At 38.3% G+C, this 72089-nt stretch overlaps 3 protein-coding genes across 6 annotated transcripts; 2 read left to right on the plus strand and 1 right to left on the minus strand.

Moving 5' to 3' along the window:
- Nucleotides 1–13866: 13866 nt before the first annotated feature.
- On the plus strand, nucleotides 13867–36879 carry LOC131326312 (nifU-like protein 2, chloroplastic). Its single transcript, XM_058359049.1, has 4 exons — nucleotides 13867–14123; nucleotides 14223–14331; nucleotides 17798–18108; nucleotides 36443–36879. The coding sequence occupies exons 1-4, from the start codon at nucleotides 14013–14015 to the stop codon at nucleotides 36629–36631; spliced, it is 720 nt and encodes a 239-aa protein (XP_058215032.1). The 5' UTR covers nucleotides 13867–14012; the 3' UTR covers nucleotides 36632–36879.
- A 1622-nt stretch (nucleotides 36880–38501) lies between these two features.
- Nucleotides 38502–38981, minus strand: LOC131327672 (uncharacterized). Its single transcript, XM_058360817.1, has one exon. It carries the CDS (start codon nucleotides 38979–38981, stop codon nucleotides 38502–38504), a length of 480 nt encoding a protein of 159 aa, XP_058216800.1.
- Nucleotides 38982–40397: 1416 nt separating this feature from the next.
- On the plus strand, nucleotides 40398–52022 carry LOC131326313 (probable magnesium transporter NIPA4). 4 transcript variants are annotated; one of them, XM_058359050.1, is made up of 9 exons: nucleotides 40398–40952; nucleotides 42049–42105; nucleotides 44705–44795; nucleotides 44871–45031; nucleotides 45185–45312; nucleotides 45409–45546; nucleotides 45935–46027; nucleotides 50891–50996; nucleotides 51607–52022. In XM_058359050.1, the coding sequence occupies exons 1-9, from the start codon at nucleotides 40787–40789 to the stop codon at nucleotides 51717–51719; spliced, it is 1053 nt and encodes a 350-aa protein (XP_058215033.1). In that variant the 5' UTR covers nucleotides 40398–40786; the 3' UTR covers nucleotides 51720–52022. The 4 variants fall into 4 exon arrangements, with proteins under 4 accessions (XP_058215033.1, XP_058215034.1, XP_058215036.1 ...); XM_058359051.1 differs by having other exon boundaries at nucleotides 51625–52022; XM_058359052.1 differs by lacking the exon at nucleotides 40398–40952 and adding an exon at nucleotides 41668–41809.
- Nucleotides 52023–72089: the final 20067 nt, after the last annotated feature.

A 72089-nucleotide genomic window follows, 5' to 3' on the forward strand; every position in this document is an offset into this window, starting at 1 on the left:
ACTCAATTATATATGAGCATAACCTTCCTAATCACTCGCAAACTACGTACTTAGTGAAATCATCGTCTAACTTGGTCTAGTACGCTCTCAGCGGTTCTAAATAATCTTTGGTTCTAGTTGTATAGAGACCGCTCACAACCTTCAAATTCTTTTGATGTCACAACAAAACATTCCTTGGACCTTTCAAAACTCTAAATTCGCAAACCTAACTCGATTTTCAATGTTGGAGTTGTCAAGTCCTTGGACGCGCATATTGTTATTATGCTTCACTTTCCTTGAGCTTTGTATCATGTCTTGAGCTAGTAAGAATCAATCATTGTTCTATTAATGATTTTTTTTTTTTGAACTCGAAATTCATTGTTTGCTCTTCACTCGTGCCCATTATTATTTTTCCATTCTTTTAAATAACCAGAGTTAGATGCTTGTTTTAAAACGCGTTTGGCTAATGTGGTGCAAAACAAATATCTAGTTCGGTTTCATGGTTAGACCTCGTAATTCTTTCAAAACCTATCGCGGTAGATCTATATTTTTTTTTAAGAACCCTTGTTTATTCCATTGCAATGATTGAAAGCTCTAGTGTTCGTGTGTTTCATCCGCATGTTAAACTTTTAATCAACACTATTTCAATGATGAAATTCTTCAATTCCAAACCATTGAGTTTGAATTCGGTTAACTTGATTCTCGTTGTCCTTGTGTTTCAACACAATTCAAAACTACTAGTACTTTGGCCCTTGGAGGAAGATTTATTCGTACTTTCTATTCGGTGCCTTTAATCTTCGAGCATTTGATTCATGTTTAAAACCTCTGGAAAAATTTTGTGATCTCCTCATTTTCTTCTGGAGAAAAGTACCATCCACCTTCTAAGAGACATGGACCAAACTTTCAAGAACTGACCGAGGAAGGCGATACGCTGACGACAAACGACCACTCAAAACTTGTATAAGAGTTACGCTGACAAGAGGATGAGATCATAGACTTTCAACATACTTTTTGTTCAAGCCGTGCCGTGGGATCATCTGACTTGTCAAGAAAGGGAAGTTATCACCTTCCTAAATTGGTACAATTGAGATCTTGGAGCAAATTGGAGAAGTAGCCTATAGCCTAACTTTACCATCACAAATCCCAAAATTCACGTCATCTTTTACGTTTCTATGCTACGGAAAGATATGGCCCATTCTACCCACGTGATCAATTGAGAGGAAGTCACACTGGACGAGGATACGATCTTTAAAGAGCAACCGGTGAAATTTAGGATCATGGAGAAAAAGTTACCCGAGGGCGAACGATCAAAGTAGTCAGAGTCTTATGGAGATACCGAGGACGAGAAGAATCACTTGGGAACGCGAGGACACAATGAAAGCCAACTATCCGCAGTTGGTTTCAAATCGAAGGTACATATTAATTTCGAGGACGAAATTGTTTTAAGGGAGATAGGTTGTAAAGACCCGGTATTTTTAATAAATATTAATAGATATCAAAACCAAAAATATTATTTTGTTCATTAGTTTATTTAATGCAAAAAATTATTTTCAACGTCACACCAAATTTTATTCCGTAATTGATTATGTGCGCGCGTATCCGGTGAGTATTTTTCCTAATGCGCGCACACGTTGCACTGGAGCATTTTCTTCCAATCCAACTTTTCCCTTTTGCTCTTAAAAATTCGGCTAAGTAGGAGGAGACCAAATCCCCCATTCCCTCCCCAAAACCCTCTCCATGCAACACCAGATTTTTACCCATTGGGTATTAGCCCCCGTGCAATCCAAAACCCAATTTAAAATCCTCCCTTCATCCATTTTATTTTTTCCTAGCCTTCCTCCCATTTCGGCAGGAGAGAGAGAGGGAGAAGGCAGCCGGACACCATCACCTCCGGCCGCCATCCTCCTACCACCGGCAATCACTACCTCTTCGCCACCATCTCCACTCCTCTTGCCGCCATCACCTCTAGCCGAACACCATCACCATCCGACTGAGCTCCGCCGCGCTCCAACCTGCCGCCTTCTCTTTTTGAACCCCGTTTTGCCGGATGAGAGGTAGTTCGGAACTCACCTCCCTAAGTATATGTCGTGTTTGTATTATGATTTTTAGCGTTACGGTATGATATTAATCGAATTAATCGAATCCGACGTCGCCGGTCGAAGTCCGGCGGAAGCCCGCTGATTTCCGTTGAAAATAGTACTGGAATTTGAAATGGAAAATGGAATAATTGCAGTTTAGCCCCTCATGGTTGAATACCTCATAAACCACCCTAGTGAATAAGTAAATGATATGTTAAGCCTCGAAGTTAATTATCTTTCCCTTTCAACCCTAACACGTATTCGGCAAAAACCTCCTGAAATTTCCGAGATCCCATGGCCGATGTTTTAATTTTGAAAAATGTTTGGATTGGTTACGGTTTAACCCATGTAGCTTGTTTAGTGGTAAATCTCACCCTTGTGTTTCAGAAACAATAATATAAGTTCTGGTCGAGTCTGAGCCGAAAGCCCACGGTTGGTTCCGAAAATCATAAGCCATTGTTTTAAAAAAACACAAAAAAAAAAAAAAAAAAGGGGAAAGAAAGACAATCGCTGGAAAGATTGAAAAGTTTAAGAATAATTACTGTTTAACCCTTGAGTTAGAATAGCTTTTAAAACCACCCTAGAGAATATGAAATAATAATATAAGTCCCTAAGTTAAATATTTTCGGTTCAATGTTAGTTTAATCGCATGATTAATATATTCGCATGATAAATTCTATGGCATGATTAATTTTATTGCATGCTTATGTGTTGTTAGCATGTTAGTACTTTTAGTTGAAATGTTAAATTGTGTAAAATGTTGTTGTACTGATAGATTGGACAAATAGGTTTCCGGAGTTGGTTGTGATGTGCGTATTTAACACATTAGACGTGAAAGTAGATTTAATGGAAAATGGATAATATGAGAGAACGTGATTTTGGATTCCGGGCAATCCTGGTTTGGAACCGTGGTGATGTATTGTTGATGAATGATTGGTGGTGATCTATCGAAAGTATGGATTTACGAACCTTGGGTACAGCATGGTGGTGGTCGGCTCTCGGATGTTAGGACGGGACATAAGGGTGGCATTGTGCTTGTGTCACAACCCAGGTTAGACGACGCTTGAGTGTTGCCGATGAAGTTCAACCGGGGCTAGACAGCGCTTGAGCGTTGCCGATGAAGTTTTATCCGAACTTATGGTCGCGGATGGGATACCCGAGTACATAACTTAGGTATCTTTCATCCACATCTAGAAAAGGGGAGTCAGACCACACCAATTTCTTGTACCAGGGGTTGATGATAGGAACGGATCTGTGGATAAGATCTGAGATTTCACATAGGTTGAAGAATAGTAATGAAATGATTAATGTTCTCTTTTTATGTTATTTCAATGCATTTCAATGATATATCCTATCGCTTGTAAGTTATGGATTTTGGGTGGGTTTTGGCTATTGAGCGTCATCACTCACGGTATTATGTTGCCCTAGTAACTCGAACGCCAAGTATTGAAGGCGGAACAGAAGTGCCGTAGGCAAAGAATGATTTGACGACGACCAATGAAGAGATTGTCAACTCTGAATTCCATACTTTAGTTGCTCTGACTAATTTAAATCGACCTTATTTTGAGAGCTTTCTGGTTTATTGAGAATTGTAATATTTTGACAAATTCAAAAACTTAAATTACATTCGATATGGTTGAAATATGGTGACCAGGCTTTTGGAACAATGACGTAGTAAATCTATAGATTTCTCTTGGGAAAATTGTCTTTGGAAATTTAAAACCTGGAAAAAGAAAAATATTATTGAAAATCTCATTTCAATATTTTTTTAATGTCTCCGAATTTTCGGGGAGTTACATATCATGGTTCAGATGTATTGGGAATTTACTCATTTCTGCCCTTTTTCTTCTAGTCACACCCCTCATATTTAGTAGCAAGCATTGTGTCCTAGTAGTTGGAAAGGAATAGACAGATTGCTTGATGAAAGCTGGGCAAATAAAACCAGAACCTTTATTTGAAAGGGTAATGAACTAGCGATGAAACTATAAAGGAATTTTTTTATAAAAAAAAATAACTATTCCCACCGTTTACACAAACCCCGGCAAAAGATACTAGCACCAGCAAACTTTTACTGGTGTTTATTAAATGCCGGGGTCTATTTCCGGTTTTTTTACAAACCCCGGGAAAAGATGTCGGTTCCGGTCACCGGCAAATTTTTACCCACGTTTATAAAACACCGGGTCCATTCTCGACGTTTTATAAACGCTATATAGTATTTTCGATGCCAGCAATCGCGGTGTTTACTGCAAGCACCGGGAAGACTTTTACCGGTGTTTATTTCACTATTGCCAACGTTTTATAAACCCTGGAATAGCCGTGATTTCAACCATTAATTTCCTTTGCCTTAAGCCATTCTTTACTGCAAGAGTACGATTGAATGATTTTCTAGACAAAAACGCAAACTTGAGTGGTAAATTAAGACCCCAAGCTTTTTTCCACCACGGAAAGCAAGAATACCCAACCTCACCTGGATATCTAGAGCAAATAGCTTGGAAATAAGCAATTTTTACTGAAAAAATCCAAGCATTCGTATGCGCTCAATACATGCGATCATGTTGTAGACCCAGGGTGGAAATATATATCGAAACGATTCTAGGAACCATGGATCTTGAGGTTCCGCAAGTGGTACTTCTTGATACTGTATTTGAAGCACTTGTTCAAATTCCTTATGATATGCAATTGAAACACGTTCTTTCTAATGGTAAAAAGGGGGCTTTGAATGTGGGGGCTGTTCTTATTTTACCTAAAGGTTTTGAATTCGCCCCTCCTGATCATATTTCCCCCAAGATGAAAGAAAAGATACTCGTACAAGGGTACGGGTACAGAAGCTTGACAACTTTATCTAACAAAAAGGATAGAGCAAAACTCTAATTCTAATACAGGTTCCAAGCTTCTTCTTGCTCGGTCGTTATTTGATAACTGAGGGACTAAAAATTGGAGATGGAGGATGAGATGTTCAAGATGAAGAAGGAACTCTTGAAGTTGAAAGAGGAGAATTTTAGTTTGATGGCTGACAATATGAAGTTTATGGATGAGAAGAAGTTGATGAACTCAAAGCTCAAGCTGATGGCCAAATGAGAAAAATAGTTTTGTCACTTTGGTTTGGGGTTTTGTGGCTATTGCCATTTCTGTTTATTTGTTTACTTGGAACATGTAATGACTTATTTTGGAACCTGTAATGACGAAGGACATATGAGCTAGTAATGACTTAATTCGGTTTCATGGTTTTTTGGCTATTCTCATGTTTTGCAATGAATGTTAACATAAGCTTTTGCAGAGAAGAGAGAGGACTTGCTCCTAAGTTTTTTTTGAGTAAAGATTACATTGTGTTTCATGGGGCAAGCATGTGGTTGTTAAAATCAAGCTCTTATATCACATTCTACTGCAGAAATAATTGGGGAAGCTGGATCCAGTTTGCCCGGTCTGAATACCGAATTTTGGAGAAACAAAAAAAATTATAATCAGTCATCGGTTTCATATTATGACCAGCTGGGATTTAATTTTGAAATTTACATGCACATGGGTTGCATGGATTCCCATATGGTACGTTGAGAACTAGTACATGTAACAAGTATGAGAATTTCCACTAATTATGCGATGTAAAACTGGACAGAATTTCAGAATTTTACAAATCCAATGCTAAATGCAAAATTGGACAGACATTAATTGGCCAAACATTCCAGTGCTGAATGCAAAACTTCCAGTGCTGAAATCCCATGCTTAGGGTTACTTGGCCAAACATTTGTTGAAGTAATTAAATTACAAATCATCTATCAAAAGATTAAGCAAATTTAAAGGAGTTAATCCACACCTAATACATTCATCATTCCAAAAGAAATTACAAATCAAATCAAATCTATATAAATATAGCTCGCCGATCTTCCAAATGTTCAAATTCAACCTCTCTATTGCCTTGCCATTTTCTCCATCTCCGCACGTCGCCATCTTCTCAACCTCACGTTTTCCCTTCCTGAAACACGAATAAGTCATAATATGAAGAAAGCTACAAAAACAAAAAAATTCAACCTCCCCTTTTTTTAATAAATACTTACATTCATCATCATAGTTAATATCGTCCTTGTCCTCGTCATCATTCAACCTGACATCTTGGGAAGAGCTAAGAAAAAAAGACAATTATTAAAACTTAAACAAGTAAACAATTAAATTAGAAATGAACATAGTTAGATGCATAGACGTACATGTTCATCTTTGGACAATTCCTTTTGTCATGCGACTACCTCGTTAACCCACAACCATTACATTTCCTGCTCTTCTTGACAACCTTCTCTTTCCCACCTTTCAATCACTTACCATAACCATTTGCCCTAACTTAGAGTGGTTCCTTAAAACTATTTTGGCTTCCATGAGAAATACACATTTGGATACCACTCACTGGACGTGGTTCGCGAGAACTCCTCAATACTACAAGTTCATCCTTCGAGAGTAATAGGTGCTTGGATACCACTTCAGTTCCTTCGTCATCTAGTACACCCTCATCAATCACATTATAATCAAGTTGGAAGAGACCCTGTCGCCTCACTAAAACCGAACGGTCGCATATTTCTTTCCCAACACTACCCAAGTCATCTATAACTCTGCTCGCTTTTGCTGATTGTGTCCACCTTTACAAGATGTATTTAGCAGGCAATTCCATAATCTGCATTCTACTAAAGTATGCCAACATGTGCCGACATGAAATTCCGTCAAATTCAAACATCTTACAACTGCAATTGTAACTGACAAGATTTGATGACTTCCCTACTGAAATCTCACGAGTTCTCGACCCTTCCATTTCTGGCCTCCGAACATCCCACAAACACCAATGTTCATCCTCATGTCTTAACGTTACCACATACACATTAATTTGAAAGATTTCCTCTTGAAACATATAAAATATGCTCTGTGTATATAATTCACTCATTCTTTTTTCCATCAACCACGAGGTTTTCAAGACTGCCTTCTCATTTGCATCTTCGTGATCCAAATCCAATTCATTATGTCATATACGTGACAATGCCTTATCGAACCGCATCACAAAATCCAACATTGAATTTTCTTTAGACACATACCTCTTAAAGAATGCATGTGAAATTTCAGCTCTTTGACTACTTGTCATGTGGGCAGAAAAAATGTGTTTCGTATATGTAGGAACCCATCTATCACGAATTTCGTACAAGGACTGCAACCATTCATTGTTGGACAAGTTAGATTTTGCTACAACATCTGTCCATCTTCTATCAAACTCTTTAGGGCTCTCCGAATTCCATATACATTTTTTGAAATCATCATAATGTTCTTTATAAGCTAATGCACTTGTCTGCACACTAAATTTACTCACAATGTGCCAAATGCAATATCTGTGGTGCGTATTTGGAAGAACATTAACAAATACTTTTGTCATTGCCGGATCCTGATCAGTTATGATCATTTTGGGTGGGCCCCCTGGCATCGCTTTCAGCCATTCTTTGAAAAGCCACTCAAAAGAATCACTCATTTCATTACACAAGATCCCACAACCAAAAAGCGTAGTCTGCCTATGGTGATTAATCCCTAATATAGGTGCAAAAATCATACAATATCGGTTTGTGTTGTAGGTTGTATCAAACACCACCACATTCCCAAAATACTAGTACGACTTTCTACATGTGGCATCCACCCAAAAACAATTACTCATCCTCCCATCATCATCTTTCTCCATTGTAAAATAAAAATTGGTATTCTTTTTTTGTTGAGTCTCAAAATACTCGTACAACATGTTGGCGTCAAGTCCATCTACGAATTTCCTCTCATCCCTTTGGTAATTAAAAAGATCTCGTGGTAAAAATCCAACAATTTCAAGACCCCCCGCTTGCAACTCAAAAATATTCATTTGTTGATAGGGTGGCACATTTGCAGCTCCTAGTTGTTGTGCTATGGATTTTTGTGCATCTGAAACTCGACGATGAGATTTCAAGAAATGCACCTTCCTCGGGGTCGTAAGAGGGTGGCTATGACCCTCAACAAATTGGGTGACAACAAACCCTTCACCTGACCGGATTCTCACGACATATAATTTAGCACCACAATTCTCTCTAGTCAAACCCCGACGACGTGTAGTGGTGGCCTTAGAAATTCTCCTCACCCCTTCTTTGTAAGAAACATACTCCTTCCTAAAGGTTTCACCATTCTTATCTATCTTGCTAGAATTGCTTCGCACACTAAATCCAGCTTCAAATGCATGATTGTTGTAAAACTTCTTAACCTCCTCTAATTTGCCAAATTGTTGTCTAATTTTCGGTATCAACTCGTTTTTAACTTGAGGAGTGTAAAGTGGTTGACAAGAATTAGCAGACTCTTCAAACGGTTGAGATGGTGATTGTGAGAGTAGTTGTATATCATCCAAAAACTACGTTCTAAAAACCAAAAGAAGAAACAATAACTACACCAATTCATTTTTTTATGCCTATCCATATCTATATAAGTAGATAGGCAGAGAGAAACCTTGGTGGTGGTGGTGGTGGTGGTCAAAACAAGGGGGTTGGATTGATGCTCACACTATCTTCTCCTTCCATTTCTTTTCAATCTGCAACACAACTATGACATTAACTAACTATCTTGACACTACCATTCTGGTATGCTGAATATGGAGTCAAAATATGAGTTCATAAATGAATCCAAAACCAGTTCCATTTCCATTTCAGTTCAAAATCTAACTAAAATGAGCAAAAGTTTTTTGTCATGTGAAAAAAGAAAACAAAGCAAGGTTAAAAAAAACGGTGACAATGAAAATCCAACTTTATTCCCAGGCACAAGTGATTCCGTACCTATTCCGTACCAACCACCCATCCATTGAAAAATCCTCACAAGTTTCACAAGAAATCGAAGCAAAAAAACCCTAAACTGTTAAAACAAAAAAAAAACCCTAAATTGTTTAGTTAGATTCGAACCTGAATAACCCCAAATTCGAGAGAGAGAGTGAGAGAGAGAAAAATTGAGAGTGAGAGAGACCTAATCGGGTCTCAAAAGGGCTTTTTTTGGGTCAGAAAAAAAGGGTTTTTTAGGTCGGAAATTGTGTGTGTGTGTGTGTGTGTGAGAGAGAGAGAGAGAGACCTTGTTCATTGTTCTTCTTCGCAGATCTGTTCTCGTCATTCTTCAATAGTCTGGTTTTCTCTCTCTTTCTTTGTTTGCGTAGAAAGTCCTGATGAGATGAGGAAAGGAAGGGTTTTAACTAGGTTTAAAAGGAGAGCCGTTGGATCTAATCCAACGGCCTACAAACAAGGTGCGGGCAGAAGTAATGGTCTGGGAGTCCTGATGAGATCAGGACTATATATATACTAGGGTTTGCCCGTGCCTGAAGGCACGACGCAATGTGTTTTGAACGCAATTAAAATGAATTATGAAACTATTGGCCACCCCTGCTAACAAAATTGATTTATACGGGAAGATTTTTTCTTAGATTAGGTTCAAACAGATTTTCTTCCAAGGCCATGAATTTAAAGGCCTCGCTTTGTCTAAAAATTACAAACACAAAGAAGACAAATGTGTAGTTTAAAGATGCTCCTCATTTTGGTATTCAACTCCCGTTCTTTTCTCAACTGTACAAAGCTGTCAAAAGAAAGCCAGAAGATACCCATGAATTTTCCTTTCCATTGCCTACATGTTGTCTTCCCTTTCCTAGCCATTGTTTCTTTTATTGGTATTTTTGGTTAAGAAATACGTAAAACGATTAAACGATCGATTGATAGAATTCTGATATTTCTGTCTCGAAGTGGTTGAATCTGCATGTACAAAGTCAGTTGAGAAATGTCAAAAAGAAAAAAGGTTCAAAGACTATAAACATTGTTTTTTTTAAAAATATAAGGGTTATACATGTGCATTCTTGTTTGTTTCTCATGGGATAGGTTGCCTTTTCTTTCCCTTTGAGCTAGACTTTAGCTGTCAACAAATAACGAGTGTCCAAGTCTCGGATTAGAGTGGTTGTTGGATGCTGACGGAGAGAGTACAATTCTCATAGTCTCCATTCCCGAAAGCCTAAAAAAATTGCTAACGTACAATTCCTAGAATAAAAATTAACTAAAATAAAGAAAAAGAACTTGACAGAGAGAGAATACCTAGAATTAAAAAAAGGAATGAAAAAAGTTCGATAAAAGGCTTTTCTTCCACTTTTGGACTTCCAATTAGAGCAGCGATTATCTGCTGCAGGTGAGAGGGAGAGGGAGAGGGAGAAGGGGAGAGAGAGGTGGAAACCAAAAGGCAAGGGTGGGAAGGAGAGAGGTTATCCTTTAGATTTTGGGTGAGGGAGAGAGGGGAGGACTGCTTCAGATTTGGGGGAGAGAGTAAGGAGAGAAGACCAAACGTACTGGATTTCAAATTTTGAAAACCAAATCTTAATTTTACCAAAATGCCATTTGACCAAACTCTACAGAATTGCCCTAAATCATTTTGAGATTTCCTGAATTGCCATCTTTGTTCTCAGCCCTTAGATATATGTGGGGATAAATTTGGACCATTGATTTATATATATAAGTTCAAATAAGGAGCTCCCTTATTATATATAATATATATATATATATATATATATATATATATATATATATAGTATGAAGGATAATGATGCAGGGAGGCGTGTTGAAAAAGAAGAACATGCAACAAGGACAATCACAAATAAGTTTGAACTAGAGATACTCTCTCTATGAACAAATGATATTGAGAAAACTTCTAAAATTTTCATTAATAATTCATAAAACAACTACTTTAGCTCTAAGGCTTACAACTCAATTTATAATAAAATAGAAATACTAAAAAGAAAACCTAAAAAAAGGAAAACTAAATCTACATCTTAGAGAACAAAAAAACAATAAAGAGGAAATAGAATCAACCTAAGAAAAATTAATAACGTGGGCAATTTATTCTAAAATGGAAAGATTCCTAATAAAATACTAATTGCAAAATAATAAACTAAAATTCCTATATTTCTTAAATAATTAAAATATCGGCCTGCATCATTCTCCCCGGCTTGAAGAAAATCGTTCTCGAGTTCATATAGTTGAATACGCCGAACCTTGTCTGTATCAAGCTTGTACTTCAAATTGATTTTCTCCAACCCAAACTATAAAGAAGAGTAATGAAGAATAAAAGTAACATTTTCTTTCCCAATTTTCTCTAAATACACAACCCAAATATTCTTCTTCATAGCAACTCCAATATATTCTCCAAAAGGATCCATGAATTGATCACCCCATCCAATTTCACCACATTCAAGCATGGTAATAACTTCTTTTTGCAATATTTTTTGATTTTTTTCTTTTGCAATTTTCTCCACCGGTTCTTCGTAAAAAACTGGAGGTTTACTCCAATCCACAATTGAATCTGGAATAATACTTGATGTGAATGGCCATGCAATGGTAACTTCATCCATCATTGTCCTCTCTCTCGATTGATGGTTACTAGCCAAAGGTTTGGTGATAGAAACATCATCCGACACCTCCCCCTCTTTCGGAAACCGAGGTTGAACCGGACGATGGCGATGTGGGTTCCCCCAACAGCCATGGCAGTCATCTGATCGGTTAGGACACCAATCGCATCCATCACACGCAACTCAAGTTGTTGGAATCTCTCCTCCATTCGTGCTTCTCATGCAGCTTTACTTCTATTATACACATCTTCGGCAACAGCATAACGACCATAACGAACTCCTTGTCGTGCCATGATCCGGAATCGAACGCAGGCTTTGATACCAACTGATGCAGGGAGGCGTGTTGACAACTGATGCAGGGAGGCGTGTTGAAAAAGAAGAACGCGCAATAAGGACAATCACAAATAAGTTTGAACTAAAGATACTCTCTCTACAAACAAACGATATTGAGAAAACTTCTCAAATTTTCATTAATAATTCATAAAACAACTACCTTAACCCTAAGGCTTATAACTCAATTTATAATAAATTAGAAATACTAAAAAGAAAACCTAAGAAAAAGAAAACTAAATCTACATCTTAAAGAACAAGAAAACAATAAAGAACAAATACAATCAACCTAATTAATAAAACTCAATATCCTAGGCAATTTATGCTAAAATGGAAAGATTCCTAATAAAATACTAATTGCAAAATAATAAACTAAAATTCTTATATTTTTTAAATGATTAAAATATCGGCATGCATCAGATAATAATGGTAATTCACATGTTAGAAGGATGAAACATAAGTATGGAAAAATGGCAGAATGAATACTTATATGACATGACTAAAGATGATGATTATTTAAAAACTCTTTTTTTTTTTATCGATATTGAATTGAATTGATTTCTTAAAGGCCGTTCGGCTAAATAAGCCAAGTGGCTTATTTTTTTGTTCTTATTCAAATTTTTTTCGCATTTGTTAGTTTTTTGTCAATTTTTTGGGGATTATTGCTTTGTCATGACGTAAGGAATCTAAAAAGTAAAAAATTAAGATCGAAACCTAATTTTTTTGAATATAAGACAAAAATAAGCCAATTTTTTCGTCTTTATTAAAAAAAATGGATTTCGATCGTAATTTTTACTTTTCAGATTACTCGTCATGAAGAAGCAATAATTCCCAAAAAATTGACAAAAAACTAACAAATACGAATTTTTTTAAATAAGAACAAAAAAATAAGCCAACTGGTTTATTTAGCCCAATGGCCCAGCATCTACAATATAATAATCAAAAGTGAATAATCAAAACTTGCCACGCCAGCTTTTGATTATTCATTTAGAGGGTTGCTAAAATTAGCAATGTGAGGTACCACATTGTTACTTTTGATTATTCAAATGCCCAAATTTAATTATTGATTAGGATGTTGCTAACTTTGATTATTACAATGTGAACATTATTTTTAAGTACACATTGCTAACTTTAACAATCTTTTAATTTTGGTTATTACATTGTAGATGCTCTTAGGCCATCCACAGTGGTATAATCAAATGCCAATTGTTTTTAAAGTTAACAATGTTGGTGCAAAAGATTGCTTACAATGGTATAATCAAACTTAGCAACATCCTTAGAAATAATCAAATTTTGGGCTTTGGATAATCAAAACTAGCAACCTTTTTCAATAATCAAAATTTGTGAATCCTACTCCACATAAGTTAACTAGTTCTAAAATTTGTATACACATGTGTTTCAAATGGTATTTTCTTCTTTTCTTCATCGCCTACTCTTTTTTTTTTTTGGTTAAAAAAATAAAATTGAAAAATAAAAATTTTATGTAGCCAAGTTTTTTCGCCTATTTTATATCTTTTTCACTTCGCCAACAAACTATTTATCTTTCTTTTCCTCCAAAAGTGAAGCTCATATCTCTCGATCATCTACTATTCAACCCATCGTCGCCGGATTAAAGTGTTTCACTATTCTTTCCTGTTTCTAAACCCCCCTCCCCCCCAAAAAAAAAAAAAAAATTTAAAAAAATCATAATAGGAGAGAAGAAAGTCACCGATTTTTTTTTCAAAATTAAGAGAGTGAATCGATATATTTTAACCCATACAAAACGTACATGGAGGAAAGTGAATTACGGAAAACAGAGGGGGAGAGAGAGTGAAATTGTAGTGGACCCCATATTTTGGTTATGGACTAGAAGTGACCATAGTGAAGCTTAACATTGTTAAACTTAGCAACCTCTTAAGTGAATAATCAAAAGCTGATGTGTCAACTTTTGATTATCCTTTTTTGATTATACCACTGTGGATGGCCTTATATTGGGACTCTAAACAAAACATTTTTAACAAATAAGCGGCTTAGATCACTTTTTTAAAACCCTAGATGGGTCCCAACCCATATACCCGTACGTACTTGATGTATGTACTTGTATGTATACTGTATATACCTGGAGCAAAGCTGGGTACAAAAATCACACCCTCTCTGGAATAACCTGGGGAGCAGAAGTACACCTGTGCCCCGTAGATTCCGTTCTTGGAGCCTACAAGAGAGAGAGACATTTGGAGAGAGAAACAAAAGAGATGCACTGCGCTGCTATGTTGAGTACCACATCGTATTCGTATTGCAGGGCACAACAAACCCTAGAGCCTTCATGTTCAACCACCTTTTTCCACGCCTCTTCACCCATCAAGGTATTTCTCTAGTATAACTATATACACGATTGATTGATTGATTGCCTACATAGCTCAATCTGTACGCGTGAAATTTTCTTTTCATTCCCATGGTGTCAGAATTCCTTCCTTAGTAGCCGAGTTTCACTGTCGAGGAGAAGTAATCTGGTGCAGAGGAGCATACCGCGTTCTCTGAGGATCCCATTGCCCACCAGGACCCGCAGGCAAGGTGAGGCTTCCTCCATGCCGTTGGTAATTGATTTGTTTTTGTGTTGTTTCCCGATTCCAATGTTCGGATTTGTTTCGTAAATGTTATTGGGCATGAAACATGAATAAAGCAGTAAAGATATAGGTACCAAAAGGGGGACCGGTCGGTACGATTTCCCTCCCCCCTTTCGGTACACATAGCATGACTCTCAATAAAGTTTGTATATATACACACCAAGCTTCTACTAAGGGCTTCTCCTTTTCTGATCAAATTTTGATGATTCGAACCGTTTAATGTGTGCAGAACGTGATTTTAAGGATATTTTTAAGAAATCGGCAAAAAATATGACCGAAAAGGGCTTGATCCGAACAATTTTTCATAAAAAATGCATTTATAGCATTTTTATGAAAAAACTGGTGTGTGTATACATATGGGGCCGGTTCCTCCCACACAAAACTTAACACAAATTGTGACATTCGATCTCAACCATTAAAACCAAGGGCTGAGATTAAACCTTAACAAAACCAATATCCCCCTTGCAAAACATTCCCACACCCTAAAATTACTCATCTTCTTTCCCAAACCATTCACACACCACCACCACCAAACCCTAGCCACCACTCATCTCCGGCGACGCCCTTCTTCGGCGAACCCCATCTCCAACGAGACCCATCTCCGGCAAACCCCATATCCGTGAAGGAAAAAATCCAATAAATAAAGGTCCCAACCATCTCCGGCGAGACCCATCTCTCGAGTTTGGACTTTCATCGTTCAGTGCCTTAAACCCATGTAATAATTTCTCTTTCATTTCTTGTCTTTGGAAAAACGGCCAAGAAGAGAGAAAAAAAAGACCCTCTTCCATAGTTTATTTCTATATCTATATATGCAATTGCATCTTTTTCATTTTCCCATTTTTTAAAGCTGCTTCTGTTTCTCTCAGATCTATCACCTACCCATTTTCCGTTTATCCCGTTTGGCAAGAAGTGAAGGTTTGAGATCTCGTTTATCCAAGTATTCTGCCATTCGGTTTGAGGTTTGCCGGAGATGGGCATCACCAGAGATGAGAGATGAGTGCTGATGGCTGCGGTTAGGTTTAAGGTTTGGTGGTGGTGGTGTGAATGTTTTTTTGGAGAAGAAGATGAGTAATTTTAGGGTGTGGGAATGTTTTGGGGGAGGGATATGTTTTTGTTAAGTTTTAACCTCAGCCCTTGCTTTTAATGGTTGAGATGGAGTGTCACAATTTGTTTTAAGTTTTGTGTGGAAGGGCTTGATTTGAACAGTTTTTTATTATACCGTTCAATGAAAATTGCTCGGAGGAAGCACTTCCCAGTCATATTTTTTTCAGATTTCTTGCGTGGACCCTTAAAATCACATTATGATCGCATTGAACGGCTTGGATCATCGAAATTTGATTGGGAAAGAGGAGGTCCGCATTTTGCTGAATAAGGTCACCCTTATAGGAAGGGATATATATATATATATATATATATATATACGGGGCTGCTCCGAGGACCTTTAAAAAAACCTCTACAAAAACCCCTCCAAGTTCCCGATTGAATTTTGATGATCCGAGCCGCTCAATGTAATCAAAATGTGATTTTAAGGGTACTCGTGTGAAATCAGCAAAAAAAATGACCGGGAAGGGCTTCATGCGAACAGTTTTTTATTGAACTTTATTGAACGGTTCAATAAAAAACTGCTCAAATCAAGCCTTTCCCGGTTATTTTTTTTGCCAATTTCTCGCGGGCACCCTTAAAATCACGTTCTGAACACATTGAACGGCTCGGATCATCAAAATTTGATTGGGAACTATGAGATTAAGATTTGAGGGGTTTTTTTAGAGGTTTTTTTAAGGGTCCCCGGAACCGCCCCGATAATATATATATATATATATATATATATATATATATATATATGTTTCAAATGAAAGGGTCCTCATTTTAGTTAAAATGCCGACCTCCCCCTTTCCCGATTGAATTTCGATGATTCGAGCCGCTCAATATGTTCAAAATGTGATTTTAAGGGTACCCACGAGAAATCGGCCAAAAAATGACCGGGAAAGGCTTCATCTGAACAGTTTCGAACAGTTTTTTATTGAACGGTTCAGATAAAAACTGCTTAAATCAAGCCCTTCTCGGTCATTTTTTTTTGCCGATTTCTTGCGGGTACCATTAAAATCACATTCTTATATGTGTATATATATATACACACATATGTGTATATGTGTGTATATATACACATATATATGTGTATATATACACATATATATATATACGGGGCGGTTCCGGGGACACCTAAAAAACACATGGGGTGTTTGACACATACTTTGACACACTTTTGTTCGAGGTCCCACTGCAAAAATTCAGCTCAATCAAATATCGGTAAGTGCTTGATCCAAACGGTTCTTGTAACACCAGTTTCTGCAGAACTGTTTGGATCAAGCACTTACCGATATCCAATTGTGCTAAAATTTATCCAATTCATAGCTAAAATTTTATTGGGCCTTCTATTTTATCGATATAAAGAAAGTGAACGGTTTGGATCATCATAGTAGAACTCGGAACAAAATGGTGTGTCAAAGTATGTGTTAAAGGTGTTGTCCAAGGAACGCCCCCCTATATATATTTTTGGTAATGCAAGGTGTTCTGGGTCAGCTTGCGCACACCTCGGACTAATCCCTACAGTCGTTTTATACGCTTGCACGTGGGGGTGAGGTGGCCCTAAGAGATGGGGGCAAGGAGAATTGAACCTCAGACCTTAGGAATGAGCAAACTCCTGAGTCCCAAGCCAAGACCACTTGGCCAACCCTTGGGGTAATGCGAAGGGACCAAAATGAAATTCAAATTAGAGTTGGTATTTTTTTGGAATGAATAATTTTCAAGAGTTGTTTGGACTAGAGAAAGAAAGATTAGGTTTAGGATTTTATGTGTGTTTCTTTATGGGAAATGCACTTGGCTGCAATTGTACATTGGATAGATATCATGGGTAAGTTCGTTGATTTGGAAGGTGAGGGTTCAAAAAAGGACGGTTAAGGTGAGGTGGGAGGGAAAGGTTTAGCATTGTGAAGATACTGACTAAGAATGGATATAAAGGCAGTAGACTTTAAAATACATGCCTCGTATGTGTAATTGCCTATGATATTTTGACTTTTGGTAAAAGGTTTATATTTGCTTACGAGAATTTGTTTGATCATGTTCGGTGTACTTGAACAGTAAAATCTAGTAGTTCGAAGAAACTGAAGATTTCTGGTCGTTCGACTCAGGCCATAAAAAGAATAAGAGATTTGGTTTAACGAAATTGCACACCTGAAAACTGTGTAGGAGATATTGTTCTTTCAATTATGTCTTGAAAGTTCTGTGTTTTACAGTGTGAAAGCATTTGCTTAATTTGAAAGTGTCTCAAAATATCGGACTTATAGTTTGTTTGGGATAATGACATGAGTTTTTTTGTTAATTTTTTTGCATTTGCTGTGTTTCTTATGGTGCAGTTGTAAAGGCTGTTGCTACTCCACCTTCTGCTGTCGAGTTGCCCTTAACTGCAGAAAACGTGGAGAGTGTGTTGGATGAAATCCGACCATATCTCATTTCAGATGGCGGTAATGTGGCATTACATGAAATTGATGGCAATGTTGTGAGGTTGAAGCTGCAAGGAGCATGTGGCTCCTGTCCGAGTTCTGTAATGACTATGAAGATGGGAATTGAGCGTCGCTTGATGGAAAAGATTCCAGAAATAGTGGCAGTTGAACCAATAGCAGACAAAGAAACTGGCCTTGAGTTGAATGAAGAAAACATAGAGGCGGTAATAATCCATTTCGATTGGGTCTTCAGAATGGCACAACTTTTAAGGAACATGTTTCTTTAGCCATGTTTATTTGCAGTCAACCATAAAGTGCTTTTAAACAATGGGATTCATTAGTGTAGCACCATTGGAATTCCACTCTCTGCATTAGGTCTTGATATACAAGTTGCTTACATTATGGGACTTGAAAAGAAGGTGGGAGAATATATTGAGAGTCGTTACATGGTCTTAGACCTTTAAAAGGAGAAATAATACTACCCTCCAGGAAAAACAAACCAAGAGGCCCAAGTGACAAACCCACACATACCCAAACTATTGGTTTCCAACACTAACTTAACACAAAATATGATTAGTAACACTGCTTCTACGTAATTAAGATATGATTCATAAACAAGACAAACCATAAGAGGGACAATTTCGTTATAAATCGTAACCCTTGAAATAAGTTTTGTACATTGTGAAGTGATACCACGCCGTGTCCTCATGCGTGTCTATGTAGACACACGCAACCCCATCGTGTCCTAGATGTGTCCCCTATCAAATTATTATAATAGTTGGACCATGGCACTTGGGTGTCCAACGCATATCCCTGTGTTTCTCCGGTTTGGATACGGCATCCACTTAGGTGTGGTGCTTGTTATGAATGAAAATTTTCTTTGCTGTTAAAAAAAAAATGTGTCTGTGCTTCATAGATCACAATGAAATTTTAAATTCTTCTATATTTTTTGTTTTCTTGTTTCCCACTTATTGATATTTACATCTCAAGAACAATGTTTAGAGGTGCAGAAGTTGCGAATAGCCGAACAAAGAATGATTCCATATCCTTGGCAATCAAATAAGGATGTAAAAGGAATAGGCTCTTATTGGTGGCAATAAGCTTGGATAGAATAATTCTGCTATTTTACAAGAGTTTTGCAGAATCCTTGATAACATCTTATGATAGATGCTGTAGATGGTTCTTGAATCTTTGGCCTCCATAGCCCTTTGTATAAAGGATTACTTAAATTTGGAGAACTAAGATCAAGTACCTTCTACTCTTGTTATCCATCTCCGGCATGAGTGGTGATTTCACCACAAAATTTGATATTAATACTTGTTATGTCTTTTGTTATTTGTTTTTACCTAGGGGTATTTTTGTACTTGTATCATTCTTCATATACAAGGTGTGAGGAAAAGGAGCCCTAAGGCGATGTTGGCTCTCTCACTTTTACATTTTACATGGTGTTAGAGCATATTGATCTACCTAGGTGACCAACATCCCATCCTCGTTGATCCTCATCAATCAACCAGCGACTCACTTCGGTCCTACCAAATTATTATAATAGTTGCACCATGGCACTTGGGTGTCCAATTCATATTCCCATGTTTCTCTGGTCTAGATACGGCATCCGCTTAGGTGTGCCGGTGCTTGTTATGAATGAAAATTTTCTTTGTCGTTAAAAAAAAAAGGTGTGTTGGTGCTTCATAGATCACAATGAAATTTTAGAATCTTTTGAAATTCTTCTATATTTTTTTGTTTTCTTGTTTCCCACTTGTTGATATTTTATATTTTCAAGAACAATGTTTAGAGGTGCAGAAGTTGCGAATAGCTGAATAAAGAATGATTCCATATCCTTGGAATCAAATAAGGATGTAAAAGGAATAGGCTCTTATTGGTCGTTAAGCTTGGATAGAATAATTCTGCTATTTTACAAGATTGTTGCAGAATCCTTGATAGCATCTTATGATAGATGATGCTGTAGATGGTTCTTGAATCTATGGCCTCCATAGCCCTTTCTAGAAAGGGTTACTTAAATTTGGAGAACTAAGATCAAGTACCTTCTATTCTTGTTATCCATCTCCGGCATGAGTGGTGATTTCGCCACAGAATTTGATATTAATACTTGTTAAGTTATGTGTCTTGTTATTTGTTTGTTACCTAGGGGTATTTTCGTACTTGTATCATTCTTCATATAAATACAAGGTGCGAGGAAGAGGAGCCCTAAGGCGATGTTGGCTCTCTCACTTTTACAATTTTACATGGTATTAGAGCATATCGATCTACCTAGGCGACCAACATCCCATCCTCGTTGATCCTCATCAATCAACTAGCGACTCCCGTCGGTCCTCCGATAGACCTTCCTTACGCAGACGACTTGCATTTGCTTCTGATTTCGCCTTTGCTTCTACAACCCTCAGAAAGGCCTTTTTCCGACGCTGTATGACCCTCTGATGTCTCTTGTTTGTTTCTGAAATCCACTAGGTAATCACCGACTATGTTACATGGATCCTTCATTTTGGCTCAAGTACCCGTATCGGTGTGTCTGACACTCATATCCTTTTGGACACTCGGATCCTCTAATTGATACTTACAGAAAAGGAATATCAAATTAGCTAGAAAAACGGTATTTCGAGTATTTCACATAGACAAGAAATAGGTAAATAACAAAAACATAATTTTCTTAATCCTTTATTGTTTAAATACATTTGTAAACATAGTTTACGGTACATAATCTGTGAAAATTATGCAATATATAATACAAATAAGAGTTCAGAACGTGTTTCCATATCCGTACCCAAGTTGGGGACACATATCTACGTATCCTAAGATTTAAGTTTAGAAAGGTCTGATGCTTAGACTCGCACCCGCACCAGATACTCACACCCGAGTCCATGTAACATAGATCACCGATTGCATCCGATACTAACTGGGTGACCACGAAATCAATTGGGCTTGATCATCCAAGGTCTTTTTTTTTTGTCTCTTTTGAAGCTTTTTGGGGTACTTTTGAGTATTTTTCGAAGTTTTTCAGTCAGTTTGCTCTTGGTCTGCAGTTTGGGGTTATTGTCTAGTATTTATTTCCTTTTCTTTTTTTGCGGCATTTTTGTAGTCTTTTATTGCTTTTTTGTTGGTATGATGGAGGATCCCAAAAATGTTCCAATCGGTACGAAGGATGAATTGAGTCGTGTTGGGGCTCTAGATAACTCTACATTGCCCAATTAAGTGGGATGGTACCAACTATTTGCTTTGGTCCCGCACTTTATTTTGGGGATGGTACCAACTATTTGCTTTGGTCCCGCACTTTATTTTGGCCATTGCTGCATGTGGCATGTCGAAATTCATTGTAGGCCCTCTTACACAACTAGCAACTGCTGGTGAGACATGGACTTCACAGAATGCTTTAGCCATGACTTGGTTATTCAACTCTACTTGAGACATGGACTTCACAGAATGCTTTAGCCATGACTTGGTTATTCAACTCTATGAAACCTACTATTCGTCATACTTTCTTACTTCTGGACACTCCATATAAGATTTGGATTACTGTGGCACAAACCTATTCCTAGAAGGAAAATGATGCTCATGATTTTGAGTTGAGGAAGAAACTATGGGGGTTGGATCAGCACAATCGGTTCCTTGCTGAGTATTATTGCGAATTGAGTGGAGTGTGACAGGAACTTGATTGTTATCAGGGGTTTCAAGCTGTTTGCACTGCTGTGCAACTACATGGTGGAAAAAGAGCGCACTTATGACTTTCTTGTTGGCCTTAATATGTAATATGATCAGATTAGAGTGCAAGTGTTGGGCTATGTTCCTTTTCCCACTCTAGGAGAGGCCTATACACACTCCAATTCTGGATCGCTCGGCCTTAGCTGCCATTCCCATTCCCACTCCATGGGATGGTAATCTAGGGCCGCTTGGTGATAAAAGTGATCCTATTGATCGTGAATTGCTCCGGTGTGACTTTTGCCACGAAACCAGACAAACAAAGGAATTCTATTGGAAGTTACATGGTCGTCCCTCTCGTGGACGACGAGGTGGCGGCGGCGGCGGTCTTGTGCATTCTCATGCACATGTTTCAGAGTCTATTGTTGACACCTTGATTAATCCTAATGGTGCTCGTTTGCATGCTTCAGTGCCTAATACTTCTCATGCTAGTGTGCTTTCTTAGGGGAAGTTACAAACTCTCAGGTGCCTAATAGCTAGGCTTGACACTCAGTCTTCCACAACTTCTACTTCCATTGCCTCCATTTATCTTCCTTGGATAATAGATTCTAGTGCTACGGATCATATGGCAGGTTGTTCATCCTTTTTTGACTCCTACTCTACATGTTCTGGTAAGGATAAAGTACGAGTAGTAGATGGATCTCCCTATCTACTATTTCAGGGAAAGGTTCCATTCGTTACTCTTCACCCATTTCTCTCTCTTCTGTTCTTCATGTTAAAAATTTTCTATTAACCTTCTCTCTCTTAGTAGTTTTGCATATTCCTTAAATTGCTCAGTGATATTTTTTTTTTTCCTACACAATGTCTTTCATGAACTAGATACAGGAAGAATAATAGGCAGTGGTAAAGCCCACGATGGTCTATACTTTTTGGAGTCTGCACCTCGTACATCTCTTACACCCTTGTCATGGGGTCACGCTTTTGAAGCAGATACGAGTTCAGCTCTTCCTATGTTGCATCAGTAGCATCAAAGATTGGGTCATCCATCTCTTGGAATTTTAGAAAAAAAAATCCAAGTTTAATTAAGCAGTGTCCTAGAAGTCGGGTTTTTTTGTGAAACTTGTGAGCTTGCGAAACATAAATGTTCCTTTTATATATTCCGAAGTACCAAAAAAATAAAATAAAATAAACATTACTTTAATCAAGGAAGAAGTACCAGACCAAACCAAACCGATCCTTATGTCCCAAATCCTAATCAATTGGGGTCGGCTACATGAATCATTTTTCTCCATTGAGCTCTGTCAAGGGCGACTTGTTCACTCAAACCCATTAGACTTGTATCTTTGCGCACAACATCTAATGTCAATTTAGGTCTCTCTCCCCATAGCATTGCTACCCAAAGCTATATATATATATATATACATATATATATATATAGTCCCCTTCTCTTAAGGACCACCTTAACTTAATAAAATAAGGACCTCCCTTTCCCGATAGAATTTCAATGATCCAAGCCGCTCAATGTGTTCAGAACGTGATTTTAAGGGTACTCGCGAGAAATCAGCAAAAAAAATGATCGGAAAGGCTTCATCCGAGCAGTTTTTGTTTGTTTTTTATCGAACGGTTCAAATAAAAACTGCTCGGATGAAGCCCTTCCCAGTCATTTTTTTTGTTGATTCCTAGCGGGTACTCTTAAAATCACGTTCTGAACACATTTAGCGGCTCGGATCATCGAAATTCGAACGGGAAATGGGAGGAATGGAGAGGTCCTTATTTTAACTAAAATGACCTTCTTATTTGAAAATAACTGTGTGTGTGTGTGTGTATATATATATATATATATATGTATATATACATATATATGTATATATATTCTTTTCTTTTCTTTTTTGTTTGAACGGCAAAAAAATTTCATTAATCTTTGAAAATGATAGAAAGACTAATAGGACAAGGAGAACGGCAACAATTTGCCCTGTCCGATACCCAATCCCTTGATTGGCAAGGTGCCAACCAAGGTTGGGACAAGCCTAAACACCTAAAGGCCAAAAAGCGCAGATAAAAATGGGATAAACCCCAACAAATAAGATCCAATACACCAAAGAGGCCAAAAAGCCCAGATAAATGGAACAAGTCTAAGCAAATAAAGCCCAAACCTAACCTTACCGGTCCCCCAACATTAGCAACCGCCACCCCTCATGCTAGCCACCACCACGTGTAGAAAGACACCACACCAGTGTCGCCGTCGTCCCACTGCCGTTAGGCATGAATCGATAGATCTCAGGAGAAAGATTGGTGGAGACGCATAGACCCCAAAAACGCTGAGACCAACCTAGCCGTTAGGCAAAACCGGTTGCCCCAATAGGTAAATTGGCAGACGATCCCCGAAGCGTAGTGGGAGGAGAAAGCTGCAGAGAGATAGCAACAAAAGATGATGAAGATGCTGGTGGGAGCAGAGCAGCGCTAGAATGAACTCCACCGTGAGATCCGAAACGTCGTGAACTGGTTGTAAATTGCCAGTCCCAAAAACGCTCAAGAGTCCCCAGCAGAAGAAACACTGACAGATCTACCACCACACACCGCTGTCAATTGAAACAGACGCAAGGGCCAACCACCGCCACGCGCAACTCAACCGCCGTGAATCCGCTGAATCGCAAGTCCCAAAACCAGCCAAGAGCACTAGCAACGATGACCCACCGCATCCGCTCAGCCTTGCGCGAGCACCTGCAAAAACAGAACAATAAAAGAAAAGGAGGAGCTAGGGGAGGAGGGGGGAGACAGCCCCCCCCCCCCCCCCCCCCCCCCTCGGCAAAACTGAAGATGGAAGACAAGGGGATGATTTGTGTTAAAGAGAGAGAGAGTTATGATAATAACCTTCATATCCGCCCTTTTAACTATTGCATCTTCAGGTCTATGTGAACATGTCCAAACCACCTTAGCCTATTTTCCCTCAACTTTTCTATAGGTTCTATACCTACCATCTCACGAACCGTTTCATTTCTAATTTTGTCTTGTCTTGTCTAGTCTTACCACACATCCACCTCAACATTCTCATTTCCACTACACTGATCTTGCTCACCTGTTGTTTCTTAATAGGCCAATATTCTATCCCGTAAAGCATCGCTGGTCTTATAGCAGTTCTATAGAATTTTTTCTTTAATTTTGTGGGTACCATCTTGTCACATAGTACATCAGTAGCACTCCTCCGCTTGAGCCAACCCACTTGAATCCTATGGCTCCATCATCAGTTTTACTAATAATTGAACCTAAATACCTAGAATGATCACTATTTGGCATCTCTTGGTCTTGGATCATCACTCTTTCTTTATGCGCACTGTTAGTACCACTAAACTCGCACTCCATCTACTCAATTTTACTCCTACTTATCCGAAACCCCTTTGACTCTAATGCTTCTCTCCAAATTTCAAATTTCGTATTAACACCTCAAGCGGTTTCATCTATGAGGACAATATCATCTGCAAACATCATACACCATGGGATATCCTCCTCAAACTGTCTAGTCACTTCATCCATAACTAAGGCAAAGAGGTACAGGCTAAAGGCTGACCCTTGATGTAATCCTACTGGGATTGGAAATTCACTCGTTTCTCCTATTGGTGATCTAATGGTAGTGACGGCACCTTCATATATGTCTCTAATGACCTCGATATACCCTTTGGTCACTCCCTTTCTCTCCAGAACCCACCATATGATGTCTCTAGGCACCTTATCATAAGCCTTTTTCTAGGTCTATGAAAACCATATGGAAATCCTTCTTTGATCTGTGTTTTTCTACCAAATCTTCTTTATAGACAGATAGCTTCCATGGTTGATCTCCTAGTCTAATAAGCACGGATACGGATATGATACGGATACGCGGATACGTGATTTTTCCAAAAAGAAGGATACGATATGTTGGGGGATATGTTGAATATAAAAGTAATAAAAGTAAATAAAAAATATATTATATATGTAATTTTAATTCTTAAAATTTTATTAATGATTAATGTTTTCCATTACACAAGTTCACCATTTCACATGTCGAGAGAGATATGTACATCTAGTTATACATATAACTATTACACACACACAACGAGAGAGAGGGGGAGACTTACAAGGTTGTCGAGAGAGAGGATATTGTCCGTGTGTTTCTGGTGTCGATTGGTGGGGGAAAAAGATAAAATATAGTTCTAATTGCAATTTTAACCCGTCTATTTTAAGTAATAACATATTTACCCTCGCGCGTATCGGAATTGTATCCGAGTGTATCCAACACGTATCCGAAACGTATTGGGATACCAAAAAATATTCTAAAAGTAGAATACTTTAAAAAACGTATCGGATACGTATCCGGAGAGTATCGGTATCCGATACGGATATGATACGTGATATGGAGACCCAAATAGAGTATTAGTGCTTCATAGCTCCCAAGCATGAACTCTTAACTGTTTCTTTGATATGGTAGTCACCATCCTCAAGCGACGCTCAGTTGACTCTTTCCCACAACTTCATCGTATGACTCATCAACGTAATACCTCTATAGTTGTGGCAGCTTTAAATAACCCTTTATTCTTATAGATAGGTACTAAGGTGCTCCTCCTTTATTCTTCGAGCATCTGCGTAGTTATAATAATCTTGTTGAATAACTTGTCAACCAAGTCACCCCCAAGTCACCTAGACTTTTAGTTCAATAGAAATACCAAATACCATCTGGTCCTAAGGCCTTACCCGGTTCATCCTTTTCAAAGCCTTGACTACTTCGGACGTTTGCATTCTCCAATAGAACTCATATTCTATGTTCTCGCTAGGTATATAAACTTCCTCCCCACCAAAGCCTCCTTAATGTTTCTCGTTTAACAACTTCTCGAAATACGACTTCCATCTATCCCTGGTCGCCTCTTCTTTCACCATCACCACCGAATCAATACCTCTTATACACTTAACTTGAGAAATGTCTCTAGCTTTCCTTTCTCACAGCTTGGCAAGTTTATAAATATTCTTTTCTCCATCTTTACTATCGAGTCTAGCGTAAAAATCCTCATAGGCTCTTAACTTAGCATTCCTAATGGCTTTCTTAGCTTCCTTGCTGGCCAGTTTGGAATCCTGATACTTTTCCTCATTCCGGTCCTTTTGCCACTTTTTAAGACACTCTTTGGCTTTTACCATGGTTTGAACCTCGTCATTCCACCACTATGTCTCCTTAGAAATTGGACCTTTCCCCATCGGCTCCCAAAGAACTTCTTTCGATATTTCTTCTAATACCGTCAGCTATTGTATTCCACATATTGTCACTATCGCATTTCACTCCCCACCTCACTTCTTGGGACATTCTTTCCTTGAATACCTTTAGTTTCTTCCCTTAGGGACCACCATTTAGTCCGTGGGCATCTAATTTCCTTTCTCATTCTATTATTCCCCTTAAGACAAATATCTTACACCAAAAGTCTATGTTGTGCCACTAGACACTCTCCAAGAATAACCTTGCAATCCTTACATGTCAAGCAGTTTACGCCTCTAACAAGAAAATAGTCGACTTGGCTTCTTTTGGTTCCGCTCTTAAAGGTGATTAAATGTTCCTCTCGTTACCTATAGAGTATTCCCAACTATAAGGTCAAAAGCTACTGCGAAATCCAAAATCCTCCCACCTTCCTTATGGTCACCAAATCCAAAGCCACCATGCCCCTTCTCATACCATTGCTTATGCACTCCCACATGACCATTGAAATTGCCTCCTATAAATAACTTATCCCCAAATTGTATCCCTTGAACGTCATCCATCTGCTCCTAGAATTGTTCTTTAGTAAGATCATCCAAGTCTACTTGGGTTGCGTAAGCATTAATAATATTAACTATGCTCTTTCCAATCACAAGCTTAACTAAAATAATCCAATTTTCTTTTCTCGTGACTGTAACTTCTTTTCTTTCAGGTGTTTATCTTCTACGAAACCTACCCCATTTTTATGTCTATCCTTACCCATGTAGTAAAGCTTATATCATGTGTCCTCTATCTCCCTTGCTTTCTCCCTTACCCATTTAGTTTCCTGAAGGCAAGCTATACTAATCCTCCTCCTAAGCATGATGTCAACTAGCTCTCTAGTCTTACCCGTTAATGCTCCTATAGTCCTAGGCTTGCTTCTTTACTCGCGCTCGCCGAGGCACATTCGAGAACCCTTGCTCACTTGTCACCACATCGGCGCCCCTTGCCCATTTTTCATAACACCCGAAGGCAGGCGCAACGCATTGCTTAAAGGGAATGCCCTAGCATGTCTCATAATCTTGTTTGGATTCATGTCTTAAAGGTATGATGGGCTTTTTAGGTGCTGGCTGTTACCTACCTAACACACAACCCTCCTCCTTTATCCGGGCTTAGGATCGGCTGAGAAAGAAAAATAAGGTTCTAAGCATGAACCAAGCGGAGTTAATCAAAGAAGAAGTGATTTCCCATTTATGGTTATCCATTCTGATGTTTGGGGTCCTTTCCCCCGTCACCTCTCTTTCCGGTTATCGATAGTTTCTCTTTTATTCACTGTTATTTTCATGTCACTTTGGTGTATTTACTTCGATCTAAAAATGAAGTTTTTTCGCGCTTTAAATCTTTTCATAAATTGGTGCGTACTCGGTTTGACACCAACATTTAGATCCTCCGTAGTGATAATGAGACTGAGTATATCGATGGGACTTTTTGGGCGTACCTTACTGAAAATGGTGTTCTTTTTCAGACGACTTGTGCTGACACTCCACAACAAAATAGAGTTGCTGAATGCAAAAAATGGCTTCTTGTTGAGGTAGCCTGCTCTCTCTTATCCACCATGAATTTGGGGAGAAGTTGTTCTTACTGTAACTTATCTTATCAACCGCATGCCATCCAATGTTCTTCAGTTCCAAACTCCCTTTGAGTTTCTCCCTGGTAGTTCTCGAGTCTCTTCCTTTCTGCCAATGATCTTTGGTTGCATGTGTTTTGTTCATGCTCCTAAACATCCAGGTGGCAAATTAGATCCCAAAGCCCGTAAATGTGTTTTCCTTGGCTACTCTCATACTCAGAAGGGATATAAATGCTTTGACCCTCACTCCGCAAAATGTCTCTATGGATGTCACCTTTTGGGAAACTTCGTCTTTTTATCCTCTCTCTTCACTTCATCTCTTCTGGGGGAGAATGATAGGTATGAAGAGATGTTGACATATCTCATAATCAAGAGTCATGGTCTTATGTCCTGTTACCTTGTCATGGTGAAGGGGAAAACTCTGAGGTGGAGAAGGAAAACTTTGGGGAGGAACCAATATCTGAAGAAAGAGCAAAACGAGACATTGGTGGACGACAGGATAGGTCTAACGTGAAGACTTTTTCTCGATGAAAAAAGAGAGTCTACATGTGCGATGCCACCTTACTAATCACTATCGCCAACTCTAGTTTGTGACTCCTCAGCTGTTTCATCCGGTAATGAACCATCCCTTCTTGGTTCTGTTTCTCTTAGAAAAGGAGTTAGAAAGTGTACTTTAACATCCCATCTCTCAATTTGCTTCATATTATCGTTTATTGCCTTCATATCATGCATTTGTTTCTTCTCTTTTCCATTTGTATCCCACATACTTGGAAGGAAACACTCATAATAGTATAATATCTAAGTGGAAAGAAGTTATGGTAGAGGAGATGACAACCTTGAAAAAGAATGGCACCTGGGAATTAGTGTCTTTTCCAGAGAAAAATTAGTGGGTTGTAAATGGGTGTTCATTGTAAATCAGAAGACAAAAGGCAGATGGGATGGTTGAGGGATACAAGGCTAAGGGCTTTAACATATAGTGTTGACTATGATGAGACCTTTGCTCTGGTTGGAAATATGATCTCTATTCGGACTCTGCTCTCTTGTGCTGCTATTTTGAATTGGCCTCTTCCATAATTTGACGTAAAAAGTGCAATTCCCCATGGTGACTTAAAAGAGGAAGTGTACTTGGATATACGACCAAGTTTTTCTTCCTTCGCAACTAAAGCAAAGGTGTGTAGATTGAGAAAGACTCTATGGATTAAAGCAGTCACACTCTATGGATTAAAGCAGTCACATAGAGCCTGGTTTGACATATTTCTCAAAGCTATGTTGGAATTTAGATACAGGCAGAGTCATGCAGATCATACTATGTTCATTAAGGGAGACAATGGTAAGATTGTTGTTCTTATTGTCTATCTGGATGATATGATAATGACATGCAATGATATGGATGAGATACTCAACCTTAAGGCTCGTCCTGCTCAAGAGTTCGAGATTAAGGATTTGGATCATGGATATACTTTCTCGGGATGGAGGTGGCAAGATCTGATAAAGGTATTTTAATCTCCCAAAGGAAGTATTTTTTTGATCTCTTGGAAGAGACATGTATGTTGGGGTGTAGGCTGCTAACTCACCTATTGAGGCTAATCATCATTTTAGTGGAGATGTTGGGGAGCATACACTTAAAGAGATATATCAGAGACTTGTGGTTGTAGGCCGGTTGATATACTTATCTCACACTAGACTAGATATTACATATGTTGTGGGAGTTGTCAGCCAATTTATGCATGAGCCATGTACGGTGCATTCTGGATGCAGTTTATCGTATTTTCAGATATCTTAAATCAACTCTAGCTAAAGGAATTTTGTTCTCCAATCATGGTCACTTGAGGTTGGAAGCATTTACTGATGCAGATTGGCCTGGTTCAGTGGGTGATAGCCGCTCTACTTCTGGCTACTGTACCTTCTTTGGAGAAAATCTAGTTATTGGCAGAGTAAGAAGCAGTCACTGGTAGCTAGATCCAGTGTGGAAGCTGAAAATAGAGTTATGGCTCATGGTGTTTGTGAGATTTTGTGGCTCCAAACCTTGTTGTGCAATTTGATTTTTTTTTTTTTTTTGAGATGTCGCTTTACTATGACAACAAAGCTACCATAAACATTGCTTATAATCCTATACAACATGATAGAACGAAGCATATAGAAATTGACAGGCATTTCATAATGTAGAAGCTGAGCAAAGGTTTGATATGTATGCTTTTCGTGATATTTGAGGACTAGTTAGCTGACATATTCACTAAAGGACTTAGTAGTAAGAGTTTTCACCCTATTGTATTCAAGTTGGGCTTGATAGATAGAGATATCTTTGCACCAACTTGAGGGGGAGTCTTAAGTAACGTGTTTTGTTATTTGTTTGTTACCTAGGGTATTTTCGTACTTGTATCATTCCTCATATAAATAAAATGTGCGAGGAAAAGGAGCCCTATGGAGATGTCAGCTCTCTCACTTTTACACGTTTACAATACTGTTATATGCAGGTTTTGTGGGTGCTTTTTTTTTTTTTTGTCAAAGCCTCATTGGTAGTGGAAATAGGTTCCCTTCTGGACCATTGGTCCAGGTTGGAATGCTATCTCCATTGATGTTAAGTGCGTGTTTAAGTGTTGCGTCTTTGTTTATTTCTTAGCAAGGGTATTCTTGTAATTCTCTTGGTTGAAGTATATTACTATGGAAGGTGTAGAAGCCGGTTAACGCTTCTTTCTCCTTTCCTCTCAATCTTCTTCTCTGCCTCTCCTCTCCTAATAAACCCTAATTCCATATTACACAATTTAACTTGGTATCAGAGCCTCCCGATTCAGCCCTAATACATACCTAAATCTTCCGGCGACTATACTAAGATAACCATATGTGCTCCGTAAGATGACGTCATCTTTCCGTACGACGACGTCAGCGTGACGTCATCTTTCCGTACGGACGTTAGCCATCGATGAACACATGGCTTGATTCGTCTCGATCTCGTGGTAATATTGGTGAGTTTTCTGGAATTTTTGGCCTTCGTCTTAAAGGTCTTCCGATTTTTGGAAGATTTTCGATTTTTTTGAACCCATTTTTTTCGATCTGAAATTCTGGGCATGAATCGAAGCCTTCGCTGCTTGAAACCTCTTCTATGGGTGCCAAAATACTCCCTTGGTGATAGCTCCATGGTGGGTTTGCTCGTTTCTCGCCTACCTCATTCTTCTTTGGACCAGTCATCTAGTGCACCTCGTTCTGTTGCTCTGCCAGAGTCTTCTGCCTTAGTTTCCCACAGTGGTACCCGTGGTAATTTTTGTGGACCTGGAAGCAACGGTGGGGGTGGTTGTCATTCTGGTGGTGGTAATTTTCAGTTTGATAATGGTGGTGGTAATTTTCGGTTTGATAATAGTGGTGGTAGTCATCATTCTCGTGGTAATCATCGTGGTGGTGGTGCTGGCCGTGTCGGTGGCCGTGGTGATCGCAAATGTGATCATTGTAATGGTACTAATCATACCGAGCCTTATTGTTGGAAGAAGTATGGTAGACCAGATTATTTCCACCAAGTTTTCGATATCCAGACACAACCCACACCTCATTTATCCGCCGTTCATTCGAGTTATCCTCCTACTTCTGATTCTCATGATGCACTCACTACTCAGGTTAGAAAGTTGGTACAGACCCTTCGTTCGGCATTGCCCTCCTCTTCTTCTACTGCTACTTTAGCACATTCAGGCAATGTTCTAAAAAGCGCTCGGCGCTAGGCGGGCGGCCGACCACCTTCAAGCTTCGAGACCTATTAATCGGCCATTAATCGCCTTTTAGCAATTAGTCGGTTTTTTTTTTTTTTTTTATAAATATTCTACAACCTCCATACCATCAATAATCACAGTTTTTCTAGTTGATGTGATATATCTTCTCTACCATCAATACTTACTAGTTACTACACGTCTACCGGTCTACACGGCTATGGCCTACACCAAACGGTCCAAACCATAAATTTACAATACTGCACTACTCTGCTACTCAGACTCAAGTGTTAAATTTTGTAAAACAAAATACTACTCATTACAGAGAGAGGGGGATCAAGAAATTACAGAGAGAGAGAGAAAGAGAAATTACACACAAAGAGAGAGAGAGAGATTACAAAGAGAGAGGGGGATCAAGAGAGAGGGATCGAGAGTTACAGCAGTCAACAATGAGGCGCAGTGGCGGTGAATGGTGATGAAAGGCGTCGGCGATGACTAGCGTCGGCGATGACCGGTGTCGATGATGAGAGGTGATCGTCGATGTGCTGGCGTCGGCAGTAGGCGATGACTGGGTTTCTTCCTAGATCCAGATCGAATGAGAGCCCTAACACAGTAATTCGAAGCCCTAAATAACCTGGTATGAGTATAACAGTTACCCCCTTCGTTTTCTAAAAATTCAGATTTACCTTGCCTAATCGCCCATTAGCCGATTAATCGCCCATGAATCGATTAATCGCCTATCGCCGCCTACACGCCGACCAATTAAGCGGCGATTAATCGCCACCAAAGTTCGATTAATCTTCTAGCCGCCTAATTCAACCTTTTAGCCATTAATCTCATCGGTCAGCCCAAATTTCCGATTAATCGCCCATTAATCGGCAATTAATCCCGCCTTTTAGAACACTGCATTCAGGTAATGTTGCATGTACAGCTCTTACGCCTCCGTCTTGGATTCTAGATTCCGGTGCTAGCACTCATATGTCTGGTAATTCCTCTATTTTCTCTGATTTGCATCCTAGTAACCACCATATTGTTTTTGCGGATGGTTCATCCTGACCTGTTCATGGCAAAGGAGTACTTCATCCCACTCACTCCTTCTCTTTACCTTCTAGTCTCTATGTCCCTAACTTTCCTTTCAATTTACTCTCTGTTAGTCAGTTGACTAGAGCTTTACATTGTTCAATAACATTTTCCCCTACCTCTTGTGTATTTCAGGACCTCAAGACCTAGAAGATGATTGGTTCGGGGCATGAGAAGGATGACCTTTATTTTTTGGATGTTGATCGCACCTCACCTCTCACCTCTACAGCCTTGAGTGCTACGATTTCTCCTCTTCAGTGGCATTTTCGGTTGGGTCATCCCTCTATGGTGAAGCTTAAGTTAGCTATTCCAGCTTTGAGTCGTGTGTCTAGTTTAGAGTGTGAAGCTTGTCAATTTGGCAAACATCATCGTAGTTCTTTTCCAAGTAGTAGTCATGGTCGTCAGTCCTTGTCTTTTGATTTAGTCCACACGGACATATGGGGTCCCTCTCGAACTCCTAGTATTACTGGTTATCATTATTTTGTTGTTTTTGTTGATGGCTACTCTCGTATGACAAGGTTATTTTTGTTGAAACAACAATCTGAATTACCATATGTTCTGTCTAAGTTTTTTAATGAAATCTTTACTCAGTTTGACAAGCATATTAAAATTATTAGATTTGATAATGCCATGGAATATATACAGTCTGCTGTTGATTCTTTTTGTGTGGATCGTGGTATTATTCATCAGACTAGTTACAGTCACACTTTTCAGCAAAATGGTGTTGCTGAACGCAAGCTTCGTCATTTGTTAGATGTTGCCCGTACCATTTTATTTCATATGCCGTACTCATTGCCTGTTACCTAATTAATCGTATGCTGTCAGTGGTTCTAAAAGGTAAATCTCCATTTTCATTGCTATACCCTACTTGCTCACCCTTTCCTCTCACTCCCAAGGTATTTGGGTGTGTTGCATTTATGCATGTTGTTGACCCTGGTCATGATAAGTTATCCCCCCGAGCTCGTAAATGTGTTTTCCTTGGGTACTTTCGTATCCAGAAAGGATATAGATGTTACCATCCCGAGTCTCATCGCTTCTTTGTTAGTGCCGATGTTACTTTTTTTGAGTCAACCTCTTACTTTACTTCCGCTGGCCACAACTTGTCCTCCGACCTCATTGGTTGTCGTGAGGGGGAGTCCTCCACCCTGTTGCCTACTCTTCCTATGCCGCTATCTAGGTCTCCCCTTTCTGAGCCTCCTTTACAGGTATATCAACGGAAAAAGACTAGAGATATTGTTTCTTATGGCCCTGTCCCTTCATCTTCTCTGTCAGAGGTTCTTGCTTCCTCCCTTGCTCCTGATGATCCGGATAATTTACCTATTGCCTTGCGTCGAGGTAAACGCTCTTGTACTCAACATCCCATTGCTAAGTTTGTTTGCTATGACCATATTTCACCTTGCCTCCACTCCTTTGCTTGCACATTGTCTTCTATTTCTATTCCCTCGTCTTATAAGCAAGCTATGTCTATTTCGGGTTGGAAACATGCTATGGATGAGGAAATGAGTGCTCTTAATAAGAATTAGACTTGGGAGCTTACTACTCTCCCTCAAGGGAAACAAACAGTTGGTTGTCGTTGGGTGTACACAATAAAGTATCTCCCGGATGGTTCTATTGAGCGTCTTAAGGCGCGCTTGGTGGCTAAAGGCTACATTCAGACCTATGGTGTAGATTATTTGGAGACATTTTCTCCTGTGGCTTGCCTAAATTTTGTTCGGATTCTTCTCTCAGTTGTTGTTAGTCGATCTTGGCCTTCGTATCAGCTTGATATTAAAAATGCATTTCTTCATGGTGATCTTCAAGAAGAAGTGTATATGGAGTAGCCTCCTAGTTATGCTGTTTCTGGTAGTGCGCCTCTTGATTGTCGTTTGCGCAAAGCTATATATGGTCTCAAACAGTCTCCGCGTGCTTGGTTTGATAGGTTTAGCTCCGTTCTGCTTGCCTATGGATTTCGACGGTCTACTTCTGATCATTCCGTATTTGTTTGCCACTCTTCTGTTGGCATTGTTGTCTTGATTGTCTATATCGATGATATCATTATTTCCGGCAATGATTCTGTTGGTATTGCTGACCTCAAGCATCATCTAGGTCAGCAATTTAGTACTAAGGACTTGGGTTCTCTTCGCTACTTTCTTGGGATTGAAGTTGCTCGTTCCTCGAAAGGTATTTCTCTCTCTCAAAGGAAATATGTGCTTGATCTTCTTTCTGATACTGGTCTTCTAGGAGCTCGGCCTACTGACACTCCTATGGATTCTACTGTTAAGCTTGATGCTGACCAAGGAGATCTCTTTGCCGATGTTGGTTGTTATCGGCGCCTTGTTGGAAAATTAATTTCTCACTGTTACTCGTCCGGACATTACCTACGCTGTGGGTGTAGTCAGTCAGTATATGCATGCCCCTCACCAACCACACTTTGAGGCTGTGTCGTATCTTACGCTATTTAAAGAGTGCTCCAGGTTGAGGGTTGTTGTATCGGCCATCTACATCCTTGTCTGTGACTGGGTATAGCGATGCTGATTGGGCCGGTAGTCGCTCTGATAGGCGGTCTACTTCTGGCTATTGTACATTTGTTGGCGAGAATCTTGGTACTTGGCGCAGTAAAATACTTGTTGTTACCCGTTCTAGTGCTGAAGCAGAATATCGTGCTATGGCTCATACTGCTTCTAAAATGTTGTGGGTTCATTCTCTCCTATTGGACTTTGGCATTACTGTTCCTAGTCCCATGGAGATGTTTTGTGATAATCAAGTTGCCATCTTCATTGCTAGCAACCCAGTCTTCCATGAGCGCACCAAGCATATCGAAGTTGATTGCCACTTTATTCGAGATTTATTGTTGCAGAAGCGTATTGTCACCCCGTTTGTTCGTTCTGAGGACCAACTGGGTGATATTCTCACAAAGCCCCTAGCTCGTACTTCCTTTCAGCAGTTAACCTTCAAGCTGGGCATGTTCGATCTCTATGCTCCAGCTTGAGGGGGAGTGTTAAGCGTGTGTTTAAGTGTTGCGTCTTTGTTTATTTCTTAGTAAGGGTATTCTTGTAATTCTCTTGGTTGATAAGTATAAATACTATGGAAGGTTTAGAAGCCGGTTAACGCTTCTTTCTCTTTTCCTCTCAATCTTCTTCTCTGCCTCTCCTCTCCTAATAAACCCTAATTCCATAGTACACAATTTTACTGATATAACTGCTTGAATTTGGCATTTCTATGGTTACATAATTTGGGTTCTATTGTATGTGTTTGTGAGTTTGATTATCTACCATCAAATCCCCATTTCTTTCTTTCAATTCAAGTGTTGGCTAATTCAGCATTATGAATTATTCTAGGTCCTTGAAGAAATAAGGCCGTACCTTGTTGGGGCAGCAGGTGGATGTCTTGAATTTGTGGCAATCGAAGAGCCAATTGTCAAGGTTAGAATAACGGGTCCGGCGGCAGGGGTCATGACTGTCCGGGTAGCTGTTACACAGAAACTGCGGGAGAAAATTCCAGCCATCGCAGCCGTTCAACTTCTGTAAAAGCTCAACCAAAAAGTCTGTTTATACTTTGGAGGAGTCTCCTTTTTTGTAGAAAAGATGTCAAAAACTGGTACTTGTAAGCTTTGAAGGAAAAGATAGATGGATTTTGTGCTAAACCCATGTAACGAATAAACAGCAATTGTTTCGTGTAGTTTCAAAGTCATTCGGCTATTATCTGTTACTGAGGGGAGACAGAATCCTGAGCTATTGGGGAGAATAACAAAAGATCGTGTGGGTGTTCATTTGTATGAAGTGTGATTAGTATTTCGTTACTCGTTTCTTTTCGGGCTACTCCAGGCTACTCTCAGGGCTTAAGTTCATTAAAAGTGTGGGAGGATCATGTTAGTGTCAAAAATTTGAGTCGTTTCTCATGTCTTGGAATTGGTTGAAGTTTTTACTTGGTTTTGTAAGATAACAAGATTTGCATGTGTCTTGAATTAAGTGGGTAACCATACAGTTTCTAATATCATGTTTTACTTGTATAATGATAATTTTGTGAGGTATTTTCTATCTTCACGGGGTGTTTGCGTGATAACCCCAGGATGCAACAAGTGGCCTAACCTAATTTTTTCAATACATTCATGTTTTATCTATTTTAAGATCAATTTGGTTCAAGAAATATGATAACTTTGGATTTGGAAAACCCTATTAGTTCAGGATCCAACAAATCTATAATTTCGAGTAATGTATATTGCGGTAACATCTATTATCTTTTTCATTTCATTTGTTCTTTCATTGGTTGTGCATAGCTTGGGTTCATGCTATTATATATGAATCCAATAAATGGATTTCAAAAATTAGGCACATTAATATACATACAAGACGTAAAATACAAACAAAAATGTACAGTTTTACACAAATACAGAAATACATATACACATAAGTATCACGCATCCGTTACATAAATACAAATACATACATATACTATTACATAAATACACATACATACAAATACAATATATACATACGCATGCCGAATACGCATACAAAGAGAGGGAGAAATCAGAGAGAGAGAAAGATACGGAGAGAGTGAGAGAACGGCGGTAGTCGGTATAAACACGTTTCCAATATATGTTATTTGCTTACGTGGATGTTTTGCCACGAAAGAAAATTAAAATGATTTTCCACTATGTGTCACGCATATAGAATAAGCGTTTAACACTATTTTAAAAATATGTTTGAGAAAAGTTACATTTTGGATTTTTTTTTTTTAAAATTCCGCAAAAACTCATTTAAGAGCCCATTTGAGAGAGAGTGATTGCAGAGCAATTGTGAGGTAAATCGCCGATGAGAGAGCTATAAAACGGCAATGGTGGTCGGTGAACAGCAAGGGATTCGTCGTCGGTGAACGGTGAGAGAATTGCAGAAGGAGGGAGAGAGATCACAGAGGGAGTACCAGAGGTAGACGGAGCGATAAGAAGAAAACCCTATTGCACTAATGTATATCCAATATGCCTAACAGTTTCAGAAAAGTGTTACTCCCTCCGTCCCAAAATAGATGACAATTTTTGAAACTCGTTTCATTTTTCGTTACTTATATCTTTTAATCTATAAGGTTTTTCATGAGTTTGAAAATTTGTATAATAGAAATAATCGATAACTATTAAACAAGATTCATATTGCATATTTTTTGAGATCCATATTGAAAAATATAAGGAATTGAAATTGAAAATAATATCAAAAATTGACATCCAATTTGGGACGGAGAGAGTATGTGCTTATGTGAATCTTTGCCACGCATATCCAATAATAGTATTTCTATCTAGGCCGAAATATGTTTAGTTCATTTGGAAACATCCGATGAAATTGAAATGATACAGAGAAAATTAGCTTCTTTTGTTTTTTTTTTTGGCAAAAGGTGAGAAAATTGTTATTCATCTGATAGGCAAAGCCCAAACATCAGAGAGATGAGAACTCCATGGGGTAAAATGGATGTCCACAGACCAGACATGCCATTGGAAAGGGCTTTTTGAGCACAACAGTGCGCAGCCCTATTACATTCACGCTTAACAAAGCCAAAAACACAGGAAGTGAAAGAATTCTTCAAGACTAAACAATCATGGATAACTACTGCTATATCGGAGGGAGGATTTTGATCATCACTACAACTCCTCACAATCGCCTCCGCGTCCGATTCAATATGCACCTTAAGATACTTTAGAGCAGTCCCCAGTTTTAACCCATTGCGAATGGCAAAAGCTTCAGCAATTCTGGAAGAGTTGATCCCCTCATGAATAGCTAGAAAAATACCAATAACCTGACCATTATCCCTTCGAGCCACTGCCCCTGTGCCAATAGAATTTGAGCTCCTGCAAACCGCCGCATCAATGTTTATCTTCAGCACATTCATTTCGGGTCGCTGCCACACCAAGGTCCCCATCAGAGAGGAACTCAATGGGGGATGGGGGACCTTAGTGTTAGCATCCTAAAACTCGTAAAAATCACCTTGCGCTTTCCTACTAACGGCATCCGTTGCCCATACTATTCCATTGAAAATAAAATTATTCCTTGCTCGCCATATCCACCAACAATAAAGTAAAGCCATACCTAGGAAGGGAGAGGGCAAACGACTCTGTGTTATACGATCGTAGATGCATTCCCACCAATCAACCATGTGTCTACAATCGAGCAGTTCTTCAAGTCTTAGCCGAAATGGAGAGTGGATCCAGACTTTGATTGCAGCCTCACACTGAAAAAGAATATGTGCGATTGATTCGTCCGCTTTACCACAACAAGTGCAAACTGGGTCAGCTCTGACTTTGCGTGATACCAATGCTGAATTTGTTGCCACCGTATTATTAAAACATTTCCAGATAAATATTTTCACCTTCGGATGGATTGAAAGTCCCCATAGCTTCTTCCACACTGTTGGTGAGACGCTTGAGGAGCTTGTTTGGCCTTCCTGAAAGTTGCGATGAGAACTTGAACTTTCCTTCGCTAGACGGTAAGCCGACTTGACTGAGAAGGTCCCATTCGAGGATGGGTGCCAAATTTTATGATCTCTTTGGCTGGTATAACTGATAGGAATAGAGAGAATCGCATCTGCATCCTCTTGATTGAAGGTCTCACGGATTAGAGAAACCTTCCAGGACTTCGTATCAGAATCAATAAGATCAGCAACTTTCTTTATGTCCTCTCTTCTGGGTGTGGTTCCATTAATTCTGAAATCAGTATTCTTGAATAGTTTCGTAATTTCTTATTTTACAAAAGTAATCCACTGAGGCTCCGTTCCGGAACAAAAAATAAGTTTTTATTTTTTAAGAAGACAATTTCAAGCTCAAAAATTATGAACTTATTGAAATCTAAAAATATGCAACATGGATCTTATTTGGAAGACCTCGATGAGATTTTTTATACGATACAAAAAAAATTAAAAAATTATTTTTCATTTACTTTATTTTTGAGTTTAAAAATATAAAATAAACTGCTTATTTTTTAAGAAGATTTCTGGAACGGAGCCTGAGTATATTTTGACAAAAAGAACTCTCATTGCAATTTGCAGATAGGCCAGAGGGACAAGAGTTTTTTGGCCGAACTAAGGGGTATTCTACTTTCCCAAAAAAAAAGTACTTTTTGTTAAAAGAACTTATTTTTAAGTTTAAAAATTATGTGTTTACACAAATAATTTTTTTAATATTTTAAATGATGCAAAAACAATTAAAAAAATATTTTTTATTTTCATTATATTTGAGTTTAAAATTACTTCATTTTTTTAAAAAGTATTTTTTTTTTTTTTAGAGTGGAACACCACGTAAACCCGCAATTCACATCTCTCCTCCTTCGGCGCTCTCCCTGTGTCTCTCCCCTACGATCCAAGACAACAAATTAACACTCCCAGCTCTGCTAACCAGGATCAAAAAAAAAAAAAAAAAAAGCTCTGCTAACCACCGACCCATCTCTCTCTCTCTCTCTCTCTCTCTCCTGCCCATAACCGCCGTCAGATCTTCACTCCCCCACCCTCTCTGTCTTCCACAACAACCAAATATACCTACGTATATACGTATAGATACATATCTATCTACACATATATGTAGATAGATAGATATACAAACACAGTCATCGTCAATCTCGATTTCTCCGTCAACTTGGAAGTAAAGTAGTAGTAGTAGTAGTTGTGTAAAATGACTTGTGAAAACTAGGGTTTTTTTTTTTTTTATGGCGATGGAGGGTTCTCACAGTTGGAGGGACTCCTACAAGGGCATGTCCTCTGACAATATCAAGGGCTTGGTGTTGGCACTTTCGTCGAGCTTCTTCATCGGGGCTAGCTTCATCGTTAAGAAAAAGGGATTGAAGAAAGCCGCTGTATCCGGAATTAGGGCAGGTACGGCGGTGACTCTTTTTTGACTTCAGATTTCTTTTCTTTTCGTTTCATTTTATGCGAAGGAGAGAAATTGACGTGATGGATACTTGATAGTACAAGGTAGTAATTGTGTTCCTCGATTTACGTAGTCTATGTGTTTTGTTTGGATAGTGCAACCAAGTAATTTTGCGCCTGGGGATTTTAGTTAGACTTAACCGTGACTGGAACCGTCCTATGTAAAATCATTCGGAACTTTAGGTTTCTGGTTATTAGGCTTTTAATTTAATGATTGAACTTAACTTTAAGTGCATATCAAATGTATTATGCTTGATCAAAAATCCAATGACAGAGGTGACCCGAAGAGATCCACTTTATGCGAAATTTCACAATCAATGACAGGCCCAATTCGCACGTATCCTGTAAAATTTCATGTAATGTAACCATCTCATCTGGATACATCTGATTGCGGTTTTAGGTTCATTGATTAATTGTGTTTACTAATTAATTGAGCAGCAGATCATTTGAATTTTGAAACACTTTTGTTGCCGAATTTACTTCCCTTTACATGCTGCCCAATTTTACTTAATCACCCGTAGGTTGTTAATGTACGGATGCCATTAACTTAAGTCTTTCACGTCCTCTTTTGATTGCACTATTGAATCAAATATAAGAACAAGCATGGAGGGGAAGTTTATCTTCTCTACGTGTCGGCAGCTGCAAAGGGAGAGCGCAGGCAGAAAGGCCCCATGAAGTCCCCCCTGCCCAACACACACAAATCCCCTCAAGAATATGATTTCGCCCCTTCAAGTTACAAGGCATGCCGGCCCCTATGCTTTGTTTCTCCGGTCTAGAACATGTGATGCACCATGCATTTGGTGGTATGCATCCACCATGATTGTTTGTTTCTCACACACTTTTGTATGATTGGTAGAGTGGGTTCTACATCTACTTCATAGTTGGGCTTAGTCTGGCACGCTGCCTATGGAGTCGTTCAATCATCTCATTTTTCCTTTCCGCCAAGACTACATAGATTATCAACCAGAGATTGACTAATATTTTCCAAGTTTATTTGTGAGTAGTTTTCTCATTGGAAAATTTCCATTTACAATTTTGACAGGTGTTGGAGGTTACTCGTATTTGTATGAGCCACTATGGTGGGCGGGCATGATAACAAGTGAGTTTTGTATTGTTTACCGAATAAATCCAGTGAGTTCTGTGTAACTCTTGCATGTCTGTTCTATTTGGTTGACGAATGGGTCCGTGTTTGTTTGATGATCTACTGATTAATGTTGAATTTTCGGTGGATTCTAGTTTTGATGACTTTCTCCATAATCATCCATTGACATGGTGTTCATGATGTCCTCCACTTTCTCATTAAGTATGGTTTCATGTGTATGTATATGCATCTAGAATCTTAGTGTAGTTGTCATGCAACACTTAGCAGTGCAAGTTGGTAGATATTTTTTCTAAGTCAATGTGTAATTATATTTTGAGTAGAAAATTGAAAGGATTGCGACTTTACTACCTTCGTGCGTTTACGGGGTGTGGAATTTTTCTTTTACTGTTGGATTATGACTTCTGACCGATGGAGATGGTTTGTTGGGCATTAGAAAAAAATTAGCGGTAAAAGGTAAAGCCTTGCATGAAAGGGGAAAGCAAAAAAATAGAGGTAAAGATGGAGATGTGGTGGATATTGCAGTATCCTCATCGGATGATTTAAGGTCAACTTCTTTGTTGACCTCTCATAATATTTCATTCCAAAAAGTTAGATAGTGGTTAGTTTAGAAGATGATTCCTTAGTTGGACTAAGTCCAGCTAAAATAGAGATATGAATTCATAACATTTTCGAATCATCTGCAAGCAGATTGGTTGAGAAAGCTGAAGTATTTGAGGAATTTGACTTACCAAGTTCAAATCTACTTAATCATGTAAAGAGTCACGACTCACTAAAGCCTACATCATATTCCTGTTTAAAGTGGGGTATAACTTTTGTTTTGCGTTTGGTTTCTTCATATAAATAGGGAAGTTAGTAGGGGTTGTTGGTGTCTATCTACGTTTGAACTGAAATCCGAAAACTTGAATGGTTGGGTTGGAGGGATATTACCTAATGAGTTATATGCTTTGTTTTTTTTACAAAAAGGATGAGCAAAAACAAGTTCTCATGCTTGGTTCAAAAGAAATTGTCTGCTTCTTGCTGGCAACAATCATCTTCTCAGATACATACCCAGCACAAGCTTCTCACAGTTACAACCTGATCGTATGATCTTAATCAGTCTGCCCTGTTCAAGCTTTGTTAGTCAGTCGTACTGTGTTTTTAGGCCTATGAGCCTTGGGAACTTGGATTGATGGATTTTAGATATTAGTTTGCCACCTTTACATCCCAAAACTCGAAAATGAGCCCCTTTTTGTCATTCAGTCTTTCCCAGCTGGGGATTTCAACTTTGCTATCAAGGCTTGGAAGTAAACACTTTGATTCACGTATGGAGATAGTTCTTCAAGGAATGGATTTCAGATTCTCCACCAGTCAATCTCATAAGCCATAGTTCCATTTAGTTTAAATTGGGGAAGTAGTGGATCCCCATTACTTACGTGTTAACTATACTATACAGAAAAGATGCTGTTTTATACGTTGTGTGAGCCAAGGAAGGCCATCTTTCAACATGCAAGAGATCTATTAGAGGCGAAATAAACCTCTCTTTTACTGCCACGATGTATATTCTTTCTGCAGTGACGAGTGACTTGGGTTGAGTGTTCAATGATTTGTACCAAGTTACTACTCTCTCTCTTGTTGTAGTGGCGTTTTTGTTTGCGTTTGGTAGCAATTAAGTCACTGATGATATGATTTCTGCTAAAAGTTGTAATTTGAAGTTCTGTGTTATAAGTGAAAGTATATCATAAGGTCACCTACACGTGTCACCCACTTTTTGAGAATAAACGCGGGTTATGCTCTCCAAATGTACCGCATCAGACACGAGACATGCCTTCCAAGCTTTTAGGAGTCTCTTCACCTGATGACAATATAAACGAATAACACCATAAACTTACTTTTCTCCAAGCGTAGTGCACTTTGGCAACTATGGCGGGTAGGTGAAACAAAATCCAGAAGTAGGGTTACCTGAAGGCGAGTGCTGGCAGAGTTATTACGGAGTTTTACGAATTAAAATTGTGTGTTTAGATCCTTGCGAATTTTAGATGAGTGGATACAATTGAAAAAACAAAAAAAAGAAAGGAAGATTGGTTGTGTATTTGAAATGAATGATACGGTTTCAATCAGTACCATGAAATTTTGTTTAGCAGATTGACCATTAACAGTGGTAGGTTCTTCCATCTGTAGGTAATATTATTTTGTTTGATAAGTGATGGAGTAGGCTTATTAAAAGAAAATTGAATACTCGAGAGTGACTGAATTCTTCACATATAAAACGAGGAGCAGAACCGCATCAATTCTTAATCTACCTAAATTTGTGCTTTTCATCAGTGTGCATAGAGAGCATGTCTTTATTTTTGCCAAATGATAGAACAACAGGCTCTACTCTTGTTCTCCCTGGAGGAACCAGATGATATAATTTTTGTTTGTGTTTCCTGTTTTGAATTCTTCCACTGAATTCTTAAAGATAAGGAAATTATGCAAACCCTTTTTCTGCAGGAAAGAACCGTGACTATATGAGACTATGAGTTTTGTCTCACATGTAATTGTATTTCCTTATTACCTGCCGCATTACTTGTTGCCTAAAACAGTTAAAGGAGTCTGACGAGTGAACTTTGCGTAACAGTGATTGGTGGAGAAATTGCTAATTTTGCGGCTTATGCATTTGCACCAGCTATTCTGGTTACTCCTCTTGGTGCACTCAGCATTATTATCAGGCATGGCAGGAGCTTAAACAATATTTTGAACTTATCTGGATTGGTTTGACGGCTAACCTACATGTTATATTGCAGTGCTGTTCTTGCACATATCATTTTAAAGGAGAAGTTACATATTTTTGGGATTCTTGGTTGTGCTCTTTGTGTTGTGGGTTCTACTACGATTGTTCTGCACGCTCCTCAAGAAAGGGAGATTGAATCCGTGAAAGAAGTGTGGGACCTTGCTACAGAGCCGGGTAAACTTTTTCTATTGGTGTTTTTGCTAATTGTTCTCTCTTTGCCTTGCTCTTTACCTGTTTCATTCGTTTTTTATGCTTATGTTTTCTGATGTTTGTTTATCTACTTTTTCGTGTAGCAAAGTATTCAAATAACAACGTTCTTGTGGGCAGGTTTTCTCTTGTATGCAGCCGTGGTGCTAACAGCTGTCTTCCTGCTTATATTTCACTATATTCCTCAATATGGCCAGACGCATATTATGTTCTATATTGGAGTTTGTTCTTTAGTTGGTTCTTTATCGGTATGCATTTCGTTCATCGTTGGAGACTTCTCTTTCTCTCTTTCCTGTTTAACCTCCCTGTGCATGAGTTTATTCTAAGGGGTTATTCTGTTACAGGTCATGAGTGTCAAAGCACTAGGAATTGCCTTAAAGCTAACGTTATCAGGAATGAACCAGCTGATATATCCCCAAACATGGGCTTTTACTCTTGTAGTGCTTACTTGCATAATTACCCAGTTGAATTACTTGAACAAGGTGTCAAATTCTACTTCTCTCATGTTTTCGTTTTTTGGCCCCCTACAGTTGTTGTCTGCCTAATGACTGTTTATCTTGCCTTCTAATTCATTGTAGTCTTACTTTTAGCAATTAAGGTATATGAAGATAGCAAGCACTTCAACATTTTGCAAGCCTTCTCTGCTAAATTTGTTGACAGCAACTTTTTGAGCTCCTGATCATTAGCTTGGCAAATATCATGATGTGCAGCAGCATGTTTTTTTGAATATTTGCTATTGGTTAAACAAACATCTTTGGCATTTTTTCTCCTGTGTGTCTTGCCTTTTTCCCCCTTCCATTAGCGGATTTCTTTTCTCAAATATTCTGGTTGGTTCCCTTAATGTGTTTTCTCTGTTTACTTCAAGTGCAGGCCCTCGACACATTCAACACAGCCATAGTATCACCCATCTACTATGTCATGTTTACATCTTTTACCATTTTGGCCAGTGTCATCATGTTTAAGGTAATTCTTTCACATATGGAAAATGTTAAAACATTCTTTCCTCGGAGTATTATGAGATTTAGTTGCTAGGTTTTACCTTTCATTCATTTAGGTTTTTCCTTCGTGTTTAGGGTAACATTTACTCTCTCTCTCTCTCTCTCTCTCTCTCTCTCTTGCGCGCGCGCGCGACATGGTTGTCGCAATGATTATGTTGATGAACTATGGAGCACGGACATGGGACAAGGGAATTCTAAAAAATAGGGACACAAAAAAGTAATTAGTATTTGTTTTATACCAGTGGAGACATAGTTATATGTAGCATCATGAAGCATCAATATATGTAAACAAGCATCATGTATACATCATATACATATCTTATGACACTTTTGACTCCAAATATTTGAAGTAATACACATTTACCCCCAAATCTAAAAAATTAAATATTTAACCCATATCGTGTCTCTCTCTATGTATCCCTTCCATGTCCCTGCTGTGTTCCCCTAAATAATAAATTAAATTTAATGGACACGCCATGTGTATTGGGGACTAGAGTTGTTGGACACGCCATGTGGTGTTTCCCATAGGTTTTTGGCTGTGTCCCCAGTAGTTCACGACATTTCAACACACCCTGTATCTCTGCTTGAAATGGAAGATAATATGAATTGCCTTGTTGTTCCCTTTCAAAAATCAAATGAATCAACTCTCGAAAGTAGTGGTTGCAATAGACATCTTGTTGACTTTACTGAATGCTAAAAAGACTTTAGGATTCATTTACGTAAATGGGGAAGTCCTAGAGGATAAGATCATGTGAAGCATTTGTCATAGAGGAAAACCATGGACTTTTGGTTCATGCCTTCTGCTGAACTGGGAAAAGGAAAAAATAAAAACAAGATTGTGTCACAAAACTGCTGGGGTTTTTGGGTTTTTTTTTTTTTTTTGTACAGTTTATGTGATGGGATACTTGGGCAGTTTAAAATTTAAAGTATAGCAATGGCATGCCATTTCTGCTGTATCCATGAAACTCTTATCCATCATGTGGTAAACATTTGTTACCAGAGCTCCTCTCCCAATGTTCAAGGAGAGCAGCCTTTATAAGCCAGACTAGATGTGAAGGTTCTGTTTCTTTTTAATTATGGGTAAATTTCACTTACCTCCCTGAGGTTTCTGAAAAGAATTTTAATTATGGGTAAATTTCACTTACCTCCCTGAGGTTTCTGAAAAGAACAGACACCTCCCCTCACGTTTTTGAAATTGCACTTACCTCCCCTCTGCTTTAGTTGTCGGCTCCGGATTCCCCCTTGCCGTTGGAAGACCGTTACTAGGTAACGGAAATTGCTTACATCAGCTACTAAATCCATATCATTACCAATTTTACCACTTTAGAATGATGGTATGACAAGAATGCCCTTCTAGACTCAATATAACAGACGTTCATGTTCCTAATTAGGACTATTTAAAAGAGATCAAGTTATTATGCATGTCTCACATGCACGCGTGTCTTCAAAATTAAACAGATATATACATTGATTTTAGGGCAAATTACAAAAACCTCCCTTGAGGTTTCTGACTGCTACAAATTCCCCCCATGTTTCAGAAATTACACTGTCCTCCCGTGTGGTTTACAACTGTACATCACAAACCTCGTAGCCGCTAAAGAGTTGTTATGTCTGTGAACATTATGAGTAAAAGAAACAATTATGAGACCAAATTGCCCTTAAACCAAGTGGAGGGAGATCCCATGTGGGGCATGATGATTGATGATTTTGTGGGGCTCATTAGAGTCTCAAAAAAATGATTCAAATCACAAGTACGAATGTTGAAAAAGCCCTTACGAATATGGGATTGAGCTAATTTTTTAAAAGAACCTATAAAAACATATTTTAAGAATAACTCGCAGTTTGAATCAATTTTTTGGGACCTAAAATGGGCCCCACAAATTATCAATAAATCCTTAAATCTATTTTTTTATCGTTATAAATCGTTTATCTATGATTGTGCGACTGTTTTAGATTATTGATTGATTATTTTTATGGGACCCATTTCGGGTTTTGCAAAAATGATTCAAACCGTTCATTAGTTTTAAAATACTTTTCATTGGTTTCAGGAAAAAAAAAATCAGCTCATTTCAATAGGTGATGACTTTTTCAAAATTCGCAGGCCCCTGCGAATGGTGAAAAAGTCCTTACGAAAATATCAGATTGAGATAAGTTCTTACATGAACCCATATAAAAATATTCTAAGAGTAACTTGCAGTTTGAATTATTTTTTCGGACCCGAAATAGGTCCCACAAAATTATCAATCATCATGCCCATTTATTGGGCACCAAAAAGGACCAACTTGTGTCACAATGGCACCATTTTACGAATGCACCACAAGCAACCGTGTGTGGGGATTGATATAGAGGGGTAAATATGTCATTGACCACTTTCCATCCATTCCGTCAGTGGAAAAACATTGACAAGGGAGGACAGTGTAATTTTTGAAACGTGAGGGGGGAATCTGTAGTAGTCAGAAACCTTAGGGGAGGCCATTGTAATTTGCCCTTGATTTTAAATATACATGTATAAGCTTTTTTTTTTTTTTTCTACAAAACTTGAAAAAGCTTTTGATTTTTTGTAGTCAAATGCATATGTAGGCATAAATACAAAGGAATTATAGTTTCTTTTCATATTTCTTTTACGAAATTTGAAACAACTTGTGACTTTTTTTTGAAGTCAAATGCATATGTAGACGTAAGAGGGTTTTTCCTTTTTATCCCTCAAACAATGCACATTTTCTTTACTTAGTTCCTAAACTATCATTTTGACAATTTCATCCTCTCAACTATCATATTGTTACCTACTTAGTCCAATAGATAATGGAAGTTAGGAATTTGGACGGAAAATGCCATGTAAGACGTGCTTGGGATCCTGTAGAGCAGATACTTGATTGCGAGAGCCTTAGAGATAAAAATTAATTATGATCTTTTAGGATAAAATGATAAAAAAATAAGATCTTCACGCTGGTTTCCACAAATGGAAAATTAGAGCGCTTAATTTTTAACCATATTTTTAATATATAAACAGTCTAAATTCTATATAAAGAACTTAGTCTTTTAAAAAAATATATGTATGTGTTAGTATCTATAAAATGCCTTGCAAGATTCTGATATATGAACCTTGTAAAAAAACGAAGTGCTCCAATTTTCAATCTGTTTGAACCGGTGTGAAGATTTTATTTTTCTGATCATTTTATTCTAAAGGGTCATAATTAATTTTTATCTCTAATGCTCTCATAATCAAGTATTTGCTCTACAGGGTTTCAAGCAGGGCCTTACGTGACATTTTCCATCTAAATTTCTAATTTCCGTTATCTATTGGACTAAGTAGGTAATGGTATAATAGTTGAAGGGATAAAATCGTCAAATTGATAGTTTAGGGACTAAGTAGAGAAAATGTGCATAGTTTGGGGGATAAAAAGAAAAAAAACTCTAGACATAAGTACGAAGGAGTTACAATTTCTTTCCTTTATCATGAAACTTCAAAAGTTTTTGTTGTGTGCGTAGAATAACAAAAATTTTCTAAAAAATATGACTTTAAATTAAAGTAAACTTTATTTCCCAACCCTATACCTTGCATCTTTATACCAAAAAAATTATGTTAAAAGTTTTAGCCAAAACATCTTTTTTCTCCAACTGATTTCTTGTTCAAACGTTTAGATGACATATACATTTGGTTTTAAATATACATGTATAAGTATTTTTTTTACTTAGATTGAAAAAGCTTTTGAATTTATTTGAAGACAAATGCATATGTAGGCATAACTACAAAGAAATTACAGTTTCTTTCCATTTTCATGAAGCTTCAATTTTATTGTTTTTGCAAAGAATAACAAAAATTTGTAAAATACATGGCTTTAAGTTAAGGTTATATGTCATCCAAAAGTTTTGAAAAAATCGGTTGGAGTAAAAAGATATATATTTTGGCTAAAACTCTTAACATAGTTTCTTAACCAAACCATCTTTTTTCTCAAACCGGATTTTTTCCGGACTTTTGGATCTTCTAAGACAAATTTGTGATTAAAAGATTGAAAGGTTCATGGTTTTAAAAAATTCAATGGTATAAAGAATCTAGTTGCTAATCGAGGCCGGTTTACCCGTATTTTTTTTCCCTACTCTCCTATTTTTTAGGAAAGGACTTCACAGCTACGTGATTTACCCATATTTTTTTTCCCGATAATGATATTTATGACTAGGATGTTCTAATAAAATTCAATTTAATTTATAAAGCAACAAAAACTAGGAATCTAAAACTAGAAATTTAAATCTTTTAAAAAAATGCAAAAAATTATAACTTTTAAGTTTGTTTTCACAAAAAATTAGACATAAAATGAAGTAACCTCAGGGGAGGTCAATAAAAGAGCAAAACTGTAAATTCATGCACTCCATTAACGTCTGTTAGCCGACAAGTCTAACAGGGGAGGTAAGTGCAATTTCAGAAATGTGAGGGGAGGTGTCTGTCATTGTCAGACACGTTAGGGGAGGTAAGTGAAATTTACCCATTTATAAATAGCAGATATGCAACATTGGGGAGGCGGAAACAAGAAACTATGTTTGTAGTGCTAATATTGGTGCAAGTAGGAAAATCTGAATCATTCGTTAAGGGTTGCCACGAGTTAGATCACATGGAAAGAATGTCATAAAACGTTTCTTGGATGGGTATGAAATGGTTTTAGGACATGCTAACACGCTAGGAGGAAAAAGAAGAAAAACTTAAAGGAAGAAAGTTTGGAAAGAACTTTGTCTTGGCAACTTGATATATTTTCTACTTCGTTGCTAGTTTGCATCCAATGGCTATCAACATACATTTATCTGTGCGTGAGATTTCAAGTTTGAGTGTATGTAGGACTGGGACAGGCAGAATCCAACTCAGATTGTAACAGAGATGTGCGGCTTTGTGACAATCCTGTCGGGAACCTTCCTTCTTCACAAAACGAAGGACATGGCTGATGGTAGGTTTGTTTGTCTTTTCTTGTATGCTATCCTAAGAAGCATGAATACAGACTTGAACCAACGTGGACACCAGGATGTCAGGTCCAAAAAGTTAGGATGCAGATGATCTTGGGGATGCCTTGATTATGAAAAGTAGATGAATGGTAGGATTCTATAAAGGTTAAACTAAAACGATAGTATCAGTTTTATCAAATCAGGGCTGAAAATTAGGGATAAAAACAGTGAAAATATAAAAACAACAATAAGAATTAAGTATTCAAGATTTGGTCATGGTACTTTTGACCTTGTCCCAACTTTGAAAGTTGAATTCTAATATGCTAGAGTGTTCCCAACGTGTCCCAATGTGACGTAGCGTGCCCTGAACATGTCTGACTATCAAAAATATATCAGGCCACATATTTGGTGCGACTTGGGCATGCTGAGACATATTTGGAGTGAGTCCGAGTTTCTTAGATGGTGGCCACAAGTTTGTGATGCTGGGCTTTGAGAAACTGTGAATGACCAGTTTTGTATTATATTTACAATTTTGAGATACAGACTGAGCCTAAATCTAAATATCATTGGCTTTCTGAACCTAAGGATGAATTTCCATTTTTAAATAACATGCAGGTTTATCTTTGTCTCCAGGATCCATGCGACTCTCCAAGCACACTGATGAAGAGGATGGTTTTGGACAGGAAGGCATTCCTCTCAGGCGGCAGGATTCATTGAGATCACCGTAGCCTATTGTTTAGAACTAATGTGCTTTGCGGAAGGACCCTCCTTGGTAATGTCAACTTGTATTTTGTAAGCACTGGATCCCACCCCAAATGTCCTTTCCCAGTTGGAGTAGAACGGGAAAGCTTTTCTATTTGTTCATTCTTTGGTGGTCACTCTTTAGGATCACGAGGTGCAGCTTTCTTGATAAAAAGAAAAGAAAAGGTGCAGCTGTGAGATTCCAGACTCCTTTCCCCTCGATACAAAGGGCTACTCGTGCAAATGTAACTTGGAATATGATGGTTATATAAGATGGAATATTTTCTTCACTTCCCAAATAGTATGGTAATCGATATTTGCAGATTAATCATGCCATCGAATTGTGAGATTTTTGAGTCTGTTGTTTTGTTTTCTCTCTTAGTATCCAATTCTTCATTCGTGAGCATCAGCAGTTCTCCTTAGGCGACCGGGGCTGGCCCTCAAAATTTCGGGGCCTTAGAGCATCCACAATGGACTAATCAAAATTAAAATGTTGCTAAGGTTAGCAATGTTTGCTTAAAAAAATGTTCACATCAGAATAACCAAATTTAGCAATCTTTTAACAATTAATCAAATTTTGGCCATTTGATAATTAAAATTATAAACTTTTTGTCAATAATCAAATTTAGTAAACTCAATATCTTTTCAATCAAGTACACTTATCATTACTGTAACGCTCCGAATTTTGGAAACGTTAAATTGGAAATTTCATTGAAAATCTAAATAGAGTCTGACTCAATATTACAGTATAAATCTCAAAAGAGTACTTTTATTCAAATAAGAGAGGGAACTAGGGTTTCTATCTACTGCTTTGTCTATTCCTCTATCCTGGCCAGCTCCTTGGCTCCAAAGGCTTTCAAGGTGTAGAGTTCACCCTGTTCATCTATAAGATTTGACACATTATATCAGCGTCGCCACTAATATAATATGTCAGGGTCATCAAAGGTAACACCGTGAGCTACAAAAACTCAATAGAGTAACCCATACCCACTAATCCTTAACTTACGAGCAAACGATCATAAATTAAATGCTTTGTGCACATAGTTCATACATATTCGACAATACAGTTAACAATGACACATCCGCATTCATTATTCAACTAACGTTGGTGTCCATGATTTTTTGAGTTTCTCCTGCGCGACTCCTCGTAGACCGTGTCACCAATTTCCACATTTCATAGCCATATCAACGTTTTCAAAATCGTTTTTAACACACCCAACCTTGGTTCCACCGTTCCGATCTCCCGAGTATCCTCACAATGGTTCTGTCGCATCGGGTTCCCATTGGCACACTTGGCATTGGCTCCTCTCCGCGGATAACCAAGCCACACACCCAACCTCAGTTCTGCTGTTCTGGTCTCCCGAGTATCCTCACAATAGTTTCGTCGCACCGGGTTCCTATTGGCACACAAAACACACACCACACAATGGGCTACCACGTCTGGCCACATTGCGGTTTCCAAAAAAATTCACTTTTCCAAAACACGCATTTGCATTAACCACGCCCTAGGCGTCATGTTTCTAACTTTCTCGATTTTCGTGTCACGTTTTCATGCATAGACTCTACGGTAGGAATTTTCACGTACGTAATCATAAATCATTCATTGTAATCTTGAAACTAAACTAGCAAAGATCATCCAACTCTATATTATTCTATCATGTTCATATCACAACTTAAAGCATAATGCCACATGTACGGACGCCTTTGGAGTGAAAATCACTTATGCTTTACAACAAGACAAGTAATGTAAGCAATTCATGTATACATGCTCATAACCAACCTAAAGATCAAAATACGAATACTTCTACAAAACGATAAAGTCTTATCTTTCGAAAATCGTTCTTTCCTCTTTTGTGGGAAGTTCAAAACAACATATGTTTATTGAAGTAAAATTCGGTTATTCAACATGCTCGTACTTCCATTAGCAAAGTAAGTTGTTAATTATCATTCATTTCAAACCTTATAGGTGATAGATAACCTTATATACAGAAAAATCTACTTATACTTCCAACATACGGTTCTACGTTATACGTAGAGTTGGTGGACAAGGGACACTACCTTTCTTCTTGGCCGTTGGTCGGTTTTGCGAATCTGCGGCGTAACGGCTCCGAAGTGCTTCGGAAGGAAGAGAGATGGATTTTCTCTTCCTAAAAACAACTTTGCTAACTAAATTAGACTACTTAAAAGATCTAGGGGTGGTTTGGTGGTAGCTTTCAAGAACTTCAAGAAACTTAAAGAGACTTGAACTTTGGAACTAAGAAAGTTTAGAAATTCTAGAGAGAAGTGAGAGCAATGAGTGAAGGTGTGAGAATGACTTGGGTGAGCTTGCTATTTATAGGCCAAGGCTTCCCTCTCTCTCTCTCTCACCTGAATCTCTCTCTCTCTCTCTCCATATCTCATCTTTTTCTCACTTTTTATGCTTGATTGAAAGCTTGATGGGTTAGGTTATGGGGTTGCTTGTACATCTTCTACCTAGTTCTTGGCATGCATAGCTAGATTTGGTACTATGGAGTTGATTTGGAAGATTTTGTGGAAGAAAGATGGGATGGTCCAAAGATTTAGTTAGTAAGTTATATATATACAAGGACAATGGTGGATAGATTTGACTTAAAGAAATGCATAAGTAGATCATATCAAGGTACTCTCCCAATCCTTCCCATATCCCTCCATCTCTCTTTAGTACCAAGTACTTATATATATAACTTGAATTTGGTAGAAGAAAATCTAGGATGGCTTGTTCTTCACCCAACAAGGTACAACAAGATTTTCTCTCTCTCTCTCTCTCTCTCTCTCTCTCTCTCTCTCTCTCTCTCTCATCTCTCTTCCTCTCTCTCTTGGTCTCTCTCTCTCTCTCTCTCTCTCTCTCTCTCTCTCTCTCTCTCTCGTACCTTGTATGAGTGTGTGCGCGTGTGTCTATATATATATATTTATATATGTCCAAGTATATATAGAAGTACACAAGGTACTATGTAATCTAGTAGGATTTTCAAGTATCAAGGTTTTCTAATAAAATGGTCCAATAGGCTCATGCTCCACTTAGAATACTATATTTGTGTACCTAGTGAATCTATGGTAATAAATTTATATGGTACATTTACATATCTTTAAGTATACAAGCACATGGGAAATCTAGGAAGTAACTTATTTAATTTATCCAAGTACTTGTTGGTAAACTAACCTTATTACCCAAGGGGTAAAGTTTTCCCTAGCATTTATTGACCAATGGTTAAAGAGATGAGATAATATATACTTGAATAGTACCTAGAAATGACTATAAGTCCTTTAAGCATGCTTATAATAGTCTATGAAGTACATAGGACTATATATAATCTTATATATGTACTTAAACAATCTAGGATGGTACTTTTGGTGGAAAATCTAGGTTTTCTATTGTCCAATGGATAAAAGTTTTCCTAACTTTTATTGTCCAATGGGTAAAGGTTAAAAGGTCCGTCTACGGTTAGGAGATTGTAACTAGGTGAATTGGTAGTTTGGTTCTTCCAACTAATCGGTTGAAAATTAATTCTACTTGCCCCGTAGGATTTCTAGTCAAGAGATATAAATTTTAAGGACTGAAATTTAATTAAAATGAATTATAGAAGTTTAAAAGGAATTTTAAAAGTAATACAATTAATTAAAAGGAAATTCCAATATAAAATGAAATTTTTATTCATTAAAATTTCGAGACGTTACAATTACACAAAAACTTAATCTCTCCTCCATTTTCAACCATATTGTCAAAAAATTATTTTCCAAAATAATTTCTTTAAAAAAAATTTACTTTTCAAATTTTTTTTTCCTAAACTTTCTTTTTTGAAATTTTTTATTTCAAAAATTACTTTGTATTTCTAATAAACAATTTTTATTAGTTTGAAAACTATTGAAATAAAAGTTATCTATATTACTCCCTCCGTCCCTTTTTAAATGTCCTATTTCGTAACTCCAACTTATTAAAAAAACGTCATCATTATACCTTTCACATCAATTTTTTCCTCAACTTTCCCTTCTTACCCATCATCATTACACTTTTTACTTACTAACTTTTCAAAATGGAATCTACTTTTAGGGACAAAATAGACAATGTACCAATTTTTACCCACTAACTTTACCAAATGGACACTTATTAAGGGACAGCCCAAAATGGAATACTGGACTATAATAAAGGGACGGAGGGAGTAATAGTTTTTAGTTTTTGGTAGTCTAAAAAGTGATGTGGCAAATTTTGGTTATTCAATTTTAATTATACCATTGTGGACTTCTACATTGCTAACTTTAGCAACTCCTTAAATGGATAATCAAAAGGTGATACGCACTTTGATTATCCAATTTTGATTAGTCTACTACGGATGCTCTTAGGCAGGAGTGGAGACTTAGGGCTATCAATGATTTTGTAGAAAAATTACAAAGGGACATAATTAAAATGGAGTAGATGTTTCTCAAAACAACTAGAGCAATGACTTTGGTACTCCATTTTTTGATAACCACATTCTAATATTTGTCTTTTAATGTTCTTGCCATGTGTATTTTGAACACTAAAAGATAAATATTGGAGTGTGGTTATCAAAAAGTGGAGTACCAAAATTAATCAATTTATTATTACTACTAATAATATTTAGTTGGTTGTCATTTTTTTTTTGGATGTGATTTTGACACTCCACTTTTAGTCAGTGGCACTCCACTTTTTGTTTTGTAATCTCACATTGATTAAGACACAAAATAGAGTGCCAGTGGCTAAAAGTAGAGTGTCAAAATTATTTTTCTTTTTGTTCTCTCTAACAAAGCCTAACAGTAATGATTTGATTTTGACCCATGATTTTCCTTAGTTTTGGATCATTACACTATTTTGATTGCCGGAAAAGTGAGATGGGAATGCATGAAGTGCTCTCTACGGTCCAAACCACCTTAAATGCTGGTACTGTGGTCTTTATCATTTACCCCAATTTCAACATGCCACTAGCAGATCCTCATCTGCTAACAGCTCTGAAGGTGCAAGTTCAAATTGGTGGTGCCTCCCAAATTTCTACCACATATGCAGCAACCCTTCACTACCAAATAGCCTATTGCCTTCAAAACCATGCTTTAGACATGTCATTACCTTCCGCCACATCCCTCTTGGCTCTTCGGTTGTTGGAACCTGATAGGCATCATGATCCACCACTAGGCCCACTTTGGCTTTCGTCCGGATTTTCATCTAGATTTTCTTGAGCAAATGCTGGCCGGTTCAAATTTTCAATTTCAAAGTCCTTAGGATCCTTTTCAAATAAGTCAATAGCTCACTAGATTCCTTAAAAAAAGGGCTAGGACCCTATGTTTCATCCCTTTTTTGCAGGGTATACGACCCTCCAAATTTGTTGGTGTAGGGCCATTGGAAGGCATTTGAAGGGCAGAAGTGGGAATAATGTGATTTTGGGGTGCAGGATCATGATGAATCATATGCCCATGCTCATATGATGAGTTGATTGGAATTCGGATTTCCCCTTCTTGGCTTGAAATTTCTATTTCTACCCTTTCAGTTTCACTATCTATTTGTTGCCTATCTGTTTCTTGATAATTTGTATTTACCGTTTGGAGACCAAAAGAGAAGGGAACAGGACAAGGGGGAACATCAGAGGGCTAAAATAGTTGGGATTAAAAGGGTTTTCCGACAGATTTTGAATTCCTAGGAGTTTATCTTGGAAAAATGTCCATTCCTTCGGAAATTTGAAGCAACAAAGTAGATGTGTATATATATGATCATGTATAACACATGCATAGGCATAGTTAGCCTAGCATTGTCGAAATATAGAGAGGTTTTTGGTGCTATAGAAACAAGGCTTGTGAACATCAGGAGCTTGGAGAGGTAGAGAGAGAAGGGGTGGGTGGGGGGTGGTTAATTAAGTCAGCACTCAGAAACAGTTAATTGCCTGAAACTGACAATGGCAGAGGAAGATGGCTGTGACATTAGACATGAGAAGACGATTGGCAACAAAAAAAAAAAAAGAGTAATTGATATTGGCACTCCAAAACCAATGTAATTCTAAAGCCACTTTCCTTTGTTTTTTAGAGAGCCTCCATCAATTTTTGGAGTGTCAATATCATTTTCCAAAAAATGGCTGATGTTTCGGATGAGAAATGTTGAGGAGTGGATGAGAGAGATTTGCAGGTGGGTTTTACTTGTGAAAGCACAAGCACTAAGCAGGGCCGGCTCATAAGTTTTGGAGGTCGGAAGCGAACCTCTTGAATAATGCCACCCTATACTTTCATATAAAAGTGGTCTACAAAGAGTCAAAAAAAAAAAAAAAACCAATACAAAAAATTTACTATACCTCAAAATCCATCATTTGAAAATTATTTTTCTCGCACTTTTTGCTGCAAACGCATTGATTAAGTCTCCATAGTCAAGCTTCTTTTCCAATTCCTTTTCGATAGACAACATAGCCAATCCATTTAATCTTTCTTGAGACATGGTTGACCGAAGATAATTTTTGATCAATTTCAACTTTGAAAAGCTTCTTTCCCCCGATGCAACTGTAATCGGTATAGTCCACAATTTGGGCCTATTTTGTGGCTCTTAAATTTCAATTGGGCCTATTTTGTGTAAAGGAGGCTAGTGTAATTTTTTTTTGACCATATATATATATATATATATATATATATATATATATATATATATATATATATATATATATATATATATATATATATATAGGAATCCTAAAAATTTGGGGGGCCTCGTTTTTAATTTTTTTCGGGGGCCAGAAGCGCCCGCTTCCCTCGCCTTGGCTATAAGCCGGCTCTGACACTAAGCACCAGCTTATAGAAGTAGTGGAGAAAATATTTTGGGAAATGGCAATACCACGTGGCGCACTGACGCGGTGTTACTTATATATTCACGCATATTTGGTCGCATGTGTTTGAGAAGCGGGATCCGAGGTTGAGTTGCTAGTTCTAGGTGATCTGCCAGCTTGGTCCTGGGATTCGCCTCAGACATGCACAGCCGAAGATGAATCAATTGGTGACACTACATCAATATGTCATGTTACCATTATAGAAAAAGGGAGAATTTTTCATAGGTCCATTATAGCACTTTCCAAACCCGTCTAGTCCACTTCTAAACTTCATAACCCCCTTAGTCCACTAACGTATTATTAGAGATTAAAAGAATCCCGACAAGACCAATATACCTTAGATTTTAAAAAAGCTTTTTGCCCTGTTTCATCCATTTCAAAAAATTACAAAACAACTCCCCCCCCCCCCCCCCCCCCCCCCCCTTCATCTGTTCTTTTTCAAAAGAAATGGCCCAGTTCCCAACCCTAACCAGTCGGATAGCCTTCAAGCACTCGATCGAAGTGAAATACTCAATCGCCGTCGCCGTCGTCAAGCACTTAAAAATTGGCATCGTCTCCGTCGCCGTCGTCAAGCACTCGATTGCCGTCGTCACTCAAACACCACCATCGCCATTGTTATCACATCCTCGTCGCCGTCGATTCATCTCCGTCATTCTATTTCGTCTCTTCATCAGCATTGTCGTTGATTACGTTCGAATCATCTCAGTCATTCGGCATCCTTGTCGCCGTCAATTCCCTTCGGTTCATCTCCATTGCCGTCAATCTCCTCTATTGGCTTCGATCCATTCGGTATGTTGCTTAGCCAATTACATGTGAACTTAGGGTATATATGGTTGTAGACACCCCAATCCGGGCCTCTAAGGTTCTTTGAATTCCCCAATGATGAAACAAAGGAAACAATACCTTCAAGAGCTTGAATATGGATTCCCACAACCCAGAAAAGCCCAAAAGCCCAGAAAAGTCCAGGATTGAACCTTTAATACCACACTAGACACCTCTACACCGCACGGTGTAATAAAAATTGTTACACCGCACGAGGTCATGAGGTATACCGCACGATGTTTTAGGAAAAGTTCTGACTGGCTCAGAAAGCTGTTGGCCACACTCACTTGAGCCACAGTTCAAAGTCGGCTTAGCAGGGAATACACTTCTAGCCAGCCTAGAAGTCACCTCCCCCATTTGCATTGATAATCCTTGGCTTTTGCCTAGAAATACACCCCTCTTCTCAAGAGAAAGGGACTACACACTCCATTCCTTAGCCCGTACACCTATTATCTTCAAGTCTTGAGAAAGTTATTCTAACATTCTCTTGATATTCTCTCTCTCTAAAAACATTCCAAACTCCCTCACTTCCAGAGTTTAGTACTCAACTAGCCTTGGGATCCCTCCACTCTAAAGTCCTAAACCCACAATCATTTCACACTCACCCACACTTAGCCATCCTTGTTCAAGGTCAAAGTCGAAGGTAAAAACAAGTTTCCTTGGGCCAAGCTAAGCCTTGGCCCCAAGGGGACTTTCTGCAGTCACTCTTGACCTTTTTGTTGAGTGCTGACTTTAAAAACTATTTTCAGAAACTAAAACAACTATTGCAGCCGATCTACTACACTTATAGCACCGCATGATGTAATGTGGATCCTCGTACGACATTTTAGAGTTTATTGTTCATCTGTTTTGACTGTCTTGATCATATCTACTCATTGTTAAGTCTATTATTATTGCTTAGATACTGTTGTAGACGTATTTCAGAATGAGATCATATCTACAAGCCATGCTTTTATTTTCCAAAAGGAGCTTTCTCGATCATCCTAAAGGATCAAGTGCATCAAAAGGGTTTTATATACTTTTTTTTAATCAGAGAAATAAGAAAGCTGCTTTGAGTCAATGGTCTGAGGTATGGTGTCATTCTCAAACATATTGGGAACTGTACCAAACGGTGTTCTAAAGAATATCGTACGGGTTAGTTAAATGTACCGTGGGAAGTTTTGAGCAATAATAATGTCCTAACAATGAGTTGATACACCACCGCGACTTATCTTAAAACCGTGCGTTATATCCATTTATACCACGCGGTGTTGTGTGTGATCAATGCAGTTTGTCGATGTCCTGTTATTTCATTTCTATACATCATCTTGTCATCATCCACTGTATAGTAAGCACCACAAGCACATCAATGTGATATATCCAATCCCATGTCCCTTTCCCGTATTTGCTTATTAAGAGTGTAATATTCCAAATGACATTGAAAACTTTTCCCTTTGAAAATATTTAATAGAGACCGGTTCTTACAGGGCGGGTGGGGTATTTTTTCAATAAAACCTTCCCCATTCGTAACATGGCCCCTGGACCAAAAGTCTCAACGTTTTCACTAGGCCAAAAGCCTTTTCCTTCAAACAAACTCTTCGTTTCTCGAATCATCCATCTCAAAAATCCAGGTGGCGACTCTCGAGCATTCCTGTTGGGGAGCCCACAATGGTTATAAATATTTGCTAGGTTAAGGTTTGGTCAAGTTAGGGTTTTCATTGTGGAACAGACATGGTCATGTAATGATGATTATATACGAATATTGGGTTATATGTTGCAAACGTAAAGTGTATGCGAATATTTAGGTATATGTGGACTATCATCCATTGGTAATGGTTTGAATATATGGTTTTATGTAGAAATATGTTATATGATAACATTTGCTTATATCTGATTTTCTATATGTTTGCATCTGTTTAACTGTTTGCTATATGTTTGATAAATAGATTTGATCTTGACTAACTCAATTAAGGTATCAGTGTTTGTTATTCTGTTTCTCAGTAAGACTGCTTAAATATGGTTATATGTGAAATGTTATATCTGTTTGTACGTGATTTGTAAATCCGAAATAAGATAACATAAAATGTTTAGGGTTTGTTCAGGTTGTCATTTTGTTCTGTGAACATATTTGGTTATATATTCAAATCAATTATGAAACGCCGTGAATTCTGGGTACGTTAAATAAGACATTTTAGTATAAAAACAAAGTGAGTCTGGCTCATTATTACAACATGACTCTCACAAGAGTACTTTTATTACATACGGGAACGGAAACTAGGGTCCCTATCTACTGTCCTGCCTGCTCGTCCATCATAGCCAGCTCCTCAGCTTCGAACGCCTCCAAGGTGTAGAGTTTACCCTGTTCATCTACGAGGTCTGACACATTATACCAGCGTCGCCACCGATATAATATGTCAGGGTCACCAAAGGTAACACCATGAGCTTAAAAAGCTCAATAGAATAATCTAAACCCACTAACCCTTAAACTTACACACATCAGATCATAAGTTAATGATTTTCAAAAATACAAAGCATATTTAACAAAATGGTCAACAATGACACATCCACATTTGCTATTCAACTATCGTTGGTGTCCAAGATTTCAGAGTTTCTCCTATGCGACTCGTCGTAGACCGTGTCACCATTTTTCACTTTTCTTTTTCCAAATCAACATTTCCAAAATTTGTTTTTAACACACCCAACCTTTGTTCCGCCTTTCCGGGTTCCCGAGTATCCGCACAATGGTTCCGCCGCTCCGGGTTCCCATTGGTACACAATTGCATTGGCACCTCTCCGCGGTAACCAAGCCACACACCCTACCTCGGTTCCGCCGCTCCGAGTTCTCGGGTATCCGCACAATGGTTCCGCCGCTCCGGATTTCCATTGGCACACACAACACACACATAATGCCACCCAAAACTGGTCATTATGTAGTTTCAAAAAATATTTCCTTCCTCGGAAACACATTTTTCTAGTTAACCACACCCTAGGTGCCATGTTTCTAACTTTCTCGATTTTGGTGTCTCATTTTCATGCATAGACTTCCGTGGTAGGACTTTTTACCAAAAGTAAACATAAATCATTCATTGTAATCTTGAAACTAAACTAGCAAGATCATCCAACTCTATATTGCTAATCATGCTCAAATCAACACTTAAAGCATAACGCCACATGTACGGACGCCTTTGGAGTGAAAATCACTTATGCTTTATCACGCCACAAGTAATACAAGCAATTCATATATGCATGCTCATAATCATCTTAAAGATCAAAATACAAATACTTCTAAACAAACGATAAGTTCTATCTTTCGAAATCCGTTAAGGATAATCTACTTATACTTAGGATAAGTGAGTAGAGGTATTCTACATATACTTAGGGATAGGAGTAAGAGTATCCTACCGTTCTTCTTGGCGGTAGTGACGACTACGAAATGTAAGTTGACAATCGGACGGAGTGACTTCATATGGTAGGCTTCCGGTAGCTTCGGGAGAGAAAGGTTTCTCTCGAAACTAGATCTTGACTAAATTACTTAAACTTTTTGGATCGAAGGGTGGTCAAGTGGCGGTCTTGGATGAGTTTCTTGAAGAACATAACAAGAACTCAAGAACACCAAGAACAAGCAAGAACAAAGGAAGAACACAAGTTTTTCTAGAGAGAGAAGTTGCCAGGTTGGAAGGTGTGAGTTGAATGGCAAGAATGAGGTGCTATTTATAGCAAAAGTCTTGATTATTACCAAAGGGATAAAATTTTCCCTAGCAATTATTATCCAATGGGTAAAGATTTTCCTAGAAAAATAATAGGCCAAAAGGTACAAGGTACTCGATTTCCAAATCAAATATCCCATTAAAGAATTCTAATTAGGCACATGTTTTGATTAAACTAATAGATATTGTACTAAACAAATCTAGGGTTTTGATACATGTGTACAAATGCCTAATATTTAAATATAGAAGTGGTACCAAGTACCCTAATTAAATAATAGGTTAGGATTCTCTCCATTAAAATAACAATAAAGTACTTGCATTAGTTTAATAAATAAAGTACCTTTAGAGATCTAGGGATTTGATTTACCCCAATATTTTAATGCATAAAAGTACATGGAAGTCAATACTTGAATATAAAAACAAAGCCTTGTACCTTGTTGGAAGATAGGAGCTATTACCCAATGGGTAATAGTTTTCCTAGCGGTTAATAACCAATGGATAATGGGGGGTGGGAGAATATCTAATAAACAATGCATGGGTGTCCTTTGCTCATGTGCATATATGTAATATAATATTGGTACTAATCAACACATGTGAAATCTAGAAAATGATTTGTTTATAAAACCCTTGTACTAGTTGAAAGATTAAACCTATTACCCAATGGATAATAAATTCCCTAGTATTTATTGTCCAATGGACAAAAGTAATAAGGAAATTTTTATAGTTAAATAATCAAAAATGTCCTTTTAAACAATTATAGAATTCTATTCTTTTATAGATATTAGTACTTAATCAAATCTTTCAATGAATACCTTTAATATAAAGAATAGGGTTTCTATTATCCAATGGATAAAAGTTCCCCTAACTTTTATCGTCCAATGGATAAAGAAGAAAACCAAAATAATAAAAGAAAATAAATAAATAATTTTCAAGTCTAGGGTTGAAAAGGTTCACAAGGTTCAAAGATAAGCAAAAAGGTCCATCTATGGTTAGGGAAATGTAACTAGGTGACTTCCTAGTTTGGTTTCTTCAATAATTTGGTTAAAAGCTAACTAAACTTGCCAAGTTGGGCCTCTAGCTAAGAAATATACTAGAAATTTATTTTTTTTACTCACTAGGAAAATATACAAGTGCTTCTACAAGCATACTTGTCATTAGAAAATGACTAAATTGTTCGGTGTGAAAAGATATAATTTTTATAAGTCTCAAATCTAATTATGACAGATTATTAGAAATTAAAAAGGAATTTTAAAAGTAATACCAAATAATTTAAAATAAAGATCAAATATTTAACGAAATTTTTATTTACCGAAAATCTGGGCCATTACAAATTAGGCCGCTGCTGTGCGGACCAATTCAATAATGTAATTTTATTAGTTTTATTTATACATATAACCATATTTTTCGAGAATATGATTTTTCCTTTGTATATGAGACACATATGGTTATATATCCAATACTGTACTTTGTATCGGCCCATCATTCCTTACATATATGATTACATGTGATTTTGTTGGCATAGTGTATCATGAGACATACAACGTTTAGGTTATATAATGTTTAGGTTTTCGTTTGATCACTGATATCATGTAACATATATGGTAATATCAACATCTTGAATCCTTTTTTAAACATATAAAGCTATATGTTTCCACATGTTAAACTTTTTAATTATATGTCAGAAATAACAAATTCAAAAAGAACAGGAAAAGAGTTGGTACCTATGTCATACGCAGCAAATGCTCGGCCATTAGCAATGATCGCCCCTCCACAACAGATGAGGCAGAAAAAAACACCCAGGAAGCGGACAATAGAACCAATTGTCATAAATATCGAAGATAGTGAGCATAAGTCCGAGGTCATCAAGTCTTCCTCCCCCACCCCCTGGAAAAATGTGCTCGCACAAAAGAGTAAAGGATCAGAAGTAGCTGCTGAAGATCCAAATGTCCAGAGTTCCCCAACCCCAAGGAAAAAGAAAGACAGTGAGCATAAGTCCGAGGTAGTCAAGTCTTCCTCCCTCCGGAAAAAGGTGCCCGCAATGAAAAGGAAAGGATCAGAAGTAGCTGCTAAAGAAGCAACTGTCCAGACTTCCTCCCCAACCCCAATAAAAAAGGTGACCCTGACAAAGAAAGTGAACCCAATTAAAATCAAGACCAAAGACCATAGAAAAAAGACGGAGTTTGAAACGGTTGTTGAGAGAAAGAGAAAAAGGCCAAATAGGCAAGATGAAGGAGTTATAGATCTGGAAACCCCGACAAAGAGAGTGACACGATCTTCTGAGGCAGTGCAGAAAATGCAAAGGGATAAGGACATTGAAGGAAAAAAGCTCAAAAAATAGAAGGTCAACAAAAAGAAAGAAAAAGAACTACCCGAAGAAGAACTAGAAGAGAGGGAGGACGAAGATTTTACAAGAAAAATAAGGTCTCAAATCGCCAAGGACGAATGTGTAACAACTCCGATTTTTAGTAAATAAAAATCTCATTTTTAAATTCGAAAACTCTTTATTTACGTTAAAAATTCATTTTTAACCTTAATAATCCGTCATAATTAGATTTGAGACTTATAAAATTATATCTTTTTGCACCGGACAATCTAGTCCATTTCTAAAGGCAAGTAAAGCACTTGTATATTTTTCCTAGTGAATGGAATAAAATCTTAAAATTTATATTTCTTGGCTAGAAATTCTATTTGGCAAGTATAATTAGCTTCTAACCAATTAGTTAGTGAAACCTAACTACCATTTCAACTTAGGTACATCCCCCTAACCCTAGATGAACCCTTTCAACCATCTTTGAACCTTATGAACCTTTCCAAACCCTAATGAACCCTTGAGACCTAGGAAAGCAATCATTTTGCTTCCAAAAGAAGTAAACCTAGACTTGCCATGCATGCAAGCCTAAAAACAATAGCCTTGAACCTAATTACATCCCAAAGTTACTTTCCTAGATTTTTATAGGTGTTCATGCATACAAACCTAAACCTAGACCTAGAACAAAAAAAAAAGAGAGAAGGGAAAATTCAACTTAAAAGAGAGAGGGAGGAGTGATCATTGTCTTACAAGTAAACCATTTTAGGCTACTTTAAACATAACTCTAGCCAATTATTATCTTCTTTCTTGCAAGTAAACTCTCCTAAGATAAGACAAGACCAAAAATCCTTCATGATAACCTAGATTATGACCTAAAAATAGAAATGACAAGTGAGGGAAGGCTATGGCATGATTAAAGACAAGATTTGACAAAACAATAGAGCAAATCCATGGGAGAAAAAGAGTGAGAGAGAGAGAGAGCCGGCCAAGGCGAGGGAGAGGGAGCCCAAATTTTTGCTATAAATAGCACCCCCCCCCTCATGCCATTCAACTCACACCTTCAAGCCTCTCCACTTCTCTCTCTAGAATTCTTGTGTTTGTGCTTTGTTCTTCCTTGTTCTTCCTTTGTTCTTGAGTTTTTCAAGAAACTCATCCAAAACCGCCACCAAACCACCACTCGACCACCCTCTCGATCCAAAAAGTTTAGTAGTTTTAGTCAAGTATTAGTTTCGAGAGAAAAAGAAAGTCTTATCCTTTCTCTTTCGAAACTACCGTAAGCTTACTGTAGGAAGTCACTCCGTTCTATAGCCGACGTACTTACTTTTTCCGTAGCCGTACCTACCGCCAAGAAGAATGGTAGAGTCCCGTATACGCTATCTCTAAGTATAAATAAAAATGTGTATATTGTTTGTATTGTTTAAAATGTATGAGAACTTGAAAAGTGTTTTACTAAAGGTTTGAAAAGAAATATGACTTATTGAATAACTCAATTTTATTTTGCGGAAAAACATATGTTGTTTTGAACTTCCCAAATAAAAGGAGAGAGAATGGATTTTGGCAACATAAACTTGAATGAAAGTATTCCTATTTTGATTTTAAGAATGGTTATGAGCATGTATATATGATTACTTGGATTACTTGTTGATGTGTGGTGAAGCATAAGTGGTTTTCCACTCCAAAGGTGTCCATCCATGTGACACTATGCTTTAAGTTATATTCCAAATGGTTGAGCATGATTGCATGAACTTAGGGATAATATGAGCATGATAAATAATATAGAATTGGATGATCTTGCTAGTTTAATTTCAAGATTACAATGAATGATTTATGATTACTTATGTGAAAAGTCCTACCGCGAAGTCATTGCATGCAAACGAGACACAGAAATCGAAAGTAGAAACATGACACTTAAGGTATGGATAATGTTTTGAAACCGCAATGTGGCCGAATGTGGTAACCCATTGTGTGGTGTGTGTTGCCAATGGGACCGGATGTGGTAGTCTCATTGGAGGTGTGACTTGGTTATCCGCGGAGAGAAGCCAAGAAAACCGCAATGTGGCCGGACTTGGTAGCCCATTGTGTGTGTTGCCAATGGAGCTGGACATGGTAGCCTCATTGCTAACGTGGCATGTTTAAAAAGTGTTTTTGGAAATGTTGATTTGGTAAATGAAAATGAGACACGGTCTACGATGAGTCACGTAGGAGAAACACAGATATCACAGACACCAACGTTAGTTGAATAGAGAATGTGGATGTGTCATTGTTAAGTGCTTTATTGAATATGCATGTGCTATTTGAAATTCCTGATTGGCATATCATTTCTATGACCTATTGTTGTAATTTATGGGTTAACAAGTATGGGATTATTCTTCTGAGCTCCTGTAGCTCATGGTGTTACATTTGGTGATCCTGACATATTATACCGGGGGCGATGCTAGTATAATGTGTCAAACTTTGTAGATGATCAGGATGAACTGTACACCTTGGAGGCTTTCGGAGCCGAAGAACTGGCTAGGATGGAAGAGCAGGCGGAGCTGTAGTTAGGAACCGTAGTTGCCCTCCCCTTTGTGTAATAAAAGTACTCTTACAGGAATTATGATGTAATAATGAGCCTGACTCTATTTAGATTTTCAATAAAATTGCCTGTTTAACGTTCCCAAAATTCGGGGCGTTACAGAACATTTGAAAAGTAAACCGAATAACTCAAACATACTAACATTTTCAGAGTGTTCTTGATCTTTTTCATCATCAGGGAATCAAAAACTGAAAGTAAACTAATCTGGAAAGTTCAAAATAGGGTGTCTACAGTAGCCCCTCTTTGATGGTACGCGGAGCACCATTGAGTTGGTATGTGTAACGTCAAAGATTTTAGACACCCCCATCAAGGCTATCTAGAAGAAAACAATATAGAAAATGTAGACATATATATAAAAATACCGTGCATCAAGAGATCGAGGACGGGCAGAGCATCTCAAGATCGTTGGAAGAGAGTTTGAACTCTGTTTCGGGAACGAGGATGGGCGGACCATCATTGAATGACGAGGCGGACTCTCCTAAGGAATAATCAGTTGTGGACAGATCATTGTCGCTGGGGATCAAACCTTCTTCAGCACAAAGAAATCCAACAATCACGGGTAAGTCGTGTCAGGTAGGTTGAATTCCATCCGTTGGGAATCAGAGCCAATCTCCTTATCAAAGACCATCTGAGATAGAGCAATAAGATTGTTTGAAGATGCGCTAACTGTAGACCGATGCGGATTAGGATAGGCGGTTGGTTGTTGTAGACTGATTAGATGATATTTTGATCGTCGTTAAGCTAGACAGGATAGGCTGTCGTTGATGTGGATGGGCAAACCATCGTTGAACTAGACAGGATAGACTGTTGTTGTGGACTTGGACAGGACCGGCTGTCGTTGAGGTAGACGGGCGGACTGTCAGTGATTTGGACAAGACCGGCTATCGTTGAGGTGGACGGGTGGACCATCGGTGAACTAGATAGGACAGGCCGTTGTTGAGGTGGACGGGTGGACCATCGGTGAACTAGATAGGACTGGCTGTAGTTGAGGTGGACGGGCGAACCGTTGGTGATTTGGACAGGACAGGCTATCGTTGAGGTGGACGAGCGGACCGTCGGTGATTTGGACAGGATCGACTGTTGTTGAGGTGGACAGGCGGACTGTCGGTGATTTGGACAGGACCGGCTGTCGTTAAGGTGGACGGGCGGACCGTCGGTGAACTGGATAGGACAGGCCGTCGTTATGGATTGAATGGATGGGCGGACCATCATTGAGATAGGCGGGGAGATCATCATTGAGGATGACAAGGACCATCATTGAGGTGGACGGGACATGCCGTCGTTGTGGATTGAACGGACGGGCAGACCGTCATTGAATTGGCCGGAGAGATCATCCTTGAGGATGACACAGACCATCGTTGAGTGGACAGGACCGGCTGTCATTAAGTTGGGACGAAGAGACCATCATTGAGGATGACACGGACCATCATCGAGGTAGACAGGACAGGCCGTCATTATGGATTGAATGGACCGGCGGACCGTCATTGAGATAGACGGGGATATCATCATTGAGTGGACGGGACAGGTCGTCGTTGTGGATTGAATGGATAGATGGACCGTCATTGAATTGGACGGAGAGATCATCTTTGAGGAAGACACGAACCATCATTGAGTGGATAGGACCGGCTGTCGTTGAGTTGGGACGGAGAGACCATCATTGAGGATGACATGGACCATCATTACGGTGGATGGGACATGCCATCATTGTGGATTGAATGGACGGGCGGACTGTCAATGAGATAGATGGGGAGATCATCATTGAGGATGACACTAACCATCATTGAGTGGACGAGACAAGCCGTCGTTGTGGATTGAATGGATAGACGGGTGGACCGTCATTGAATTGGACGGAGAGATCATCCTTGAGGATGACATGGACCATCATTGAGTGGATAGGATCGACTGTCGTTGAGTTGGGACGGAGAGACCATCATTGAGGATGACACAGACCATCATTGAGGAGGACGAGACAGGCCGTCATTGTGGATTGAATGGACGGGCGAACCCTCATTGAGATAGACGGGGAGATCATCATTGATGATGACACTAACCATCATTGAATGGACGGGACAGGCCTTCGTTGTCGATTGAATGGATAGACGGGTGGACCGTCATTGAGTGGATAGGACCGGCTATCATTGAAGTGAATGGGACTAGCCGTCGGTAAACTTGGTTTTTTTTTTGGATTGAACAAGCCATTGCTACTTTGAATTGTTTTCTGATCCCCAAAGTATGGTCCAGGTGCTAGCAGAGTTGGATAGAGAAGCCGTACAATTGATGTGTGTAATGGAGAAAGAGATAAGGAGAACGGCGTGTGGTACCCCCTTTACAATTGTACCATCCCAAAGAAGCGGTTCTGGGTCTAGTTCCAGTAGTGACTAGATCCCAGGTATGAACCCCAAAATCTTATTTACTTACTGCTTTCGATGTTGGATAAGCGTACTTGGCATTTGATAGACTTTTCATGCTTTCAACATTTGATATACAATATGCAATGATATGTATACTAAATTTAATGCATAAATTGAAAATGCAGACGCAAGCTAAGGGCAGCTCCTAAGAGGACAACGACGCCTAAGGACTACCACTGAACCTCATTACTTTACTGTCTTTTACTTCTGGGATTCAAGTCTGTGTGCCCAGATAAAGAAATGTTAAGCGGGCTGGTGTGCCCCAGTTGACATAGTAATGGCATTGGGCCTGCGTGCCTTTTCCTTGATGCTTGGGCGGGTGTGCCCCATAGATGCTTTGCTTGGCGTTGGGCCGACATGCCCTTGCCGTTCATGGAATTCCATAGCTTGTGTATTACAGATGCTAGGATAGCAATATAAAAATTGCATTTTCTAGTTTATCGATTCTCTTTGAGAATGTCTAAAAGAATGCATAAACCCTAACGCTAATATCTAACTTGCATTGACGAATGATTCGAGTCGACAAATAGATGCATGTGTATGTACAGACTCGCCTAGCTCGAATGAGAAAGGAAGAAGAGCCCCCGGATACGACACGGGCACCTAGACATATGGAAAATAAAATTTTTTTGGGCATTAACGAGCCAAAACTCAAATATCCCATAGACAGGTGAGATTGATGCTTGTATAAGGTCAAACAGATGTACAATGACCCGTACGAATAGATAAAATCAAGAATAACATCCCGATGCGAGAAATAGACCTGAAAAACTTGAAAAATGTCGCAAAGATGGACATAAAGCGCGAAAGATGACTCTTATAAGGCCCGGACTGATACCGACACCCCCACACAGTCACATTAGGTCCATATGAGCTGTATAACATGACAAAATTTGGCAGAAGCCCTTGGAACGAGTTTTGAGGTGCTTTGAACTTGAAATGTCCCCCCGAGGGTCCAAAATCTTCGTTTAAGCGTGATGGCTGCCTACTACAAGAATTGAAAAAATGTGCGCAGGCTTGAGACCAACGCACATTACGTTGAACAAGCGCGCATGAATCTCAAACTAGCGCGCATGACTGCAAAGCTGCTGTAGCTGTTTAAAATTGGACTTCGCTAAACTTAGAAAACTGTGAGCCGTTAGGCCTCGTAAGCATTTCATTCTGTTTTTTATGCTTCAAATATTTTAAGGCTTTATGTTCAGCTTTGAAATTGAAGTAGCAGTTTGAAATAAGATTGAAAGATGAAAGGTTTTCCCCATTCTGATTCTCCAATGAAACTTGTCTTGTATTCGATCCTTCTTGACCTTCGGTGTGTACCAAAATGTCAACCATGGATCCATTTGATAGATTATGACCGAGTCTCAAAGAAAGACTCCCTACGTATCCTCTTCTGAGGAATCAGGTCAAAACGTAGTTCAGGCCAAGGTTCACTCGTGTGTTTTTAACTCACCTTTTGCACTCTAACTTTTGCCTAGAACTGCCTTTTTAGGTTTTCGGTCTAGCGAGTTTTCAACTGCTGCCTATTCACTTTTTCCTAGACCGCCTTCATAGGTTTTCGGTCTAGCAGGCTTGCTCTAAATTTTGCTTGGAATTGCCCACCCTTGGGGTTTTCAGCCCAACGAGCTTCTCTCAATGGAAAAAGTAGCTTTTGAATTGATCCAGGTTAACCAAGGTATTGAATTTGTTGCCGTCGAGGTTGATGATCTTTGGCCGCAGCCCAGATAGAAT

This window comes from Rhododendron vialii, chromosome 5a (assembly GCF_030253575.1).
Source record: "Rhododendron vialii isolate Sample 1 chromosome 5a, ASM3025357v1".
Lineage (NCBI taxonomy): Eukaryota > Viridiplantae > Streptophyta > Magnoliopsida > Ericales > Ericaceae > Rhododendron > Rhododendron vialii.

Excerpts from the sequence above, each read along its gene's own strand:
- LOC131326312 (XM_058359049.1), top strand. The coding sequence starts at position 14,013 with ATGCACTGCGCTGCTATGTTGAGTACCACATCGTATTCGTATTGCAGG. Across the intron at positions 14,124-14,222 it reads ACGCCTCTTCACCCATCAAG|AATTCCTTCCTTAGTAGCCG; the intron begins GTATTTCTCTAG and ends CCATGGTGTCAG. Across the intron at positions 18,109-36,442 it reads ATGAAGAAAACATAGAGGCG|GTCCTTGAAGAAATAAGGCC; the intron begins GTAATAATCCAT and ends GAATTATTCTAG.
- LOC131327672 (XM_058360817.1), bottom strand. The coding sequence starts at position 38,981 with ATGAATGTGCTGAAGATAAACATTGATGCGGCGGTTTGCAGGAGCTCA.
- LOC131326313 (XM_058359050.1), top strand. The coding sequence starts at position 40,787 with ATGGCGATGGAGGGTTCTCACAGTTGGAGGGACTCCTACAAGGGCATG. Across the intron at positions 40,953-42,048 it reads TGTATCCGGAATTAGGGCAG|GTGTTGGAGGTTACTCGTAT; the intron begins GTACGGCGGTGA and ends CAATTTTGACAG. Across the intron at positions 45,547-45,934 it reads AGTTGAATTACTTGAACAAG|GCCCTCGACACATTCAACAC; the intron begins GTGTCAAATTCT and ends CTTCAAGTGCAG.